At 41.0% G+C, this 72,089-nt stretch overlaps 1 protein-coding gene across 2 annotated transcripts; it reads right to left on the reverse strand.

The window, feature by feature from the left end:
- Positions 1 to 3,724: 3,724 nt before the first annotated feature.
- Positions 3,725 to 54,632, reverse strand: GOLM1 (golgi membrane protein 1). 2 transcript variants are annotated; one of them, XM_029911721.1, is made up of 10 exons: positions 54,513 to 54,632; positions 44,220 to 44,369; positions 39,900 to 40,079; positions 24,547 to 24,601; positions 21,945 to 22,047; positions 13,858 to 13,996; positions 10,212 to 10,389; positions 7,812 to 8,138; positions 5,367 to 5,492; positions 3,725 to 4,918 (listed from the first exon to the last, which is right to left on the reverse strand). In XM_029911721.1, the coding sequence occupies exons 2-10, from the start codon at positions 44,346 to 44,348 to the stop codon at positions 4,842 to 4,844; spliced, it is 1,314 nt and encodes a 437-aa protein (XP_029767581.1). In that variant the 5' UTR covers positions 44,349 to 44,369; positions 54,513 to 54,632; the 3' UTR covers positions 3,725 to 4,841. The 2 variants fall into 2 exon arrangements, with proteins under 2 accessions (XP_029767581.1, XP_026508158.1); XM_026652373.2 differs by having other exon boundaries at positions 44,220 to 44,367; positions 54,499 to 54,632.
- Between the last annotated feature and the right edge of the window lie 17,457 nt (positions 54,633 to 72,089).

A 72,089-nucleotide genomic window follows, 5' to 3' on the forward strand; every position in this document is an offset into this window, starting at 1 on the left:
ATTTCATGATCACTTTTGCCCAAGCTGCCTTCCACTTTCAAATTCTCAACCAGTTCCTCCCTGTTTGTCACAATCAAGTCTAGAACAGCCTCTCTCCTCGTTGCTATTTCCAATGTATTCCAAGAACTTGTTAGATGATCTGTCCCCTGCTGTATTATTTTCCCAACAGATGTCTGGATAGTTGAAGTCCCCCATCACCACGAAGTCCTGTGCTTGGGATGCTTTTGTTAGTTTAAAAAAAAAAAAAAGTCTCATCCATCTCTTCTTCCTAGTTTGGTGTTCTGCAATAGAATCCTACCATGACATCACTCCTGGTTTGTTTGTTTGTTACCCCTTTTACACCTACCCAGAAACTTTCAACAATTCTGTCTCTTTCCATTTCAACTTCAGTCAAAGTGTATACAGTTTTGATATATAAGGCAACACCTCGTGCCTGTCCTTCCTGAGCCAGCTGTACCCTTCTGGAATATTATCCCACCAAATCTCTGATGCCAACTGTGCCATAGTTGTGTTTATTTCTAGTTCTTCCTGTTTGTTCCCCATATTTCTTGCATTAATATACAGATATCTACGATACTGATCTGATATGTCTCTCCCTTGTCCCTGGGGTTCCAGGTTTTTATCTTAATTACCATCACATTTGCTCAGCTTACAAGTAAAAATGATTTTTTTCCCAGCCTTGCAACCTCAAAAGGTATTCATAGACTGATAGAGTTTAAGGCCAGGAGAGTGTCTGCCTGTATGAAACAAGTGTTCAATTTCTCTGGTATATTGAGCCAAATAACTTTCTTATTTGAATGAAGTGTAGTTATGATGCAACTGCAAAGCTGTAGTGTAAGAGCACTATTTTTATAGGCACTTGATGGCTATAACTACAGGCTGTTCCAGAAGCAGCTACTTTACTCTCTGATCCCATGTGATTTACATAATTTCACTTTTTTCATTTAAAAGCAAAATGGGCCCCTCTTACCTTTAGGGAGAAGCAGTGTATTCACATTTATATAAACACTTCTCAGTTAAGCCAAGATGTAACAAAAGGAAGAGGGGGGGAAATCTCATTAAGGAATTTTTTCTAGACCTAGATTGTGTAGCTGTCTGGACATGAAGACTTACAAGGGGCTAATTGCTCAAATCAACTGCACAGCAGTTGCTTTAATCAGTATTTCCACATGACAGAGTATGGTACTGCTGTAAGGTGCTTGGATACATCGATCTACCATCCAGTCTAATCATCATTAATCTCTGACCTTCCCTCTAGGCAAGAATGAGTGTATAGTAAATTGTTTATCATAGCATTTACACATAGTTAATAGAGTTGGGTCATGTTCCAAACCTGATAAAGTTTGTTTAATTTCTTATGGAAGGGAGTTCCAAAACCATGGACAGGGAGCTGAAAGCACCACCCTGGGAGTTGACAGTTCCATTGTTCCTGATCAGAACTGCCATAAAATCATGGTAACAAAGAGCCTGTCTTTGAGGAGTTTGGGTCTAGGCCTTTCAAGAAGCTTGAAGATCATGGCCAGAATCTTTAAATGTCTTGATACTCCAACTCTTATAAACCTATTTGGAAAGGTAGATCTGTTTGCAAAGCACTTGTCAAGTCAAAATGGTAATACAGCAAGCAAAGCAGGTACTTCATAGTCTCTCTGCAAAGTTTTGCCTACCTCATTGCCCAGATCTACCGTAGGGGAAGGGGTTTTTTTGGTTACAAGAGGATTGAAAATTCATTCAAAGCAATAGTACACAGTAGTCTTCTCTTGAGGCAAGCAGATGTTTTGTGAAAGTTAGGAGTGGCAGAACTCCTAACTGAGTTTATGCCTCAAACAGTTGGATTAAAAAGCAAGACCAGAAGGCAAGATGAGCTGGATTTTTCTTTTTGCAGGAAATTATGTAATTTTAAACTTCTGTGTTCCAAAATGGAACAAACATTTAAATTTCCCAAAAAACAAAAGTTCCAGAGCCTTCATTTTGGGTTGATTGAAATGTTTATCAAAACATTTTGTTCTGAGCTTAGCTGAGTTTTATTATAAAACACTTTTTTCTAAATTCAGTTGGACCATCACTCGAAAAACATTTAGCTTTCAACAAATTGACATTGATGGTAAAGCGTTCTGCTGGACAACTTCTAACCAGCTCTACAAAATGGTTTAATCAAAGTTGAAACTGAACGCCCAAAATTGGCAGACTAAATATATTAGAAATCAATATTTAAGTTAACTTCTCTCCCATGAAAATTCAATACAAAAATACTTTAGTGTACTGACCTCTCTACTTCTCTGCATTGTGAAGAATTATTATTACTAGACTTCCAGGCAAATTGGACTGCTCACTTTCAAAGGAAACCACCTTCTACTGGAAATACACAAGCTGGTCAACAGGTAACATGTTAAGAAACTAGCAATAACTTCTGTACTGTATCACATTTATAGAATACATGAATTAGAAATTGGGTAAATGAATCAGCTCTCTCTTCCCCCTCAACCCCCCACACTAGGAGCTAACATTGTAAGCCAACCCTGTTTAAAATTAGTTAAATACACACTGAAAAAAATTTAGTTTTATTTTAAAATGTTTTTCTAAAATTGATCAGGCTTCATTGCAAAAACATTTTGAACAAGAACAAAAATCAGTTCCCCACCCTGTCAAGTTCATAACTTCATTCAGGAAACCCAAAAAGTGAGTACAAATGATTTTAGGCAATATACAAAGCTGTTTAAAACCACAGTTCTGAGTAAATCTAATTTCTCTTGCCCCACTAGAAAAAGCTTTAGTTCTAAAATTCTTTTCTATACAGTTGACATAAGCCCCTTGCCTTTTACATTTTAAAAGATTACAGTTAAAATCCAAATCCTTCAAAAACCATTTAGAAAGTAAGTTATTTACAGATGATTCAATCCCCCATGTAATGCATGACCGTCATAAATTAATGTCCATCTTATTTTTTTAAGCTGTGTAATATTACCTAATGGCTGGAGAGTTGGGATAGATAATTTACCTTTTCACTAAAAACCAACTATGTACTGTCAAAGGCAATACATCCCAACTTTGTCCACATTTTTAGAGGTGGTGTCCTCTTGTCTCTCCCATTCCTCGTGTTTTTTCTTAAGTTTGTATAGCCTACCCCCAAACCATGAACACAAATGTATTGTGAGAGGAAAAGTTTCAGAAATGTAATATTTCTATGTCTGCCTTTGTTACTGTATAGAGGAGAACATTGCAATGCATTTCTTAGGACAACTTAAAGTTACATTATTCAGAAACTCTCAACTCTCGTAAGTGTATCTTGTCTATATGCATTCATTTATGTATAACAAAGGCCAGGTTTAATGCAGCTTCTGAGCACAGCCCTATTTATTGTATGGCAACTACCTTTATTTAAGATACAAAAAAATTGTGCTCAAATGATTATAGCCAGATTACTGGCACTGTGAGCTATGGCATACAGTTCGTAACTGAAAAGGAAATAAAGTGAATGAGTAGTGAGTGAAGCATCAGATTTCCCTGGCTGGCAGAGTATAACTTAAAGGCAGTGTGCAGTCCTTTGTACAATTTAGTCATGCCTACCACCTCTTCTCTCCTCTAATCTTGTTTTACTGTCTCCTATTCTGCATTAGTATCTGAACTGTTGATTTGGATTTGTTAAAGTTATAAAAATAGTCCTCTTGAACAAGCAGTTACAGGATACAAGCTGCTTTTCCCTTTGTCTGAAACACTGGACTATAGGATCCAAATCCCTGTAACCTACCCACTTTTATCAACCAGGATTTACAAGTGGAATCAAGGACAAAACCTCAGGGGTAGCTGAGAGTATGTGTGATACTAATTGTTTTAAAACAGCATGGTGGAGAACTATCTGTGATAGATGGTGTGGTGGACTTTCCCCACTTTAAACTCCTGCTTCAACAGGCACCTTGCAGTAACGAGAGACCAGTACTCCCAAAGCTTTCCTAATGGCACTAGGAGGTATTGTATGTTTGTTTACCACAATGAATACATTCAACATGTTACAATAAAAACATTGTACAATAACTGAGAAAGTATTCTGTTATGCATAATAAACTTCAATGTGTTCAAGTTTACTCATGGAGTCCCACATAAAAATGTCTTTAAATGCAATGGTGGATGGGTGAAGGAAGGAATATATATGGCACACCATTTTAGCCTTCCCTTAGACAGTGGTAGCTTCAAGTCAGTTTGGCAGAAACCAAATCCTCCTACTAAAATGAGTTGTAAAGCTAATCCACACCACCTTGCTAGCTTTGTGAATGCAGGTTCAGCCTCTTTGAAATGACCTCCCATGGGAACCATGCTATTCTTCTGTGGTGAAGAGAGATGATATTACAGGAGGGGGGAAAAGGCTATCCAAAAGTCCTGTAGTAGTTTGAGAGGGTCAGATCAACTATTCCAGCCTTTGTGACGATAAGGACTAAACATACCATTTACTGGGGGAGGATCAGTCTAAGTTTAGCATCTGAAGCACAGGTAGGGATTCAAAATATGATCTTAGAATTACTTTGTTTCCCCGACTTCATGCCATTGTTGTATGATTGTACAACTTAGCTGACTGTTTAAAAGTATTACAATTATTGCTAGCTCATTAAGGTTTTAAAACAGTAAAAAAAAAAAAAAGTTTGACAGAAGTCAGAACTGCTTTAAACCTCTGTAAGAAACAAAGTATTTTAACCATTGAAGCATAGTACTAAAACTTCACAACTGCAATCTACTTTATTTGGGACCCTTTTAAAGCCTTGAGATGGCAATCAAGCATTCTAGCTTCACCTGGATCTTTATGGTTGGATTTGTTTGCAGGTGATTGAGTCACACATGGTGTGCTTCCTTATTCACAGCCTCTGTCTCTCCTCTTCACCTTGATCAAATAAGTGGTTCTTCATATTCGGATCTTCAGGATTTTGGGCTACTAAGGGAGGAAAAAAGTGAAATTCTTAATACTGTAAGAGTTGGAATAATTGATTCCATTTGTAAGAGGTGGAACAACAGCAAGAGAAACAACGTCCTTACTGAAAGGATTGGATCACTGTAGAATAGTGCAATATCACAAGTATCCAGTTATGGTTTGCTTTTACATATACCATGAAACTGTACTGAGTGTCCAGTTCTCCTCTCTCATGTAAATGGGGAGTAACTTCACTGAAGTCTTATTGCACCAGAGTAAAATTGGTAATAGCAAAATCTGGCCCCGGCTATATTCAGAGCAAGCACAAAGGCATCAGAGTTAACTAAACTGATGAATAGAAAGCCAGTCGGTTTCATCCCTCCCAAAACCCTTTTAAGGGGACAGTTCTAAAAATACAGTATGCTGTGTACAAGGGGATTTAAAAAAAACAAAAAACAACTCAGGTTTTTACCATGAAAGTTATTTTCATTGCCTGTCAGTGCTGCTTGCTTGTCAGTTTCAGATTCAGCCTCATTTTCATCTAAGTTGTAGTCAACTGCTATGTTGTTCTGGTTCGCTGCTTCGGCTCCCTGTTTATCTATAAAGATATTTAGTTTCATTAGTTAGTGGCCAAAAACCTGCTACAGCTGCAGTAGAGCACTGTTGCTAGAAAAACAGTCTCCCTCATACTCCAACTCTACAACAGGTAGAATTTATCTTAAACCTTTGAAATTTGATTACCCTCTGCTTAGAGGTTCAGTTCTCAGCTATTCTTATTTGCTGCAGTTGCCTATCCAATTTCAGAACTAAGTTTGCTATAACCCTTGTATATAGAAGGCTTGATAACATGAGATATGTAGGGCTGGAAGGGACCTTCAAGAGGTCATCTAACCATCGCCCCTACTGAGAAGCAGAAATGCATACACCAAGACCATGCCTGATGACATATTTGTCTAATTTGTTCTTAAAGCTCCAAATGACAAGGATTCCATCACCTCCCTAGATAACCTGCTTCAGTAATTAACTATCCTTATAGTTAGATATTAAGAAAAACACTCCAACTTAATCTCCCTTGCTGCAAATCTGTCCAATGGACAGATTAAAATTCCCATACCCCAGGATGCTAAACAAGTCAATGTTCAGCGGAATAGGAAGAGCAAGTGTTAGCAAAAGGTTACAGAAAGAAATGGTAAATGGCAACCAAAGAAGGATAAACTGAACAAAAACAGTAGTAGCTATTAGTGGCATCTGCAAAGGAAAAGAATAATGAATAGCTTCCTTTGTTCAGCAAGATGTTTCAAACAAGCCCCAGGAACACAGGACTTCAGGATTCACAATGGTAGTCCACATATGACAGTCTTGCAAGCCTGTTTGTCTAATGATGTGGGACAAATAACTAGTTTGGTAGGTAAGTAACAATTAGTTTTATCATAGCAAGTGTGGGCAAGGAGATTTTGTGCTTATGCAGGTAAATTTTCATGACAGTTCTGAAAGACTGATATGAAGAGCAAGTGTTGTATATAAAGTTAGCCTAACTACATGTATCACATTCAAGGAGTATAAAAGACTGTAATGAAGTTCAGAAAACTAATCTTGGGCTTCTTACTTTCACTTTGCTTTATCTGCAAGAGAATATGTGCTAGTACCTGGAAAGCAGAGAACTGGTTTGCAGCAAAACTGGGAGTGGGGGATTCTTTTCATTTTGCTACAATCAGACAATCTTCATTTTCTGGCCTGTGTGAACTTTTCTGCACCATCCTGTTGCCTGTGTGCTTTTGATTTGTACTTTAGATGAAATTCCAGATATAGCTGAGAATGTTGTCACTAAGACTGCACCACTAGCCCGATGACTGTAGCTAGAAGTTTTGATGTACTTATAAAGCTCTGTTCACATTAGACATTTGTGCCAGTATTGTAATGTCAGGGGAGTGATTGGTTTTTTTAAATTACATTTCTATACCAACAAAGCCTTAATGTAGATGCAGGTATACCAGGATGAAAGTGCATTTGGTAGTATTGCTTATTTGGCCTGAGGACTGGTATAAACTATATTCAGCAAAAGCTATATCAACACTAGGAATGTGTGTCAGTACAGTGTTACCAGCAAACCTTTTCTAGTGTATCCCTGGGCTATAATTGAAGCCAAAGATTCATGTCTGCTTAAAAACATACTACTTGCTAAATGTTTCAGCCTTTGGGCTTAATCCTGCAAGATTCTGAAAGCATCAATGAAAGCTGAGGGTATGCGCCATCTACAGGAGACTCAATGAGTCACAGAATCAAACCCATAGAAAGGACAGAGCCTAAGGACAGTTACTATATAGGCAGGAGAAACTGAGTGATCTGGCTGGTAAACACTGAGCCGTGAACTAAAACATAATGGCTCTAGTTCACCAGGCGTGAAGTAATGCAGAGTAAATTCAAACTGCTTTGTCTCCAGGTACATATATAGTAGTGCAAGTCTGCCAAGTCAAGTCCAACAGAAATATTACTGTTTAAAAGAATTTCCTTTTAATTTATTAAAAACAGCAGAGTGGTGGTGTTTTTTTGCCAAATCAACAAAAACATTTCACCCCCACCCCTCACTATAGCTTTATTTTAATAGGTCAAATCCTATTAGAATTACTCATAAGGAGTCTGATGTCAATGGACGTGCTCGTGTAGGTAAAAGAGCAAGAGATGGCCCAACATCTGTACCAAACAGGCAGGACAGCTGATCCCAGTGGAGATTTGGACCCAAACCACTCCAGAATACAACTAAAAAGCATAAGAGCTGGAAACAAATTCCAGCTTCCACCCACAGAGCAAGGAAAGCAGGGAACTTGTCTCTGAGCACCAGTCTCTCACATGACAGACCACTGCATTGTGACATAAGCCACTTGGCAGCTAGATAGCCTGAGTGAGTCTTTGTACTAACCATCCTGATTGGGCTCCTGGTCATCCGGCTGAGCATCATAATTTAAGAGGTGCTCCCGCTCCACTTCTTCATTGGCAGCATTTTCTTGATTGACAGCATGGCCTGCAGGTGGTTCTTGCATTTTGACAGACTCCCTTTCTGCATCACCTTCTTTAGGAACATTTACCCCCTCATAGGGATTCGGTTCCTTTCCTAGTTCAGGAGATAATTCCTCATGATCCATGGCACTCTTGGCTGAATCGTGTGGGGGTCCTTGATCAACAAAAAGCTTCTCATCTTCTGTTTTAGGCTCCTCTTTGTTCACCGCAACCAGATCACGTGTCCCTTCTGAAAAGCAATGTAATCATAGTTTGTGCACTAAGCAGAGTTTTGACCCTAGCAAAGCTTAAGCCTTTAAAAAGCTAGAACAGAATCAACTGCCCTCTGCCCACCCACGTTCAGTTTTTTTCCTGTGCAGGGACATCTCTTTAAGCTGCATCAACTCCAAAGGATGTATAGGCATAAATCAGGGTACCCTAAGTTAAAGGTTCTATTAGAAACCACTGCAGGATTTCTATTTCATAAGGGGTTTAAAGTCTGCATTGTCTTTGTTTTATGGTAAATAGGGAAAAAGTCTGAATCCCTTTCAGGTTATAGTGAGATCAATTAATAATTGGACATGCAAAGTAGAACTATTTAAATACAGAGTTTTAATGTTCTATGTAAATGCCTATTCTCACAGCATTAAAAGTGTAAAAAGCTTATTTGTGTGTGTGTGCGCACACTACACTGTTAGCAATGCAACTGGCTTTAAACAGAGTCAGCCTACTACAAGGTTCACCAGATGTGAGTTCTACAAATAGCCTGTAGCTGCTTTTGTCTTTAATATGGAGATACAGCTCAGGGACACTACTGGTCCCAGCATACACTGCTGCGTCATTTTCGCCATGTAGCTGTATTCTTACAGCGTTTTGAGATACAATTCACAAGAAGATCCTTATAAAAAAAGTCACATTGAAATACTAGCTCTCTAGAATGAGACCTGCAATATGCTCAGAGTTGTATTTTAAGAAAATATGGTAAAAAAAATTTACAAGGAAATTGAATTTCAAACGTATATGATGCTAAGCTGAGAATGTGGCAACCATTCATTCATTCATATTCATAGAGTTTAAGGCCAGTAGGGACCATTAGATCATCTAGTTTAAACTCCTTTATATCACAGGCCCTTAAATTTCATCCAGTTACTTCTGTGTTGAGCCCAATAACTTGTGTTTGATTAAAGGATAACTTCCAGCGGTTGCAGGAGGGTCACACCTACTAAAAACAAACTAATGTGTTAGGCTATTAAAGTCAAGTCCTTGTTTCAGAAGGTCTTCAGAAAAGAGAGCGCCTTTTCCATAGCAAATTAGGGATACTAATTTAGGCCTGCCAAACATAACATTGTCCTGTTACTTGCAGTGTACACCTAGGGCTAGATTCACAAAGATTAGGCAACTCATTGCCACTTCAGATGTCTAAATCCAAAATTTAGATCCTCAGAAACTCAGCTGCCACCTAACCTGTGGGAGATCCAGGTTCAAATCCCCCTCTGCCCAATGTGAAGCATGGACTTAAACACAGATTTCCCCCTTCTCAAGTGAGTGCCCTAACCACTGGGCTAGCGGGTAGGTCTCAATCTTTTTCCTACTGAAGCGGGTATGCAATAGAGCAGGGACAGGAACCTGGGTCTCCCAGAAGAGTGCACTAATCACTAGGCTACAGAGTCACTCATTCTTTCTCTGACCCACCACCACTGTTTTTTGCAGGAAAGGCTCCTAAGTCTGGTCAGTCCTAACTCCAAGAGAGGGTTCACAACTGTGACTCCCAAGTGGAGATAGGTGCCTCTATCTGGTCCAGAGTTGGGCGCTTAAGTCCTTTTAAGGAGCAAGGCTAGTCCCTGCACCTCTCCTCAGTATTGCCTATCTTAGGCAGCTCCCCACTTAGCTTGCCGGCTTTTGTGGATCCCATTCTTAGGCATCTAACTCTTCCCATACATCGTATAGGGAGCCTGGGTGCCTAAAGTTAGGTGTTTCAATGCTGAGCCCAAGTCCTCTTTGTGGATGTAGCCGCCACCACTACTTGAACATATTTTTCAGCCAATGGAAGTATTTTAATTAAAAAAAAATATTTTGACAGACATTAGCTATTAACTATAACTTTCCATAAGCACAGAAAAAATACAATGTCAATCTGCTGAACTAAGTTGTATCCAATTTTTTCTACATGTAATTAAATTAAAATTAAATTTTTATGTTGAATTAAATTAGAATGAAAATACATTTAATTAAATTAAAACACCATTTAAAATAAAAATGGTGAGAAGCCATTTCTCACCTCAGTTGCTATTAAGGTGTTAGTGATGTAAATAGCCAATCTTACCTTTGTCTTCATGAGACTCAATCTCTGGTACCTTTTTTACACTGGGTGTTGGCTTTGATGCTTCTAGAGCTACGTTTCCAGGAATTTTGTTCTTCTCTTGCTCCTCATCTCCTTTCTGCTCTTCCAGGTCATGCAGCTGGAGCTCTGGTCGATTAAAAGTTGGCAGCTGAATATTACCCTTAAAAGTATATACAGACATATGTGATTTGTCCATCCAAATGCTTATTCCTATGCTCTGATTTATATTTCATTTTTAACCCTGACTAGAGAAATCTAAATGCTCCAAAACCAATTCAAGAAATAGACTTGAACTGAAATCTTCATTGGAGTCCGAAGTAAAACACAACCCCGATAAACAGGCAGCACAGTTTCCACACACAGTACACCAACAGAACAGTTTGATATAATGCCTCTTCCTGTACTACTCCACCCAATACCATCAGATTCAGTAATTGCTATGCATAGTGCATCAGGGGCTATTGTTCTCTGAAGCAACGTTTCCGAGCGTGAAGGACATGTCCCTCTGGAGCACCAAGAAATAGTTTTGGATACAGAACAGAGGCAGTGCAACTTGCCCCCAGGCTGCCCTGCTGGGCTCGAGGAGCTACTACTGTTTTTCTCAAGGAGGGCTCAGCTTTCAATAAGTTTTGAAAACACTAATTTATGGCAGCCTAATTCAGATACATGAATTAGTTCAATTTGGACTGTTCTGATGTTACCAGTTCGGAGTCCTGCCCTTCTCCTCTGCACTCAGTGCACATATTTTTGTTGTTTACTTGTCGTAATGCCTGATCACAAGTTTATCCAAGCCTTATGCCAGAGAGTGGGTGAGTGGCAAACATGGGTTTAGATGGACATCTTGTAAACCCCTAAATGCCATCTCCTACAAAAAAGTATTGTAATCCTTCCTCCACCTCATTGGCACCATCTGCTTCTTTATCATACCTGTTGACAGAGGAAAGCCAAAATAATATCCTAAGAGTGACCACCACCAGGACTGTTCACAAAGGCAGATGGCAGCTAACAAGTGTGGGTTTAGTACAGCAAATATTTTACAAAGCCAGAGACAACTTCGGCTATCACAACTTGCTACAGCATGAGTGTTCATTGATACAGAGACTGTGTGCACAAGTAACCACATAGCAGACATCAGCATCAGATGACAAGGTGAATCAGTCACTAAGAAACGTCAGCTGAGCTCCAACTGTGGTATACAGAATATGGAACAGTCCAGTTTATTCAGGGGTGAAAGTAAGTCCAGTGACTTACCGGTATGCTGGGGCCAGCTCTGGCCCCCGGAACGGGCGGGGCCTAGGGTGAAAGGGGCATGGCTGAGGGAGTCAGAGCCAGCCCCAGCCCACCCTGTAAGGTAAGTGCCCCCCCCCCCCCCGGTAGCAGCAGCAGCCCAGGACTCCGGGGGGTATTTAAAGGGGCCGGGGCGCCCCTGCTTCTACCGCCCCGGCCCTGGAAAGGGGGGGGGGGGCCCGGGGGGGGCGGGGGGGGGGCGGCTTCCCCAGGGGGCTATTTAAAGGGCCGGGGCGGTAGAAGCAGCGGGAGCCCTGGACTTTTTAAATAGCAGCCAGAGCCCCGCAGCCCTACCCCAGGGCTCCAGCAGTGGGGCTCTGGTGGCAATTTAAAGGGCCTGGGGCTCCAGCCCCTGCTGGGCGCCCCAGGCCCTTTAAATTGCCCCCTGGGGAAGCCTGGCCGCCCCGGTACTGCAAACCGTCTCTTGCCGGTATGCCATACTGGGGCGTACCGGCTTACTTTCACCTCTGCCCCCTAAAGATTCAAATAAAATCATTCTGAGATCTCAGATAAAGTGGTTTCAGATGAAAGGAGGAAGCGGGCGGCCTCGCTATAAAGAAGCAACTCTGGTCCACCAATTCAGGAGTGCAGCAAAAGGAATTACAATTGGCTGGCTCTACAGGGGCATGCACCAAGAATCCCCAGGATGTAGGTACCCCAGGATTATGAGAACCAAGCTTCAGTTAAACAGGCTTCACTGTAATGCAATGGAACTAGGCTAAATATAGTATCAAGAAAAGTTCTTAACAGTGAAATCTGTTAAACTGTCATAGTCTCCCCCAGCTAAGCTAAGCAAAGCAAGTGCCATCACTGATTAATTTACAAGTAGACTAGAGATAGAACACTAGAGCATATACCAGGAAACCCTTACTCTAGTGAACTGCTTAAAGTTTAATGGGTGTAAAAGAATATCAGCTTAAAGATCTGCCACTTTAGAAATTCAGCCATTGAAATTTTAGGGGCAACAAACCTTACACCTATGAGCATTTTACTGGCTAAATGCTAAGCTAGTTTGCTTTTACAAGCATAAAACTGAGCAGCACTTAAAGTTCTGCTGTACTATATCAACTTCTTGCAACTTGAAAACTAGGCTGTAATAAAGCTATTACTTCTCTGTACTTGTTTACAATGTATGCAGCAGAAGAACAATTCTACATAAGCTCACAGAAGCCAGGGAGCATATAAAATATTTTATATGCACAGTACATAAAATTGTCAATACCAACAAATAGGAACCCGACAGTGTAGAAAATCACATGCACCATGCACAAAAAAGTTTCCTGTCTGAGCTTCAGTAAAGCTAGAGATGAACAAATACTGCAATAAAGTATTTACAAACAATGGCTGAATAAAACACACAAATTCACTTGGATGGTATTTGCACCTTTGTGTATTACACAAACATTTGTACAGCAATTTGTTTTCAAGAATGTCTGGGGGGGGGGGGAAAGAAAGGGGGAAAATCTTAAATAACTATGGAAATGTTTGTTAAGGCTTTCCAATTTCAGTCAAAGTCAGGGCTTTGACTTGGGTGACCAAGCACAGCACAAAGAGCAAACACTCAAACCATTCATTTACTGAATAGTACAGAAGTAATCCATAGGATTAAATAGGTTTGCACAAAATATGTGAACAATTTTTAACAATGAATAATTGCCAAACAAAAAAAAGGCTAAACTTGAATACATTTATTTGTGGTGCATAGTTGACATTCAACTTTCTAGATAACTAAATTGGAGACTTTTCAGGCTCAACACAAACCATTTTTCATTCCTCAGGTTACTTTATAAAATGAAACTGCAACACAAAAATCCTTTAAAGGTACAATTAATGGCAAATTTGCTTTATAACATATAACTCTAAAGCTTGTTTTTTAAACTTGTGTTTTAATTTTAATGTATGAAATGCCATGCACTGTCAGGATCCTGCCTCCTCCAGCAGCAGCTGCTCTTCCCACCCTCCTGGTGGCAGAGGCCGATCGGGGTTACTGTGGTAACTGGACTTTTGATGGTCCAGCCAGCAGCACTGATCGGACACTGCACAGGTCCCCTTTCAACTGGGGTTTCCCGTCAAAAACCGGACACCTGACAACCCTAGATAAGCCTCACTCTGACAACAGAGGTCAAGCTGCAACTTCCTCATTTATTATCAGAAAAACTAACCTCCCAAGCTTAACAGGATCATCTAGTACGTTAAAAATCATGAGAATCTGTTGCTATTTTATATGTTAAATGATCAAAGAGTAGCACCCTATCGCAGAAAGCAACATAGAACAGCTCCATTGACATCTTAAATAATGGTACAACTGAGTTTCTGCCAAAAAACCAAAACACATGCTTACCTGGTAGTTTTTGTTGGAATTTTTCAACAATTCTTTGATTTCCTTGGCCTGTGGTGCCTCACTGCCTTTTTTTGTGATCTCATCTATTCTTTCTTCACATTGTTCTTTTAACTCTTTCATCTGACTGATGCACTGGGACCTTGAGGGAAAGAACAAGTAGCTTATAGAGGTACTGTCATCCGAACATCTCTAACAGACACAAAAAAAATAATCTCACAAAAGGTGCATATCTTTCCTTTTTCCATTTTGCTGATTTCCTAGTCCTACATTTGCATAGTTTGAAAAAACAACAACAGAGAAATAGGAGGTGGGGCTAGAATCATCTGAGGGGATGATTTCATTTAAATTAATATAACAGTGCCCATACAGAAGCATTTTGTATTAGATATAAATTACCATTAGAAAAAACAATGTTATTTCAAAATGTGCCTCATTTATTTTGTGCCTTTCTTAGTTCTTTACTGAAATGCCACTGCAGCAAGTGCCAAGAAAATGGAGGTGAACACTTTTAAAAGAGAAAGCCATGTTGCAAATAGCTCAGCTGGCATGTGACTTCTCAAGATGGATGGGGGAAATTACACATTTCAAGTACTAGTTGTAAGCCTTTAGGTATTAATTCTGCATAGAAACAGTTGGACTGATGATGTTCCCCTGAATTAATGGAATATTAGGAGGTAGCTGATAGCTTCTCCCCATGCCTGCTGCATGAATGTAAGTTAATTTAGCAGAGCTAGAGAAGTGCTTTAGTTTATTGTGTTGGTGGGCTCAGAACAGTTCCACACACGGGCCCAAGAAGGATAGACAACTTTGCCCACAATAAACTGCAAATCAATTGCTAATGTGGCTCAGTTTAGTGCACCACTGAGAACCAGGGGATATGTCCCCAAAAGTTCTAGTGCCTCACCCAGGTTGCTGCAACACCTGTGTAGACATGGCAACACAGGTATGACTCAAGTATGGCTTTGCAGTGTGGAGACTCACAGAGGGGCTTGGCTATCTCACGTAAACTCTGCAGTGAAGACATATCCCAAGTGAGCAGGTAATTTGTTTTTAATGCAAGAGTCAAAGAGGCACTTACTTCACCTCTAGAAAGGAAAGGAATAGGTAGACAGATGTGCTGTTGAATGTCAAGTTAGTGACCTTTGCTAATATTTTGTTTGTGCTGCACCAGGAGAGTTTTGGCTGTTCAAAAACAAGATTTGGCTGACTAACTTCTAAATGTAAGAAAGTCATCTAACTAAAGGAAACACCTAAAATTAGCAAGAGTGAACACCACAGACTGTAGAAAAACTGAGCACAGGCATGAGTTATATTAATATTAGTTTCTTAACTCCTGGGGGAGATAAGGAGATCTAAAATTGTCTTTATGTAATGTGGGAGATTTTGAGAATCTTCTGGGAGGGTGCTAACTGTGGCCTACAATGACTTGCTTCACTCTCCATTTTATGTGTGCTTACATACTGCATGTGCTAATAAAGCCAACTCATGTAAGCACTTAGTTTTGATTGTTGTTGCTGTAGAAGAATTTTTTTTTGCGAAAGGTTGCAGATCAGCAATTCTGGAGATTAAAATCCTCTGTTCATGCACATGACAGGTAATGTGCACATATCAGCAGGGCAAGCTTCTCCACATTGTTGGGGGCGATCAATGTGCCCCATCCACACCTGGAAAATCTACCACTCATAAATTCAGTCCTCCTGGCCTGGTCAACGATTGACCTCTCTGCCAATTCTAAATAAAATGTGCCAATTACAGCAGCATGTTTGCTGTACAGAGAGCTGCACTGGCCACTAGGAACTAGACTCAGACCAGCAACTCATTTCATATAGGCCACCAGAGAGCCACCGGGTCATAATGATTTTTCACTTACTAGAGCTGCAGAGATTGAACAAAATATTGAACTCTTCATTTTAAGAACAGATTAGAAGAATATGCAACTGAACATTCAGATAAGAATTCAAGAGAACAAAAGTATTTTTTATTTTTTTATTTAAAAGGAATGTACAAAGTCCTGCTTCTCCAAACACAGGAGGAACCAAGCACAAAAGACGCAGTTTCTTAGCTTACAGTCTCAATCAAGCCTCTTTGGCCAACACCAGACCCAAAACCAAAAGCTCTCTCTAGCTTTTTCCAGGGTCACACAATGCTCACAAGGCTATTTCTTGGTTTTCTGTTTTACTTCTGCCTCTCTCTTTTGTCTTGTTGGTTCTCAGTTTGTGTAGGTTTTGCCTTCCCTCACTCTCACACACACACACACACACACACACACACACACACCCTGTCACAATACCCAGTGGAACCCTTCCCCAACCTGGACAGAATCTGTTAGGCTCTGTTTTACACGTGGCTCCTTAAGTGTTTCTTACAAAGATGGGCACATTCACACATCAGTTCGAATGAGGTTTTAACCTCAACCCATACCAAGATTTCATCCAGCTCGTAACTAGGGCCCTACCAAATTCACAGTCCATTTTGGTCAGGTTCATGGTCACAGGATTTTAAAAATCGTAAATTTCATGATTTCAGCTATATGAATCTGAAATTTCACAGTCTTGTAATTGTAGGGGTCCTGACCCCAAAAAGGAATTGCAGGGCGGGGGGTGTCACAAGGTTAGTGTAGGGGGGGTTGCGGTACTGCTATCCTTACTTCTGCACTGCTGCTGGTGGCGGTGCTGCTGTGACGTTATGAGTGTAATATAATATTTCATTGAAAGGTGACAGGGCCAGAAAGAGTTAATTAACTCACAGACTGACCTGACCCATGGCCGAACTTTAGAGACTGTTTAGGAAGATAGGTAAATGAACAGAGCTTTGAAATGCAAGTCTGCATTGTTAGAGATAGAAGGGTAGATGTTTGCTCAGGTCTTGTGATGTAAGCAAACAAGTCTTGTCTATTGCTATAGCTTTAATTCAAAGATCAGAAAGGGAATATTAACATTTATGATGACACTTGAGAATGAAATAGTTTATATGTCTCTTTGAAGGTTGTGGTAACCTGTATCTGAACTGTTTAATGGATAAATTATCCTGTGCTAATTGCCATGATGTTTGGGAGAAGGAAAGTTAAGCCTATTGTTTTCTCAGGCCCAAAGGCTGCAGGAAATGTATAAAAATCTTGGGACACGATCCTTCTTCATCTCAGATCTGCTTTGGGTTTCAAGAGGGGGAAACCTTAAGCCATAAGGATTGAGATCCCCAGTCATTGACTGGAGCCACCCTGAGTATGGACATTGGACTATAACCTATGGACTATTTCTAAAAGGACTTTTGGCAACTACAAACTCATCTCTGCTATGTATCTGGACCTCAATAATTGAATTCAAGTCGGTATGTATATTGATCTTTTAACTTCTTTTCTTTTTTAATAAATTTTAGCTTAGTTAATAAGAATTGGCTATAAGTGTGTATTTTGGGTAAGATCCAAGTTATAATTGGACCTGGGTATGTGGCTGATCCTTTGGGGTTGGAAGAACCTTTCTTTTATATGATGAGATAAGATTTTCAGTAATCATCGTCATATCTGACATGTGTGTCTGGATGGAGGCCTAAGGCTGGGCACTTTAAGGAAACTGCATTATTTGGACTTCTGAGTAACCAGTGAAATACTATAGAAGCTGTTTTATGCCGGCTTGGTAAATCTAAGTATTGGAATATTCACCAGCGTTTGGGGTTTGCTTGCCCCGTTCTGTTTGCAGTTCACCCTGATTGAGTGACCTCAGCTGGCTCAGATAATTTTAGAGTAAACCAGATTAACTAATAGAAACAAATAGGTCTGCTGCAGATTTTCCTGCTCTTACTTTTCTTATAACAAAACATTCAACTGGCATATAGTCCAAATAATCGTTACTCAATGCCTTGTAATTCTGAGTGTAGCAGAAGTACCCTGCTGCATCTTGAGAAGTCAGTACATCAAACAGAACTATCACACTGAATCACAAGCACATGGAATATACACTCTTTGTTCTTAGGAGTTTACTCTATGTGAAAGTGTTTGCATTCCTATCAAGGTGAAAGGTGAGCTTAATTACTGATCATGACTAATTCCAAGAGGAGGAAATGAGAGACACTCTACTGAATAAAGAGCATTTTAACCTGCTGCCAATATACAGCAATGCAGACAACAAAGACTCTTTCATTTTGTGGGCATGAAACCACATTTCTGAATTGCAATTTGCTAAGAACATAAGAACTGCTAGAAGAGCTCCTACTCTCATTCCTAGATGTAACAAATTCTTCTGAATGACTAGGTTGTGCTAAGGCTTTAACGAACAGTTTCCCTCCTAAAAGACAGTAGTATGTTTCCCACAAGATTCAGAACCAAATCTGTTAGAGACTACTATAATAATTGATTTTCTCAATGTCTTCTAATTTAACATACACAATTCAGAGCTGTAGCATTGCTGTCTGTATTGGAATATCTTTTTTTTAAACAAGACAATTTATTCCCGGTCATGCTTCTGAGTAATTTTTGAATTTATTTCTAATTTTAACCCATTTTCTGGTACTGAATGATACTACCCCTCCTCATTTTCTCCCCTCACTAAACTTAAATTGAACTCATGGAGGATTAGCAGTTCTCAACAGCAGACATGTAGGCACAGTGAAACTGCCCTCTCTTTAATCACCACCACCTCATGTTTATTTCATTATCACACACCATAGACCACACTATGCTAACAGCAATGTTTGGTTTTACTGCTCTTAAAATGAATTAGAAGATATTATTTATTTCCTCAAGAGTAAATAACACTGTGAAGATCTTTTTATGTTTGCCAACAAAGTAATTACTTCTTCAAAAGGCTCGATACACAAATAAGATGGAAAATGATAATTCCTAAGCCTTTAGAATGTCTACGTCACAAGTTCTCTCTCCCTCTCTCTCCATACACATTTTAAAAGTGTGACTTGCCCTCTACTGAGCACACTTATGTATACATTTCTATGACTAATGAAATACAAAGTGCAATGCAGCGTTAAGGCGACAGTAAAAAGAAAGCACAACAGGTAATATAAAAAGTTAACAGCAACATTAAGTCTGACACATTATACTGCCTGTGAAATGTGCCATAAAATCATGAAAAGTATTTTCTATAGCTATAAAAATAAGAAACGTATGAATAGAAACTATGTACATCTGTACAATGCAACTTATGCAGTTATGGAAACAATTTCTGCCTTTCTTGACTGAGATTATAATTGGGCAACCATAAACCCAGAATATCCCCCGCACAGGTAGCCCATGGGAGGAGTCTCAGAAGGAGGAAAGCTCCATAGGGATTCCGCACAGCTACCCCTGTTGGGGAGCTGGAATTGCACTATCAGAAAAAGTCATGTTTCCTAACCCCTTCACTCCCACCCTTAAAACATGCCTGATCCCCAGAAGCCACTCAGAGGCCCTAAACATCCACAAGTGTTCTGACCCCCACCAACCTGGAAGCATGGATTCATTGGTGCCACACTACCAGGTCTTCAACCTGGGCTAGGCTATTGTGTAATATATCCCTGACACCTAGTCTATACAGCACACAATACTCTCTGAAGAGCCTTGGGTAAGGAGAGGGAGAGGGTTATGGGTGGATGGTGCCTGAGGCCCACTCCGTAATAAAAGGGGGAGTTTTGTGCATAGATTGCCTCCTGTGTGTGAAGATCTGGCTCATTAACATTAAAGACATCCCATTTAGGGTTTGGTATAAAACTGCTCTTGCAGGTCTCAGCCTTCCATGGGAATTTCTGGCAAATAACTGATTTTCGCTGCCTCCAGTCCTGCGTCTAGCAGAGGATTATGCAGCAGAGGCTCAAAATACATGATTCTGTCCTCCACTTCCACACCTTAAACATGCCAAGGGGTACATTTGGCCATCTGTTGGGTTCAACAAATTTAGAAAACCAGGTTACGTGTACAAGACCCATAAGGGGGGGGAGGAATAGCTCATTGGTTTGAGCATTGGCCTGCTAAACCCAGGGTTGTAAATTCAATCCCTGGGGGGGCCATTTAGGGATCTGTGGCAAAAATCTGTCTGGGGATTGGTCCTGTTTTGAACAGGGGGTTGGACTAGATGACCTCCTGAGGTCCCTTCCAACCCTGACATTCTATGATTCTAAGGTTTCAATTTCATAAGGTCAGCAGTTACCTAAGTAAACAGGGTGAATCATCAGGAAGTCAGTTGCTCTACAATTTAAACAAAGTCTACAAAGTTTACTAACGTGTCACCTGTCTTTTTCCATATATACAAGAAACAAGGTCAATTGTTTCACAGGTATTTTCATTTGAGACCATCTGACAATTAACCTTAAGCACAAATTCTCTGGAGCTAGAAGTCTGAAGACCCATACCTAACATGCAATTCAAAATAAACTAAACAAAGCCTAGTAATGTATAACTATTTGAAAGGTAACTCGAATATGGGGCCTAATCTTGTGCAGAAGGTGCTCCACATACTAAATATCAGTTCTCAAGCCACAATTTACAAATGTATTGAGTACAATCAGCAGAACGAAACAAAACAGAGACTGATCCTTCAGTTCTAAAGCAGGCAAAATTCATATTGACTTCGAGTTGGTATAAAAACAGCAGGATCAGGTCCATAATAGCAAAAATTTTCTTCTTGGTGACAGTTGTCAAGATTTATCAGAAACCAAAGTAAGCTACTACTTATATAGGGCCTGACTTTTTCATTCCATTGCTGTGGAAGTACCAGTCCTGCCAGCATAGGAAGCACAAGTTAACTTGCTGCTAACTGAGTAGAGAGCCATAATAATTATAAGAATGCAAGCAAAGAAAGTTGCATTGGTTCATCCTTCACAAGATACAGAGAAAGGAACATCAATGTTAGCAAGAAAGGGAAAAAAACAGAACTCATAATTAGTACAGGAAATAGTATTTTCAAACAGCTTCAGTAGGAGGGAATAACTCCTAGTGAGTACATAGAAGTGTTAAGGGTTATTGAAGTTCTTACCAGTATCCCTGCACATATACTTTGTTATTCACACCTTACAATGCTTCAAGAGTACCTATTTCCATTGCTGTTTAGGGCACAGTGAAATCAACACCTTAACCACGGCTTCCCATACTGGCAGATATCCACCTACCTCAAATTCATCTAAAAAAATTCTTCAAAAGTTCCATCATATTTGAGTTAACAAGGACCTTTCAATACATTAAGTCCTTATATAATTTACTGAGATTCCAACTCAACTCCAGAAAACCTTTCTGGTTTGCAGCACAAGAGCTTGAAGATTTGGGGTTTTCCCCTGAAGATCAATAGCAAGCAAGCTGGAAGGACACTACCTGCCAAATAAACACCTCAAGGACCCAAATGAAAAACCCAGGGGCTTTTCACTTCTGTGGAAAACATGTCCACTTCGAATCGCATCCACACATCACATGGCAGATGCTCTTACCTCCTCCATAGGGGGGACTGAGACACCATCCTATTTCTGACTGTGGAAATTGACTTCAAACTATGGAGCACCTCATCCATCAGTGTCCCAAACAATCCACATCCCAGTGGCATCTCAGCAATACACTCTGTCACCTGAAGCAATCAATTAGATTGCTGACCTAGACGTGGACATCTAACATTGCTGTTTTTAGCCATACAAAAGAAGATGATGACGACAACTTCAGGAAACATAACAAAAATCTGATTAAAGCCCTGGCTGGGACTTGGAAGATCTGTGTTCAAATTCTGGCCCTCCCACAGACTTCTTGTGTGACCTTGGCAAGTCACTTAGTCTCTCTGTGCCTCAGTTCCTTATCTGTAAAGTGGGGATAATTGTACTTCCCTGTCTGCCAGGAGAACTGAGAGGAACACAAGTCAGAAATGTTTGTGAAGTGATCCAATACTATGGTGATGGGAGCCACAAGTACTCACACAAATGAGCAGAAACCAATCAGGACCATAGCTGGTATAGTATTTTCCTTTTCTGAAAATGCGATCTAGTCTCAAAATATCTACTAGCCGCATTTATATTTTAAAACTGTTAACTATGGGGAAAAGTGCAGTATTCAAGTACAGGTTTCAAAAGAATAATTTGACTTATGACCTTTCATTCTGTCAGTCATGTATTTAAAAGAACAAACTTACATATCATAGGAAAATTTCTTCTGAAGGTTAGTCTGGTTTTTCTGAAACTGGTACACATCCAGTTGTAGCTTTCCGTATTCCTTCTGTAACTTTATCAAGTGTTCTAGGCCAAAAGAGGATTATTATTTTTAATGGAATATTATATTAAGATCAACAAATCCCTCCCTCCAAAATCAAAGATGCAAATTTGACAGTGAGAAAGCTCTATTGGCTACTTTTCTCAGTCTCCCAAATTCATGATACTTTGGTAGATCAAATACAGTCACATTGTGGCACCTGCTCAGCAGCAAAAACACAGAGGACGTGGGAGGGTTTTCTGCCTCCTCTCCTCCAAAGGGAGAGGTCTAACTCATCGATATTCTCTGGATGCTCTTGGCTTGCAACCTAGCAGACTAGAGGTCACTGAAGGACTAGTCCAGGGGTCGGCAACGTTCGGCACGCGGCTCGCCAGGGTAAGCACCCTGGCGGGCCGGGCCAGTTTTATTTACCTGCTGACGCGGCAGGTTCGGCCAATCGCGGCCCCCACTGGCCGCGGTTCGCTGTCCCGGGCCAATGGGGGCAGCGAGAAGTGGCGCGGGCGAGCGATGTGCTGGCCGCAGCTTCTCACCACCCCCATTGGCCCGGGACGGCGAACCGCGGCCAGTGGGGGCCGCGATCGGCCGAACCTGCCGCGTCAGCAGGTAAATAAAACTGGCCCGGCCCGCCAGGGTGCTTACCCTGGTGAGCCGCGTGCCGAACGTTGCCGACCCCTGGACTAGTCACTATAGTGCAGGCTACAATGGTAAATTTTCCTACTACTATCTAAATTCAAGTTTACAACTCACTGTGATGTTCTGTACTTCGTGGGAACACCCTACACTCCCATGTTCATCCTTATAATAGGATTGTGTGGTATCTAATGCAAAGTTTGTCTTCGGAAGGCTCCTGATGCACTGAGCATTGTTGTTATAGTGATGTTATAGTAATTGTTGTTACAGTAATGTTATAAGTTATAATTTCATGTATATAGTTATCAGGCTGAAAATGTATCCTCATGGCTTAAAGCAAGCCCAGGCAAAAACTCTCTAAGAGCAGAAGGGCAGTTCACACCTCATCAAGGCATGTATGGGACAAACCCAGCCCAGCCTCACAGGAACAAAGGATGCTGGCCTAGGCAGCAGCAAAGGATCTGTTGGACTCTCAGTGAGTCACCCCCCTTCCTTTGGTCAGTTTGGGACTGCGATGAGGTAATTCCTCACCTGACTCTGAAGGAGGGGGGGGGGGCGAAGCCAAGAGGGAAGAAAGAACATGAATAAAGGGAGAGACATTTGCCATGCTCTTTCTCTCTCTTCCACCTCCATCTACAGACATCACCACCAAGCAACTGAAGCACTGATCAAAGGGGAGAGCCTGGCTGAAGGGCAACCAGCCAGCCTGTGGTGAGAAGCATCTAAGTTTGTAAAGGCATTGAAAGTGTTAAGATCAGCTTAGAATGTGTTTTGCTTTTATTTCATTTGACCAAATCTGACTTATTTGACTTATAATCACTTAAAAAAATCTATCTTTATAGTTAATAAATCTGTTTGTTTATTCTACCTGAAGCAGTGAGTTTGGTTTGAAGCATGTCAGAGACTCCCCTTGGGATAACAAGCCTGGTACATATCAATTTCTTTGTTAAATTGACGAACTCATATAAGCTTGCAGCGTCCAGCAGGCATAACTGGATACTGCAAGATGGAGGTTCCTAGGGTTGTGTCTGGGACCAGAGATATTAGCTAGTGTCATTCAGTTGCACAATCCAAGGAGCAGCTTACATGCCAGAGGCAGTGCATGAACAGCTCAGAAGTGGGGGTTCTCACAGCAGAGCAGGGTAAGGCTGGCTCTCAGAGTCAGAGATTGGAGTGACCTAGCAGATCACCAGTCCAGATAACACCAGAGGGGAACGTCACATGCACCCTCTGTAATAGCAGTTTACAGTTCACAAAGCAGGATTGTTTGTAAGTTAGTAGTTTTCTGTGGTGGAACCTCCTCCATCATGCTGTGACACCTTGAATGTTTGCTCCTGACAGAAAGCTGAGCACGTCAGAGAGGCTGACAATTATATTTACCAATGGCCCAAACGCTAGAAGGCATAACTCACTAGCAATGATTCTAAAAGTGTCAAAGTGGTTAATAATTAATAAGGCCAAATTTTCCTTTTAGATATGTGTGTATTACTCCCATCCACATATAGGAGTATAGAATTTTAGAGTTGAAAGAAGATTATACTATGTGGGTGGGAACAGATAAGTTGTTCAAGTATATATTATTAATATAGGGGGAGTCTGTTCTATTTATGTTCGTTATTTTCTGCCATTAATATCTAAGGCCATGGAGTCCTGCACTAAGAGCCACATGGTTGGACCCTTTTGCCTACACAGAGCCCCACTGAAGGCAGTATGGCATGAGCCCTGCACCCGTGAGGAACCTGTACATGGTCAGGGTCTAGTTTATGGTGGTTCCTACACTTTCTCATGGCTTTAAGATGGAGAGCTCACACACCCAAAAGACATAGGAGTAAGACTGAGTCTTTGAGAGAACTGGCTTTAAGTCTGATAATAATAGAACTACAATAAAAAGGTACCTTTTAGATTCTGGATAAATCGCTCATTTGTTGTTATGTTATTCATTAACACTGCCTGCGGGGAAAAAGTGAAACTGTATTAAAACAATGCTGATCAAACCACTTATTTAATAAAAATATAATCAAGTAATTCTTGAAAATAAAGCAAAAATGTATTTCTAAGTAATATGATACAATTAAAAAACAAACACTGTATTAGGTGCAGTTGAGATCAGTTATGTTATTTCAATTCCTAGATTATGAAAAAACAAAAAAAAATTGTACTACCCAAATCAATGAAAGATCGTCATTACAAATAAAGCAAGATCACAACATTTTAAACAGGTTACTCATTGGAATTATGAGTTTAAAGAGTCCACTGCTAAATACTTGTTTACCATTGTCTCCATTTCATGTTAATCTTACAATCACAGTAACAATCAGATTTAGAGTGTACTAATCAACTGGACCTTTAAGAAAGAAAGATTCACCAAACTGCATCCTTTCAATAATTCTTTTGAGATAGAACCAATAAGCCTACTGTCAGGATTGCAGGGAAAAAGTGCCAAAAGAACAATTATTCCAACAACACAAATAAAAACTCTACCAAAGTCAGTAAATCAAAGGAGAAATGGCTTTACTGTACTATTAGGTTTTAGATTATGCACCATTATATTTAGTCCACTTCCCTGATGAATGGGATCCTCTTTTCCTTCCCTGGGACAAGTGAGAGGTGTAATGCCCTTTCATTCCCATATCTTTAACTCCAGACACACTAAAAAGGCAGTAATCCCAGGAGGGAGGAGAAGGGCAGAAATACACACGCACATGAAATTGGACAGGTGTAGGGGAAAAAATAACACTACATGAAAATAGTCTCAGACAAATGCCAACAGAGAACTCAGCTTCAATGTCTAATATTTAGAAATTGTGTAGGAAACCAGTTTAGTTTTGAAGATGACAGATGATTATGCCTATTTAGACGTATAAATCTGTATATCTTCTGAAGTATCTATTCACTGTGCTTGGAAGTAAATTATCAGGATTCCTATTTATTCATCCCAGGATGCACCCAGTATTTCACAGGTTTCAGAGATCAGGATACAACCATTCCCAAAAGAGGTTTTTTTTCACAGAAGTAGCGCTGTTGCCATACAGTATATGGGCTGCCTTAACTGGAAGGATCACTTCTATGATCAAGATGGTCATTCAGTCTGTGCAGGCTACTGATAATGATGCCAAATAGTGCTAATTTTGATTGTGCTTATTGTAATGTAATCAGCCATTCACTAGGAGCTAGAGAAAGAGTTCACCAGTTCATCTCAAACACCTGGCAGATGGTAATGACTTTTGTTCACTAGCAGCCTAAACCAGATTTGTGTCCTACCATCTAGTTCCCCAAACAAACTGTTATTTTAATGTAATGACAGAGATATTATTGTTTACAGGAACCAGTAAGTTATATTCACATCTTCATGCGGAGGGAGCAAATTTCAAACAGATAAAAAGGAAATTTTTCTTCTACACAATACCACACAGCCCATGAAACTCAATGCCAAAAATATCACTGAGGTTAAGAGCTTAACAGGTTTCATAAAAAAAGACCATTAATATGGATGACAAGAATACCCAGACTTATACTCATCAGGATTTAAAAAAAGAAAAAAAAAATCAAGAGTTTTCCAAGGATTATAAACCCTGATTGCTTCACCACATAAACCAACCTTTAATGAATGGTGCTTTGCCTATGGTGAGGTTATTCCATAACTTCCAACTGCAGGATTTCTTATACTGGAAACATCTGGTACTGGCCATTGTTGGAGACAGGCTACTGGATTAGATGGTCCAGCAGTCCAATTCAGTATGGAAATCCCTATGTTCCCATGTTATTTTCCTAATTTTTGAACATGGAAATAAGACTATGCTTCATTCTGAAAGCATTATAGAATGACTGCTAAATTTCATATTACTCAGAATGGTAGTAAGGGTGAGTAGTAATCATCTCAAAGGGGAAAGCACAGGTACATGTTATTGGAAGGTCACTTATTAAGTCACAGGTAAAAATGCATTACTTCATATCCTTTATGCATCACATACAAAAGACCCTTTTAGTGAAGCTGCAGTACCCTCCTGAATGTGAAAATATGATGAAAGGAGGGTCATATAGAAAGAGATCAGGAAACACTGGTTAGTAAAAGCACTTTAATGTTTGCAGCAAATCCTGTTTAATAATTTACAAGAAAACGTTTACAACAGCCAGAAGGTTGTTTCTTAATGTTGCTGCACTAATACTTAGAGTTTTATATTTTTCAAGAGCTGTACCAACATTAACTAATCCTCACCACATTGCTCTGTTGTAGGCAGGCAATCTCCCCATTTTTTTGCATGTGGAGAAATAGACACACAAAAGGTAAACAACTTGGCCAAAGGCCAGAGAACAAGTTAGTGTCAATAGCCACAATGAGAAGCTCAGGTGCGCCTGGCTGCCAGGCCTGTGCCCAGGTCAATTTAGACCCAAGAGGAGGATTAGATTTGGTATTTCATTCAGCACATAAAGCATTGCATACAACCTCTAGAAGAGGAAAATTCAGAGCTTAGCAACTCTGTACACAAGCCGTGCCCGAGTACAGCAGCCCTCAAGCCACTCAGCAGAAAGACTTCCTGACTACAATCAGTGCTGTTGAAAGCAAGTAAATCATGTTTTCACATGCCTGACCAAAAAGCAGCACTATCAGCAGCAAGATGGAAGCGTCTCCCAGCTGGATGACAGTTGCTACAGTGACTGCCAGAGATTTGCTGGGAGAAAAGCATGTCTGTGTAGAAACCGTTGTCCACATTGGGGAGACAGAAAGCAATGGAATGTATAGCAACATCACTGAATTGGTGGGCAGAGAATGACTTACCCTAAAGAGAACAGTAATTCCTGCAAGAGAGTTTTCTAGTTTCACAGATTCACAGAAAAGGCCAGAAGGGTCTATTAGATATGTTCTGACCTCCTGTATATCACAGGCCATTACATCTCACCCAGTTACCCCTGTATTGAGCCCAATAACTCATTTGGCTAAAGCATATTCTCCAGAAAGGCATTCCCTTGTAACATTCCATGTTATCTGTCAGTTCCTTCAGCATTTCCCATGACAACAGCCAATGCTGTATTAAAACCAGGCTAACATAGATCTGAAAAATGAAAAATTGGTTTACTTGCTTTCAACACTGACTGTACACAGTGTATCTAATACATAAAGAAGCATTGTAACAAGAAATGGTAACAAACAAACAAAACAAAACATACCAAAGCAATTGACTGAAGTAACATTTTGTAATTTATCTGTATTTTCAGAGTAGTTTTCACATTAGGGGAAAAGTTGCTGTATAAGCAATTAAACTGATCAGACATTAACTAGACTGATTACTATTATAGTTTATTAATTAAGACTGCAGTAGTTCCCAAAATACCACAAGCTCTGGTCTCACAGAGTGTACAGTAATGAGACAGACAAGAAAGTGTGTTGGATAGATTTACAACACACAAGCCAGGAGAGATCAGTGAGAAGATAACCATGTGCCTTATGTTTACATATTTGGTGGCTATTGAATTTTATTTATTTAAATTAAATCCTAAAATTTCCCTTCCTTCACCATTCACCACACAGGTCTACCCACCATTTGTCTGGCAACATTCTTCAATTCTAGTGTCTTTATGCTCTTCTCTCTCAGCACTTTGAAAATGATTTGAAGAGGCACGTGTGACAGCGTACCCCATAAGGCTTTATGGGGGGGATGTTTATAAATGTATGTACAATATAACTGAAATATGTTTTGTGCTGCCTGTGCCATGTAACATATCTCCGTAAAGGTTATGGTCTACTATATCTATTCATCCTATTTGTACATATATATCATTTTCTACTTGAGGTTAAGAATATGGGCTGTATGCTTGCTTGATTTCTAAGTAAACTTTGTGAGGCATTTGGTCAGCTTCTTTAGGAAGGAATTCGCCAGGTTAAGTACCTGATCAGGAAACACTTGGGGAACAATGCATCTTGGAATGCTCCAATCCACATGAGAAGTCTTCCTGGAGACATGCAAGATACCATGTGGACAATGGCGTCGGCCTGTAAAGACTGAGTCATGCAGGGGCATGTGACTTGCCCAGGTGACTCCAAAACTCCATCTTGGAGCTGGACTTTGCATAGGAGGGAGGTCTCCACCCACAAGAGAGAGTCTATTTAAACCTGTGGGAGACCCCTCTATTTTGTCTTCAGCTGGCTAAAGAAGGAGCCTCTCCACCCCCCCCCCCCCAGGATACTTGGAGGAAACTGAAACAAAGGACAGTAACTACAGGGGTTGTGAGAGATTGCTGGACCCAGGCTAAAAGGAGATTAGCCTGTAAAAGGGAGCATTCTGGAACTGGTGAGGAACTTATCTGTATTCAGTTTGATTAGACATAGATTTGCGCATTTTATTTTATTTTACTTGGTGACTTACTTTGTTCTGTCTGTTACTACTTTGAACCACTTAAATCCTACTGTCTGTATTTAATAAAATCACTTTTTATTTAGTAATTTACTCAGAGTATGTATTAATACCTGGGGGAGCAAACAACTGTGCATATCTCTCTATCAGTGTTATAGAGGGCAAACAATTTATGAGTTTGCCCTGCATAAGCTTTATGCAGGGTAAAATGGATTTATCTGGGTTTAGACCCCATTGGGAGTTGGGCATCTGAGTGCTAAAGACAAGCACACTTCTATGAGCTGTTTTCAGGTAAACCTGCAGCTTTGGGACAAGTGATTCAGACCCTGGGTCTGTGTTGAAGTGGACTGGAGTGTCTAATTCAGCAAGACAGGGTGCTGGAGTCCTGAGCTGGCAGGGAAAACAGAAGCAGGGGTAGTCTTGGTACATTGGGTGGCAGCTCCCAAGGGGGTTTCTGTGATCCAACCCGTCACAGCACGCTAGCCACATAGCCTTTCAATCCTAGGTCATGAGATTAAAACATCAACAGGTGAACTAATTTTTTCCCCCAAGGCTTTCAAGGTCACTGAACATATTTTCTCTATTGTATTTCTTTTAGGCTTGTCGGTATGCTGCAGACTCATTTTACACTTTTGAACAAGAGTGCTGTGTGAAAAAAGTCTAAAGCAATTTTCATGCCAATAATGGAGCATTTAAGCCATACAGCTTTCCACCGAACTTTAGCATTCATTCTCTCTAGAAGTTACAGCCTGTTCTCAATAAAATTAAACGCTGAATGAAACAACTCTTTGGAACTGACTGAATGATTCAGACAATTGATAATGGGAGACCAAGCCCTCTACCTCTAACTCAGCGTTTGGATTGTGGTCAAGGCTGTTGGACATTAAAAGTCTACAGCTTCTGGCACCTATTCTGCATGACAGCAGTCAGTGGTTTCAGTTCATCTCTTATTCCAGAAGTGAGCCACAGAACACATCACAAAAAACATCACCACAATCGGCTCATTTGTCAACAGTCTCAAAAGAGGCACCAAGGAGACAGTGGGCATAAAGAATGAACTATCCTTCCAAACCTGCAAAGCAGTGTGCACGTGCTTGCGCTGTGTGTGTTCTGTGGACACAGGATTTTTGTCATCATTGCCATCAATCTAGCATATGTATTATCACTACATTCAATTACAAGTAAAGAAACATTTGGCAGTATGAATGGAATAAAATGCACTCTGTGCAGGGGTTGCTATAACTCGCCACAGCAATCACTATACATTAACCCCTTTTCTCTTGTCAGCCATTTTACTATATATGTGAAAAGGCAGAAATTTTCAATAGGATATTCTTAATTCACATGTGATCTGAATTTCCATGCCTTGGAAACCTATGTATTGGCCTAATGCAGGGATTCTCAAACTTGTTCATAATGCAAATACATTTTAAAAGAGAGAATCTCCGCTCCCATTTATGAGTATGTGGACCATCTCTGTTGATGATGTACTTTCCCCAAGGATGAGATTTCAACAGCAGTTGCTTAAGGGAAAGTATTTAGTTTATTTTAGCTTCTTTTAATGCAGTTTAGATACTGGAACATGAGAGACCCTGTAATACATGATCAGCCAGCTTTGCACAGACCACCAGCATGGGATCCACAGACCATCTGAGAACTTCTGGTTAATGAATGCTGTGTTTGAAGCCCATTTCTCTATGAAAGAAATAAAAGCCTCTTTTAAGACAACATAAAAACCAGACTGGAAGAGGAACACTGACAAGTCCATTACTTTACTCCTAAATCTATTGTAAATATAAGGCTAACTTCTGGCCCAGCTGAAAAAAGTCACAATACATTCAAAGTCATTTTGAACGGTAATTAAACTAGAAAGACCATAATCAATTAAAGCTCTGCCTGCAGGTGTAGTGGCTCAGAGGTTTATGTTACAATCAGCCATGTATAAGGACTTGTCTACACTTCAAATTTGTTGCAGGTCAACTTGAGATGTTTCCTGTTCAAATGTCTTCGTCCACAAACAAAATGTTTTGTTGTATATTATCTAGTGTTTTAATGTGTGTTATCAAACCCAGCTTTGGAAGCAGGTTTACTTGGATGTGGATTGAGTTTACCCATTGCAAAGCAGGTGTGACTATAACCACATCCTGTAACAAGTGTTGTGCATCTGTCAGATCTTCCTGCCAGTATCCCACGCTGCTTTCTGGCTCCCTGGGTCAGCTGTGTCCTCTCTACAGCTCCAGGGTCATCCTAACTGGATGTCACATCACCACTTAAATAGCTGCATACAGCCAGGTGCAGTTCTTTGTCATTCCAATTTGTGGTGAGTTCACACATACTTGTGTCATACTCCTGATTACTCCCCCCACCACACCGTACATTGCCTCCTGCTGCTGCACCATGGTCCCAGACTGAGATTCTGGACTTTATTGAGCGCTGGTGAGAGGAGCTTTATTTTGCCCATCTGTATCTTGGCACGGGTATACAAGCAGATACTATCGACACTGCTCAGAAAGGGGCATCACCAAGACTCTCTGCAGTGCTGCAGTAAGGAAAAGGAGCTCTGAGTGGCCACAGACATGTGAAACACAATTTAACTGTACAGAGAGGTACTACAGCCTGCTCTTGCTATGAAGAGCTTGACCATATGTTTGCTAGAAGTGACACCACCATACCAGAGTTTGATGTGGATTCCCTGACTGAACCACAAACCCTGGATGTGGGTGATGCAGTGAGCCCAGCGAACCAGAGTGGTAAAGCTCCAAACCACCTCTATGTAGAGCTGGAGGATGAAACCGAACCACAGGGGGACACTGCGATGTTTGTATAACTTTCCTCTGGCTCATGGGCTTTTACTTCCCACCACCCCATCTCATACTCAGTACTGTACAAACTCTCCATTCCTTTTGACACTATTATGAAAACACAAACACCACAAACTTGCTATGTTCCGGCCTACACCTCTCATACAGTAGTGCTTATTCATGTTTCTGCCTCCACCTGGTCAACTCCTGCAACCTTCACAAAAATGGTGGCACTGCATAGCTTAACAAGGAAGGTACTTATTTTAAGTTACCTTTTTTCTTATTCCTCCTCCCTCTCCCCCCCCCCACCATATTAGTAGCAGAAGGAAGAGGGAAAACAGCATGCAATAGGACATTGGATATGGAAAGGCAAAGAAGTTCCGGGAGCACATGGCCTTCTAAGTTTGCACAGGAGTATGATTGCTCAATACAATTTTTAATGCTAACAAAGTTCACCACTGTTGTAAGCAGGTGCAACGCTATTGACATAAAAAGATTTATGGGTGAATTTTGCCCACAGTGTTGCTATTTCACGGCAAATCAGAAAACCAGTATTAAAGAACATATTTGTTGAGTGGCCAAATAAAACAGAGATTACCTTAAAGAAATCTCTGAATGATTAGTTAAATATGCAGAGGAATAGCTACCGGAGAGGGAAGGAAAATAGAACATAGTAAACCCATTATTTCACCTTTACATTTACTGATATTCAAACTAGTACTGACCCTTATTGCCTGGAGGATCCCTATCAGAATGGGGTCAGCCTAACACCAACATACAACTGGTGTAAACGAGATGAGGATAAGGCCCATAGCATTATTCCCTTACTTAAGGCCTCTAAAATAACATGACCAAACAACATGATCCAAGGACAAAGTGATAGACAACTTTAAATGTCATTTTGTAGATTTCTACCACATTCATTAACATTTGGGTATTAATATTTTATGAGTTTTACATTATATTTTATGAGTACTGTAGATAACATTTATCAATTATTCTCTTTGTACACAATTTTTTCCATTTGGCTTGAGGGGCTCAGGTTATTACAAAGATTTGACTAAAGAGTCTTTTACAACCATATGAGCTTCCTAATAGTCAAATATTTACAATTTGAGTCTAGATGTACTACAGAATTAGATAATATATTTATCTTTTCTTAATCTGCTTCTAAGAAGGAAAAGAAACCTGCTCAACATGAGTGACTGAACTAAACCAAAAAATCAGGTTATGAATCTGATACTGTTATAATCTTTCACCAAAAAAAAGGCAGCCAATCAATAGTGTCAGTTCTGAGCAGTGTGCTTCAAGATCACATATCAAAAATATTTATAAAAGGGTATTTAAAAACTAACCAAGTTAATGCAAGTGTACTGCATTTTCTTTTCTAAGTCAGAATAATTTGATTGTACCTTGGATACACTCTCAAAATATCCAAAGGGACTAGTCCATATTATTACTTAGTGATGCTGAAAATTTTCAAAATTTCTAATATGAAACTGCTCATGTAATTATGAGGAGACAAAATTATTGAGTGCAGAAGTTAAATTCCCTTTTCTTCCAATCATGTAACCCAGGGAAATAGAAATGTTTTCAGATAAAAACACCATATGCCAAGGGTCAGTTTGGCTCATGTTACATGGACCATTTTAAAAATGGAGAATTTGGCATAGTAAACAACAGGGTAACAGTAAAATTAAACAGGACTATTGCAATGCACAATCCCACATGAAATTACTGCTATTTGATTTTGTAGAAGGCATAATAGAAAGATTTTCAGCACGAATCTGTGAAAGCGTGTAGGTGTGCTGCGTGGGGTACACGTATGTATGCCCCCCTGCAATTTTGCCTGATTGGGGCAGCAATAGAATTGCTTTAACAGATGGGACAAAGAGAAGCCAACACACATATCATGTTCCCTTTTTAATAAGGCTTCAGGATAGGAATTATTACCACAAACAGTTCATCACGATCTCGGTTCAGTGCTCCCAAATTTAACTCCATACTCAAGTCTCTGAATCAGGTTAGGCTGGTCTCCTGATGCCAGAAAGAGAAACCGCTACTCTCTGTAGCCTGCCTTGCTTCTACTCCCCTCTCTCCTCAGTTTCCCATTCCTGTGTTTAAATAGCTCAGTCCCAGGGTGGGGCACTGCCTGCTGGATTATTCCCAGGCTGTAGGCTCCAGCCTGTCCCTTAAAGGGGTAGTACTTTCTCGCACATCTCCAAAATAAGGATTTGTTTGTACTTCCATTAAGAAACTGATTTATAAGATAGAATGAAAAATTGTGGGTATTTATGCTGAAGTTTATTTATTGCTTTTTTCTAATGTTCAGGTGACCAACACTAAAAGGCTCAGACCAATTAACAATGAAAGCTGAGTAAATACAGTCTGTAAATATGCATATTTAATGTAGGTGAAAAGTATTTAATATACACATTTATAAATGCTGAAACATATAGGACTAGTAATAGAGACAACAGTGGGGTATTAAAGACAACATCATTTTCCTCTCTCCACATTGTGGTTTCTCACTAACTGAACTAAAATAAAGCATATTGATAGGTATATATCTCAGATGCATGCAATACGAACTGAACCTTTCCCCAAGGGAGGTGTGAAGAACAATTGTGGCCATTGTGAAAAGCTGTGAATAAGCAATGGGGAAATGTATTCCACATCCAATATACAAAGCTGTTGTAAGTATTCTTTTTAAAACTACTTAGTGTTCCTATTTTGAATTTTAAAATTGATTATTTAAATTCAAACACAACAAAAAATTAGAACATGCATTAACTGTTTATCCAAACACTGATTAGAGCACATATAACGGATATTTTTCCAGTTATTGTTTAAACAGAAAATGGTGGACCTGTGCACATCCTAAATGCTGTGAATGCTGAGTGATAACTAGAGAGGATATTAGTCTCCTTTAAAAAATTGTTTAATGGATTCAAAAGTGCCCTTTTGAAATTCTGATTCCTTATCTGTCTTCATTGAGACTTCATGTAAGCTTCCTGTTCTCTTCAGTCTATTTCTGTCTGAATTGCCATAAGTGATTTGCCAAATCTAGATTAATCCTTGAAAATGTGAACAGTTCTAAGAGGAAAGACTGAGAATGGAAGAGAGACGGGCTCTACAGCTTGATGGTTAGGGCACTCACAGTGGATGTGGGAGATCTGGGTTCAAGGTCCTGCTCTGATTCAGGCACAGCAGAGACTCATATCTCCTGCATCCCAGCTGAGTGCCATAACCACTGGGCTACTGGTTATAATGGTCTCTCGTCCCCACCCCCAAAATTCCACCGTGAAACCCAAAAAAGTTTAGATGATACTTCCTACAAAAGGGAAACATTTCCCGTTTGACTATGGAGCACTTTCCAACAAAAAAATTGGTGAAAAATTCCCAACCAGCTCTACTGCCTTCATCTCAGGTGGATCCTCATGCAGCCAGCTGCCTGAACAGCCATCTACCCCTAGCAACCAGTGACTCTCCTGCTAATACCCAGTAGACAACCTCAACAACCCCTCTTCCCAACTCCAGCCACCCTGGGGCAGCAGGTGTATGTATTAAGATGAAGTCTTTTGTGCTGACCTCAAAGGGGTCCCTATATAGAGTCTGCCTCTCCTCAGAGAAGGCATAGTGCTTTTTCTCTGCCAGACACTGGGGTAGGGTAAAGCTCCTAACACCCCTAAGCCACAACAGGGCACGGATGTTGACAGCATCTGACCCATTTTAAGTAGATTTCTTCCCAGCTGACCCTGTTCAAGAGCTAGGGGTAGCCCCGACGTTGTCAGCCGGCTCAGCAGGCCACCCTGCAAGCTGCTATCCTGCAGGTCCTTGGGGAAGTGGAGGGAGAAGGATCTCAGCTGCAGATGGGCTCTATTGAGCTTGATCTCACAATTCTTTTCCAAAAATCTTCTGTGTTATACTATCTGCCATCATGGCAATACATATTTGATATGCAACTAATCCAGTGCATAATTAACTCCTGAAAGTTATTCATCCATTGTCACACAGACAGTAGGACAATGAAATAAAAGGCAATATGTCTAGTAAAGAACTGCAGCAATAGATTGGCCTTGCATGTTACCTGAGAGTCTGTTCTGGTAAAAGCTATCTACAGCCCAAAGATTTGTTCTCTCCCAGGCCCATGGAACTCTCCCTATTTCCCCCACACATCATGGGCCCTGCAAAAACATAAACATAAATAAATAAAAATCCCCCCTCTCTCACATCAGATACTTTTGGTTTTCAATCAGGTTTTTGTTGAAATGCTGATCATTCATGGAACAGCCTGAAATATGAGTTAGCTAACTATATTGCACGTAACTGCCAAAATTGAGAGCTTGGAATTTCTGTGCAAGAGAGCATTTCTTCTGAGAGCTTTCCCCATTTGTAAAGCCATTACTCTTCTCAGTCAAAGCACTTTAAAATACATGGGTATGAAAGAAGAAAGGGAGTAATGTACTAATTTATAAGCTCTCCCATAAAAGGGCTAAGTGTTCTTTTATGCACATCATTCCCTCCTAGGAACAAGGAAACTGAACCGGACTCCGTTTCTTCCTCCTTCACCATAGAAGGCAGGGTTGCCCTCCATCCCCACAATGGCAGGGAGTTTAGTCCACAGAACCATTGTACACTGGATTTCCACTGGAGGCCAAGGTCAATATTGCAGAGCAGCACACTCCTGTAGCAACCATCCTTCCATCGGCTTTCCCTCTCCAGGAGGGTTTCCAGTCTGCAGTGGGGGAACCCATGTCAGCTTAGTCAGTGTGATCTTGTGCTAAGATCACCAACATGGTGGCAGGGAGAGAGAGAGAAGTCGGGATCATGGGGCCATGGAAATCATCCCCCTCATCCGAAGCGGCAGAGACTGAACACATGTCACATCACAAACGGTTTCCATGGGCGAGTTGGAAGGTGTAACAGGCTAGTGCGCACACACTTTCCAGTGCTAGTATGCAGGAACGTGCTACTCTCTGTTCACAAAAGCAGAGGATAGCAGAGAGCCCAGTGTGTTCATGTTCACATAACTTGGGCTACAATGCTGGCCTTGTAGTTTTAACATCAGACCCTAGGGAGTATTCCATTACTGAATGTTAAAGGCCTGCATTTTAGAAGGGACCATTTAAAGGAAAGCATTTTGGAAACAGAGGTCTAACAATCTTCCCACAGTTCAGAGGAAATCTACCAAAGGGAAGGAACTGTAAAATGCAAACGTTCACATTACTTCAAAATATCATAAGCGCTGATGTCTATGCATTAGGCAGAGTGTAATGTCATTTTTCTGGTGACATTATTTGACTGTGCTTCTTGAGGAGCACAAATGGAACATGGATAGATGCCAAAAATAGAGAGGGAGGTGCCATACCTAGCATTACAGAGCTGTACGTTCAGAGATGCAAACAGAGGTATCCTTCACTGAGGAAAGTAAGGGCAAATGGGTCCCACAGGACCCACCACTAGCCGCAGCCATCACTACTAGACAGGAAATCTGGCAACAACCCAACCACAAGAAAGTGCTCACTGGGATTCTGTCTACATTAACATCTGAAATAGTGTTAACCCCTTTCTGGAGCATTGTGTTTAAAACATCCAAGGATTAATTTCAAACTGGAGCAAATTTCTTAAATAAAATATATAAAAGTACATAATAAACCTGGTCTGTCAAGCCTTTTCAAGGAAAACAAAACTTAACACGGTTTTTAAAAAGTACATTGGGGTGTAACAGGAAGCCAACACTATTTAGATTCTTAAATCGCCTCCTTCACCATCGTGTCTCAATGCCCGCTGCTGATTTTTGTTTGTAAGTGTTGCATCTCATAACTTACGGATGTATTTTTCCATCCAAAGGTTTGAATAGCAAACTATGGTCCAGAATAAGGTGCCATACAATTTCAAGTGGAGCACAAGTCTATCTTAACACAGAACCTATACTTTCCTGTTTAATCAGCTACCTCCAGTTTGCTGAGATCTGGTGGTCCCTGAAGGCCACAACTCAGAGTGTCGGTCAGAAGGCACTCCATAACAGGAAAAATAACCCCAAAATGATTCCCATCAGCAGAAGTCATCCAGCAGCAATGTGGGGAAATTACTACTGGATCAGGGATGGTTTCCAAAAGAAGAAATCTTTGAGGACAAACATCTCCCTAGTGAACTTTAGTAACAAAAGGCTGAGAAAAGCTATATTTGAATGATGTCACAATATTATTTTAAAGTAGATGTGTGTCATTTTTCATAAAGAATTTTCCATCTGTTAAAGCAGAATTGCCAGCCCCAAGCATTCAAAATTCACAGATTCTAGTTCTTCTGCAAAAGTATCTGAATACTTCTGAGCTTTTTTGCTAATCATATTAGGTTTGGGGAGGGGTGCACAATGTGCAAGACCTTCACATACATACAATAACCATTACCACCTATGTAAACACAAGAGATTACAAACATCCTTGTAATTCTTGCTGCTATTTTTAATTTTAGAAGTTAGTGTAAAGGCCATAAGGCCAAATATAGCAACTATAATGGTACTAAGTTATTGTCAGTTCCAGGGAAAATCATCACTTCTATCTTAATGTCTTGAATCAGCAATGCACATTGTGGTAAAGGCTGGGATTCAGTGTAGCTAGACCTGGTCATTCCACTGTCAACCAGATTTTTATCTTGAGGCAGCTGTTGAGAAGATGGCTTAATTTAATAAGCATGCACAGCATTTTTTAGAGACTTCCATCAGGCCTTTGATTCAGTGCATCTACAAGTTTGTGGAATCTAATAGGCAACTCTGCGTCCCTGCGAAGACAGCATCATTGACAGAAGAACTCTATAATGGAATGCAAAGCACTGTTCAAATTAATGGTAGATACAGAGAATGGTTTCCTATTTCCACGGGAGTTTGTTCAGCAGGGCTGCATCCTATCACCATCATTGTTCAATATCGGCATTGACTGATTGGTGGATAAGCTTCAGGAGGCAGTTGTCTGTGGCAGGTAGCTGAGCACCATTCTACTTTGAGATCTTGAATATGCTGATGACATCATCTTGTTGGCTCAATCTGGCATATGGCTGCAGCTGAAGGCCAATTTGGTCAGGCAAGAGCAGCGCGCATCAGTCTGACTTTTTATTCAGTTAAAACAAAGTCCCTGGACATTACCATCAAGCAGCCGTTAGCTCGAGATTACAACCCGGATGAGATGTCGAGCATGTGACAACTGTCAAATATTTGGGCAGAGTCAAAGACAACTTTGGAAGTTGTGAACACTCCTATAACAGCAGATGCTACCATGTTTCCATCCCTGCAGCGGCATCTGTCAGGATATCATGACATCAAGCTTCCCAAGAAGCTGTAGAAAACCAGTTACACAAAGGCTGTTGCATGTGAAAAGAAGGTCCTGAGGAAGACTGAAGACCACTGCATTGATGTTTTCAATTCTTGTCGTATTCATCAGATGCTCCATAGCAAGTGGCAGGACAAGATCAGAGATGAGGATATTCAAAGCTTAACCCAGCAACCACCTCCATCAGCACCAGCTGGATTTCACCAGCTTTCTTGGTATGGGTATATTATTAGAATGGAAGACCAATGAATTCTAAAGCACATTTACCAAGGAAAGCCCCTACATGGCCGGTGATCACATGGGCACCAAAAGCTTCGGTGGCATGCTAAGATTGGCAGTGATGGACATAAACTGAATGTCCAGCCAGACTACCTTAAGAACCAAGCCAGAGATTGATCCAGGTGGTGTTCAGCCTGCAAAGAGACCATGACCCTTTGGGATTTACCATCATGATGAATAACAATGTACACAGAGGTTTTTTGACACAGAAAGGACCAGCATAGGATCATGAGGCCAAGTTAAGTTATTTTTATCACTGACTTCAAAACAGGAGCAGAGTTTGGTCAATGCTAAGGACTTCTGAAAATCCGACCTGTAACTTCTAAAGTGCTATTTAGCAACAGCATCATGTGCTATACTTGTTATATTATAACTGCATGTAACGCATCCATGAGACACCAGATTTTGGTGTAGTGCCCATTTTGTCACCCATGAAGGATTATTTTCTCCATTAAAAATTATTAATCATTTATGTTACAACTCTGAATACCTTCTCATCCAGGTGCACTTTATTGACATTTTCCATCTGAAAACCGTGGAGGGACTGGATTTTATCAATCTGCTCACGCTGCTTCTCTAGTTCTCCTTGGAATTCGTTCTTTTTGAGTTCAACAGCCCCTCTCTCTGCTGCCGCCCTGCGGACTTTCCTTTCTAGTTCCAGAATCCGACTCTGAAAGGAGACAGATAAACAAGAGATAAATATAGATGGTTCCTATAAATTAGTGTTACAAGGAGTATTTCTTTGTATGATCTGACTTCAAACTTTCTGTGAAGATAAAATCTGATTCACCTGTTATGGATTTTCAGTCTACCACCTTCATCTTCACTGGCTACTTTTTATATTGCATTTATGGCGTGCCCCTCATCTCAAAGTTGTTGCCTAATCCATTGAGTGGTTATTGATTTTTAAGAATTTCCAATTTGTCACTGATTAGATTTGAGGGTTTAAAAGGCTCTGGTCCCAGAATCAGGTACAGCAGAATTAAGTTCTATGTCTGTTTGGGAACCCGTGTGTGCACAATGACAACACTCACACTAAGGGCAAAGCAAAGCTTTAAATATTTGTATTAGTATAATTAATAAAAACAAATGTTTCAACCCAAATAAAAACGCTTAAGCTAGGGTCTTACAGAATATAGGTCTGTAGGTTTCTTGCATTGCCACTACATAAAATACCTTTAAGATAGCTCTATGGCCTACAAAGAGTCTACAAACTAATATGCCATTTCTATTAAGAGGCCACTTCATCCACTAGTGAAAACCAGTAGCTGTTTAACCACACACAGCAACCTTATGGAACAGTTTAGAGCAGGGAGCAAATGCCATATATACCTTATAACTAAACCTGCATGAAAAGTGTCAGTAGAGATCGAAATATACAAGTTGGTTGGACACCAGAGTTAAAACCCCCACCCTCGCAAAAAGTGCCCTAGGGTCTTTAGTAATTAAGTGGTCAGAACGTGTTTAGGTCTCAGAGGAAAGAACACCACCACTCAGATCACCAATAGATATTTCTTGAAGAGCTACCCAACCTCTGACCCCCCCTGCAAGTACTGCCCCAGCCTGACTTTCTTATTGTGTGTGAATAGGTAAGACCACAGCAGGTGGTGTATGGCTGAAGGGCAAAGATACATATTTGTGAAGAACCCAACTTTATAAATATGGGAAGTTTAACACTTTTTTCTGGATCGCTTCAAGACCATACTGAGAACCAGTGGAAGATTTAACAAAAGAAATATCACCATCATATATAGAGAAAATGTCAAGGAATTAAGTCTGGGGATTTTTGGTTTGTTTGTTTTTTAATAATTGGTTCAATTTTTGCAGGACACTCTGGAGGTACCTCATATGTTCTGTTGCTTGTTCTCTAAGAGTCATTTATACACAACTTAGAAGGAAGTATAACTGCTAGAATCAGTAGAGATTTTGGGGAGGAGGGTGTACAAATTTCAACAGCATTTGTCAAGCATATTAAAACATCTACAGCCTCAGACTGAAGCTTATACTCAATCTGGAATCTAACAGGATGTATCAAAATCATCTTATCTACTGAGTCTTCAAGAGCAGAAGCCTTGTTACTCCACAGTATGCCCTGCTGGACAGAGCCACGTTTAAGGAAGCCACTTGCCTACCCTTTAGAGCTGGGGTTAAGCTCCTACACTGCAATTACCATAGGAGATGAGAGAATGGAAAAACAGAGAAAAATGCTCATGATTAAACCGCAGGAGCAGAGAAAACTCATTCCATCTTAATCAGCATGGCAGTAAAGTCCTGCCAATAAACTGTGTGAGTAAATAGAAAGTGTTTTGAAATGTAATGGTAAAAACTCTAAGTGCAGCCCAACCCATAAGATCTGAATGGTGCTTCTTTCAAACTGTTGCCAAGGCACTGGGATGGTTTAATGGAAGTAAAGAACTTTACATTTCCTTTGGGGAAAGGCACTGCACAATGTAGGCAATCAATAATGGCAAACTCACCTCTACGTTACTGAATCAAGTGTGATCCAGGATGGTAATGACTTTTGATTCACTATCTGTCATCAGTTTTGTGGCCTGTGTCATGACTTAATGGTCTCAACCTAGGTCTTAATGGATAGGTAACAAATACCACAGAGAGGCCAGGGACTAAAGAAGCTTAACTAACCCCATAAGATATGAAATTCTGTCCTCAGAGAAGGGCTAAGACACACTGGAAAAGCAGTGGTGAAAAATTTATCCTGACATTAAGTCATGACACAGTATGGTACCAGTTCTGCAGGAAAAGAGGATTTGGTTTCTAGGGCTGTCAATCCAGTTAAAATTCAGTAAACTCTGAAGATCTAGCATCTGTTCCATAGACAAGGTTGTGATGAGTTTTCTGTTACAAACCCAGTTTGACAATTCCTCCCCACAACTTCACCAGAAATGAACCAGTCCACCCAGCATAGTTCTGGTGTGCTGTTCTGCCAGGGGAGACATTTTTAGAAGAAAGCGTGGGGTTAATTGTGACAGATATTGTAATTACATATAGTATCTTGGGGGAACATCTTGTATTAAATTTATGTATCATTGTGGGCCAGGGTTTGTATGTATGATCGTGTTCTACTCCACGGGAAGGGTTACCATAGCTCCTACAAGAACTAAAACAGTGGGGGGTGATCACAGTGAATCACTCTCATTATAAATATCTCCAGAGAGGTGCTACCCAACCCCCACCGCCCCGGGGAAGTTTGCATATACTGGTTCAAACTGAGTTTCCAGAGAGTAGGAAAACAAAGAAAAGGGTTTTGGCTTAAAAAGGCTGCATTTAAACTGTCTCAAGACCTTCTGTCTAAGGACCCCAACCTTGCAGAAGGATTGGAAAGACTTTGGTCTATTAGGGTCCCATAAGTCTGATGGGTGACCTCTGCTTTTAGCGTGTGTATAGGAACTTTTATGGGATTTTTTGTGCATTTTCTCTGTAATGCTTTCACCTTATGAATACATGTGCTTGCTTAAAAAGAGTTGTGTGATAACTTATAACTGCTGGCAATACACTGTTCAGAGCCCTCAGAGAGAAAGCAAAGCACAGGCAATGGCCTTTAGGCACAGTGGCTTGCTAAAGGTATCATAGTGTACAGTAAGTGGCTGTGCAACTTTGAAACACTCCTGGTCAGAAGGGAGTGGGACAGGGTGCTTACCTAGACACAGGTGATGGCTGGAGATCTGAGACCTGATTGGGAACTCCTGGAGTGGAGCATGGAATGGGGGATATAAGTGCAGTTATCCTGCAACTGTGACAGTAATCAGATAAGGTGTTAATGGAAAAATAACAGGGATATTTCACTTCAATGTTAAAAAGGAAGAATGTCATAACTCAAGAGCAGCTTGGCTTAGAGACATCAATCTTGCAATTAGATTCATGTGGCCAGACTCCCTGCAGAACCTCATTAGCTAGTTTAAGAACGAACATTTATCGTCTCAACAAAACAGCCAAAGACACAAGTCCTCAGCAAGGTCTATAAAGCAAATTAAGACTACACACTTGGAGCCCCATTGAATCTCAGTTAGATTGTAAGGTCTGATGAGCATTATAAAAAGCCCCAGCTCAGTTAACAAGGACCACAAGGGCCCCGAGCATTCATTCATTCTGTCTTGCATAACTGCAGTAATTTGTTCTGCACCGCATTTCCACACATCAAGATTAGATAAATTTGAGAAATCTAATTTAGGTGTCTCAGTCAAAATCTTCCTTAAGAAAACATCATTGCCTTGGAAACAGTCAAAGTGTCATTTTTAAACACCCCTCTGAAAAAGTAAAAAGAGGTTTTCTTATGTCTGATAGAAATAAAAATCTGGGAAAGTTACTTTGCATTTTAGCTTGCCTGATATCAACTGCTGCTTGCCTCTTTATGTAACTCTATAATGTCCTAAGCAGCAAGGGCAGCCATAAGCCCAAATGCAGGAGCAGGCTAGGAAAATTTTGGGAGACAAAAAAGTTGGCAGTAGCTGATAAAGAGCAAAAATGTGGTGTTTCAGTGGTGATGTACTGAAAAAACAAAAACAAAAAATCAACCCAAAACCAAACTTGAATATTTAATAACAAGGGAAGTTTATCATGGAGCTATAATAGCAGTATAATGCTGCAAAATTACCTGAATGGATAGGACTGGCTAGTGCAAGTGCAATGCCTTTCACAGATACTTCTCTTCACCCCTTTGCTGGGAAACTATTAGGAGTGGAGATTCGCAAAGTTTTGCCTGTTTTGGTTTGTTTTCATACAGTCCAAAAGAATAAATGCCTTTAGCAGCCATATCTATTTGAATCTACAGGAAGGAGTACAAGAATACTACCTGTAGAGCAACATTGCGAGAACTTGAAATCCAGTAATTGAAACCCAAAACGATCATACAAGCTACAAGCGCAGCTATTAGAAGAGGTGGAGATTTCATCCCTCGACGGCTGTTTCCTAGCCCGACCATTTCAAAAGACTGTGGAAATCTGTAAATTAAAATAAAGAAGTCACATTACATACTTCTTTGCTAGGACAATTTCATGAATATATCAGACTTTCACTGGAACCAAGAAGAGCTGTGGTTCTACAATAGCTTAGTTAGGTAAATAAGAATTGGAGTATACCCAGCAAGGAAAGCATTCTCCCCTGGATTTGTAACCTGAAGGTCACACTGTGTCATCAGTTTTTATGGCAAATTTCACTGGATTTCAGTGTGGAGTACTGCATAAAAGCCTGATGAGATAATAAAGAGCCACAATAACTGTCATACTGGAACAAGCCATTGTCTACCTAGTCCGTTAACCTCTCTCTGGCAGTGGCTAATGTTGGATGCTAACTGGGCAATGCTACTCCATTGGCAGAAGGAGGAAAGGGGTAGATTTTTTTTGGTATCTCATCCCAGTTGGTGATCAGTTTAGTCCCCAATGCAGTAGGCTAACTTAGGTCTTCATTTTAAAATTTGTCCAAGCTAGTATAATTTCAGATTCTTTTCTTGGTGACATTGACTACTCCAGCTCCTTTCATCAGGAGAGAATATAGAGTAATGTTTCTTCCTGATATTGTGCTCTTCTCCTGTGCTTGCAAAATGACAGATTTAAAGCTTTCTTTTTTGCAAGTTGTAGATTCTGGTGGAGCAGGTTTGGCATTTGCATAAAGGGCAGGGAATGGTGCTACACTATGTGCCATGTATTATTTGCAGGCATGAGGAGAAAAGCATAACAACGACAGAATTTAAACATCTTGCCTAGGTCAGATGTGAAGAGCTGTCTTAGGATACCTCTTAGTATATGAAAACCTCATTTGAGAATTTTGAAAAACACGCTTGGTTTAGTGACTTTAAAGAATGCTTATTTTAAAGTGTTGTGTGGAAGTTTTAGCACTCGAAATTAGCTTTGTGTTTTTTAATTTAGTAATCATTAAATCCATTGAAAATTTTTAAATAGTTGCCTTTTTATTTCACTGGAAAACACAGCCATCACAAATAGACAAATTACTAATGTCATAGGGAAGTTAATATACACATACTGATCCACTATCATGACTGAAAGAATGTGTTGATCAGTGAATTAATTCCTTAGTTCTAGTAATCTGTGTGTGATTATTTGACAGATGTACATTATATACCAGAAAGGCATGACTTTTCATTTGAAAAAAAGATTAAACTGCTCTAAATGGGGCTATTCATGACACATTAGATCTGCTCCTTTGAGTGCATTCCTCACACCTCACATCTTATTTTAAAAGACCGAAACAAAATAAGTGAATGAAACATTGTATTTCCACTTAAATACACAGAAACAAAGAACACAAAAGTTGACCCTGAAGAAAAAGACAATTGTTTTAGTATTGCAGCTAAATAAATATTTTACCTCACCCCCCAGAAGATACCTGCATTCTCTAAATTAGAACCGATGTTTTACTGATACTGGAAGTTGCCTACTGGAAAGTTTTATAAATGTTTTGGGGCCAATCCATTGTTGAACTACACAATTTTGAATAAATAAATAGAACCCACTTTACAGTTCTGAAAGTTCTGTCTTTCTCATGCATTCAGGTTGGACAGGAGATGCACTTCCTTTGCTTTAACCAACCTCAGATTTAAGATGTCAGCTTTCCTTTTGAGAAAGAAGCTGAATTTCCTATGCCTCAACCAACATTACACTTCAGGTATCAGCTTTCTATTGGATTGTTATTTAATTTTTAATCCCAGAGATTTGTTCTGAGCGTTTAGATCGGGGTAGGCAACCTATGGCATGCATGCCAAAGGCAGCATGTGAGCTGATTTTCAGTGGTACTCACACTGCCTGGGTCCTGGCTACCGGTCCGGGGGGGCTCTGCATTTTAATTTAATTTTAAATGAAGCTTCTTAAACATTTTAAAAACCTTATTTACTTTACATACAACAATAGTTTAGTTATATATTACAGACTTATAAAAGAGACCTTCTAAAAACATTAAAATGTATTACTGGCACGCCAAACCTTAAATTAGAGTGAATAAATGAAGACTCGGCACACCACTTTTGAAAGGCTGCCGACCCCTGGTTTAGATGAAGCAGTTAGAATAATATGTTTCATCACATTGCAGTTCTTCAGTCAACAATGTTGTGTCTTGACATTTCAAGGATCTCTAAATAGCTAGTGATGTTACCAAAGACCATGTAGTAGTCAGCATAATTGGGGAGTTAGGTTCAGCATTAAATATGAACCTCTTTCTTTTGGAGGTGGAGAAAAAAAGCTATTAAATCAGATGTGACTATTTTAGGGACAATCCTGAAGTTCTTAAGCATCGAGATAAAACTTCAATTGACTTAAATGGGCACATTTAATTAGTAAGGTATGCAGGTTCAAACCACACACTGCTAACGCTTGGTCTGTGCATCTTCTCATAGTTGTAAGGTATTTAACAATTCTCTTGTGCCAAATCAGATAGGAATTACTTCATTTTGGCATGCAGTGCTGTTTCTATAAAATGGAATATTTTGATAGATCTAGGAGCAAAGAGAAATTATCACATTATGTGGAAAAAAACAGCTGCCTCAGTGTATTTCACAAATATACCTCTCAGTGTACTTCACAAGATATCATCTGTTCTTAATGCCCATATGAGGTCTAGCACAACAGGGCCCCCCCAGTCTCATTTGGAATCTTAAGGCATACTGTAATAGACATAATAGTAGATCTCCTACAGCCTGAACATCCATTATAGTACTTGTACCAAAACTCTCGAGAATCAAATCAAAGACAACAGCCACAGAATAAAGTATCTTCTCTGAAAGAAGCTACATCTAAGATTCTGTGTGGTGCTGGAATTTCACAAACAGAAGTGAGCCTGATGCAGTGGGTATGGATAGCAAACACAGAGTTTGGGGACACTGCCCCAATTTGAATGGGATGGATTCTCTATTAATATTTCATACATTCTCTGAATAGGTGTGTTTTTAATAAAAAGACCAACTAGCTATCCCAATGGGATGCAATTCCCAGTGTCTACCTTATTAAGTATTTAATGATGGTGGAAATTCCCAGCAGATCTATGGATGGAAGTAAACCAAATCACAGAGAGGGTGAAAGAGGATATCAGCAGCTAGTGAACAGCAGAGAAATCGATTTTATTGCTTACCAGTATTACAGTGCCCTAGTAGAGCCTGCTTTAAAAATAGTTGACACAATGTTTAAGGTTTTGTTGTTCCAATTAAGCAACACCTGTTCTTTTTTCTTTCCCCAACCTCAAGAGGGATAGGGGAATGCACAAAGTACCAGACTATTTTAGGGTTTGAATAGCAAGCAGGGCAGAAGCAATGCCAGATAAAGTTGTATAACCCTGTATCTGTCCTGTCTTTGCTGCAACAGGAAATAGTGTGGCTTCTTGAAAGACACCTGCCTTCCCTCCCTGCTATAAAAAAACCCATGTGTGGCTTAATTGGAACAACAAAGCCTTAAATATAGTCAGCTGGCTATGGGAGCACTTCACATGTGCAGGGGGACGGTGGCACCACCAAACAGAAGTCAGCCATTGGTTTCACTGCACATGGCGCAGGATCAAGAAAATCTACAGCACAGTCCCAAGGGGCCACCACAGGCACTGTGTAGCTACACGGAGTGGAAGCCGTCATGGAAGGAGCAGCAAAAAGGGGGGGAAAGTTTATAAAAATGAAACACAAGACGACACAAGAACAACAAAGCGACAGGGGCCAAAAGAGAGAGACAAATACAGTGACAATTTAGTCAGTGCATGAAGTGAAGGGACATATGGGAATATGTGTCACTATGTAGTGGAATGCTACCTGTCCTTCTCAGGGAGGCTCCAGCAAAGCCGTGGGAAACCTTTACTCCTCTTACATAGCATTTGGAAAAAGTCAAAAAGCTCTCATCCGTGACGAAGATAAGAGGTGGCAAGAGAGGGATGATTCACACTGACACATTAGTTAAGTGAAATGGAGTAATTGTTTTTTATATACATTTGAAATCTAGCTTAATATCACCTCAAATTACAAGCAAAATGAAACTTTCATTTTTAACTTATTCTCTGTATTTAGTTATATCTTACTCGTTTGCTTACTTGCAAACACTGAAAGATTATACAATATGGCACAAAGAACAGGAGTACTTGTGGCACCTTAGAGACTAACAAATTTATTAGAGCATAAGCTTATGCTCTAATAAATTTGTTAGTCTCTAAGGTGCCACAAGTACTCCTGTTCTTTTTGCGGATACAGACTAACACGGCTGCTACTCTGAAACCTGACAATATGGCACGAGATATTGCAAAGCATATTGCAACATTCATTCCAATTATTTCATAAAGTGTCATTAAGTTGGTGGGTGGGGGATTTGGCAGTTTGAGGTAGAAGAGACAAGTCATTTTGCAAGCCAGAATAATTTACTTTGGAGACAGACTGGCTGACTAACTGCTAGTAAGGCAGCCACACTGTTCAAATGAAGGAACTGTAAATTCAGCATTCACCTTCCCATGTGGAATGGCTAGAAAGCTCAAAAGGGATTTCAAAGGATTTGATAGATTGTTACGATGCACAAATTTGATAGCCCATTGCTTATATATGGTTCTCATCAGAAGTCCTGATTTTACCATAAGAACTGCATTGTTAATGGGTTTGTCTCTCTGGAAACTCCATAAAAGGTTGCTTGGATTTAAACAGTTAATATTCATGGAAACATTGTTCTATACTTGTCTGAGAGTTTAGTGTTTATATTAAGTTAGTATCCCAGACCCCAAATCAGGATCAAGGCCTTATTGTGGAAGATGCTATCAAAAAACAAAACAAAAATCTTACCACATGAAGACAGTCTTCTCCCCAAAAGCTTACAGGCTAAGTAGATAGACCTGAAGGGGATCTCTTTAAAGTTTTGAAAGTTACAAGAACAGGATCCCAAACTACTAAAAATCAGAAGATTCATCAAAAAGTAAAATAACATTCTTTTACTAGGAAGTTATTATTTTTAGAACAAAGAAGGACCCATGGTTAAAAGCAAGCATTCCCAACAGAGAATGAGGGAGAAAGGACCCTTTCAGTTAACAGGCAGCAAAACTTTCACCTTGAAAACAGCAATAGAGATGTAGTTTTGCCCATTTGGTGAGTAAGAGTCTGTTAAACTGTTATCTCTGTTTATGCCTGCTTAAAGTACCTAGATAGCACTGCATATTTGAAACAGTTTGTTACACAACTAAGCAAGCAGCCTAGTAAATGTTACAAACATGATTATATAGATATTAATTTGTACAATGTAGATGTCTGGTGGTACAACATATAGTTATTTCAATTGCTATGTAAGTAGTTTTTTGATTCATGGGTAAGCAAGTCACATTAAGTAAGTAAGTAAGCCCCATCATACAGGTATTATCATGAGATTCATGTGTCCAGTTACCTGCATAAACATATACAGGAAAACACTGAGAAAACACATAGCAGGAATCTGATTTGTCCTGTGAACCCCAAGTTTCACCTCCCTTAAAAACTACAGTAACTCCACACTTAACGTCCGCTTGCTTAACGTTATTTTGATGTTACGTCCCTGCTCCATTACAGAACATCCTCATTTAAAGTTGTGCAATGCTCCTCTATTATGTCATTTGGCCGCCTGCTTTGTCCACGGCTGGCAGCCCCCCATGCTCCCCCACAGCGCCTCCCACCCACCGGCGGACCCCGGAGGAGTTACCGTACTTGCTTACAAAATCAGACAAAAATATACAAAAATATAAGGGTCACACCACACTATTATCGAAAAATTTCTTACTTCCTCATTTTTACCATATAATTATAAAATAAATCAACTGGAATATAAATATTGTACTTATATTTCAGTATATAGTATAGAGCAGTATAAACAAGTCCTGCCTGTGTGAAACTTTAGTTTGTACTGACTTTGCTAGTGCTTTTTATGTAGCCCATTGTAAAACTAGGCAAATATCTAGATGAGTTGATGTACCCCCTGTAAGACCTCTATGTATCCCCAGGGGTATGCATACCCCTGGTTGAGAACCACTGCTCTAAAGCATCTGGCAATAGCCACTGTCCAGAGTGCTTGTCCCTAGGAGGGCCACTGGTTTGATCCAAGATGGCAGTCATCATAAAAAATAAAAATAAAAATAATATATCAGATGTTGAGTGATGTCATTGAGTCAATATTTGTTCAAACTATCAAATTACCTCTTTTTAAAGTCCACAGGAAATGAATGGGTAACATTTAGAGAGCATAGCAAATTAAACTGCTTAACATTTTGATCATTCTGATGCAAGCATCATATGAAACCCCTGTGATTCACGGTCTCAGAGCCATGATAAAAGAGAGAACTTAAGCCACAAATAGCTTATTAAAATAACCAGGAAATACTGAAATGTACTATTCCTTCTTTCTTTGTTACCACTACTCTATTACTTTAAATCAAGGAATATTTATTTTCTCCTTTAATTTAATACCCTCTGAGATGCCAAAAGTAGAACTAATTGCTTTAACAATTTTGTCCTCCCTATACTTAATAGATAGCAGAACCTAGAGAGGTTTGTGGCTCAAAATAGTTTGAAGTTTCAGAATTACATATACATTTCAAAAATTAACAGCCAATAAAAGTGTTTTCACAACTGATTTAGAAAATCCAACAGCAACTGTTGTTTTAAATAAATATTCCCTTTGATTTATTTGCAACATTGAGAACCTGAAAGTGAAATTGACTATGAATGAAAGCAAGACTGAATAGCTTAATTGCACAAGCAACAAAATTCAAAAGAGTAAAATCACCATAAATAATCCCCATAAACCGGATTTCTTATGTTTTCAGTTTTAATAACCTAGGGTGTGACTAGTAGCAGGGAATTGGAAAGTTTTATACAATATGATTTTTACTTTTAATGTGCCATTTAATACCACCATCTAAAACGGAATCTCACAATGCCTCAAGTCCACAAAAATGCCACATAAAACAATGTTAGGAGAGTAAAAGGGATGTCTAGAAAAAAAGCACCAAAGTGATGCTGCAGTCTCTCTCTTCTAATGCCACTGCATATGGCATTTGATTGGAACCCGGGGAAGTTCTCTTCTTAGGCCTTGGCTACACTGGCAATTCACAGCGCTGCACTTGTGTGAAAAAACACCCCCCCTGAGCGCAGCGCTGTAAAGCGCCAGTGTAATCAGCGCCTGCAGCGCTGCACGCTCCCTCGCAGCGCTGCAAGCTATTCCCCTCGGAGAGGTGGAGTACTTGCAGCGCTGCGAGAGAGCTCTCGCAGCGCTGGCGGCGCGACTACACTCGCGCTTCACAGCGCTGCCGTGAATCCGCGAGTGTAGCCAAGGCCTCAGAAAAGCATTAACATTGCAACCACTACATGTTGCCTCTTAACACCTTCTGCTAAGCAAACTGTTGTTAATTTAAGGGCTTGTCTACACTGACAATTTACAGCGCTGCAACGTTCTTGCTCATGGGGTGTGAAAAAACACACCCCTGAGCTCAGCAAGTTTCAGCGCTGTAAAGCACCAGTGTAAACAGTGCACCAGCGCTGGGAGCCGCACTCTCACCGTTGGTAGCTACACCTCTCATGAGGGTGGGTTTTTTTTAAGAGCGCTGGGAGAGCTCTCTCCCAGCACTTCTGCCATGACTACACAAGCCATGTTAAAGCACTGCCGTGGCAGCGCTTTAGCGTTGCCAGTGTAGATTAGCCCTAAGTGAAAGGGACGCATCCCATGATCAAGCCGAGTTAAAGATAGGAATAGGCCTTCAAATCCCTAAATTGTTCTGGGTTTCTAGTGTAAGCAAAGACCAGTGTGGCTCCCAATTGTTTACTTCTTTGTCTAGGCATCTTGCATGATGTCAACAACTCAACTCAACAGTTTACCAGTGTTTCTCAACCTTTTTGATAGCAGGGACTTGCTGCCTTCTTAAACTGTATCAGGGAGATCTCAGGGACTGGCGCCAGTCCACGGAGTGGTCGTTGAGAAACACTGTACTAGACAACTGATTTCACATGCTTTTGGGGGAGTGCCTTATCAAGTGGGAGAAATTTTAAAAGTAGGAAGTCCTTAGTAACAGAACAGTGGATATTTAGAATCCATGCAACAGTTAGGTTAGGGCAGGGTCCCTAACCTCTTCTTCTTGATACTCTGGCACTTGTCTTTATTTAATTTCATCTTGTTGAGTTCACATCAATTCTCCAATTTGTCACGGTTATTTTGAATTCTAATTCTCTCCTTCAAAATTCTTGCAAACCCTCCCAGCTTAATGTCATCTGCAAATTTTATAAGCATACTCTCCTTTCTAAGTCATTACTGAAAATACTGAATAGTTCAGGACAGACCCCTGTAAGGCCCCACTAGAAACACCCTCCCCGTTTCACAGAGAACCATTTATAACTACTCTTTGAGTATGATCTTTCAACCAGTTATGCACTCACCTTATAGTAATTTTATAGAGACCACATTCTCCTAGTTTGCTTATGGGCAAGTCATGTAGGACTGTGTCAAAAGCCTTACTAAAATTAAGATCTATCACATCTACTGTTTTCCCCATCCATTAGGCCAGTAACCCTGTCAAAGAAGGAAATTAAGTTGGTTAGGCATGATTTGTTCTTGACAAATCCATGCCGCCTATTACTTATTATTGTCTAGATGGTTACAAGTTGATTATTCAGTGATTTGTTCCAGTATCTTTCCAGGTATCAAAGTTAAGCTGACTGGTCTATAATTACTCAGGTTCCCTTTGTTCTCCTTTCTAAAGATAGGTAGTATGTTTGCCTTTCTCCAGTTGTTTGCGACCTCACCCATATGCTTTATGAGTTCTCAAAGACAATCACTAATGGTTCTGAGATTGCTTCAGCTAGTTCCCTAAATAGCCTAGGATAAATTTCATCAGGTCCTGCTACCTTGAATACATCTAATTTAGCTGAATATTCTTTACCCTGCTCTTTCCCTATTCTGAAATCTGTTTCTCCCCCACTTTAATATTACTTATGTTGAGTATCTGTGACATTTTTAAGAAAAGACTGAAGAAAAATAGGCATTAAACACAGCCTTCTTAATGTCACCCATTATTAGTTCTCCTTCCCTGCTCAGGAGTGGATATTATATATAAATACACAAAAATGTATATAATGTAAATAAATATGTGCACACACACATGCCCTCACCAGTCTAAGCAGAGGTTCTAAGGGCTAGTCTACACAGGCAATGCAAAAGCACTCTAAAAAAAAAACCCACCTCCACAAGGGGCGTAGCTACCAGCGCAGGTGCACTGTCTACACTGGCACTTTATAGAGCTGAAACTTGCTGCGCTCAGGGAGGCGTTTTTTCACACCCCTGAGCGAGAAAGTTGCAGCGCTGTAAACTGCCAGTGTAGCCAAGCCCTAGATAAAAATAAACATGAAACATTCACAATCTGGCAGTGAACCCCATCTGATAATTACCATGACTGAGCAAGTTTATTTTTCCAACCACTCCTTCCCCTAGCCAAGTCTCCACTCCACGTGCTAAAATCCAGCCTCTGGGTTGCCCCTTTTTCCATAGACAAGCCCAGGAGAAAGGATGAACCCCCTCCCCAAATCCCTTTCTGGAACAGAATCAGAAGGTGACACTTTTCCAGAGTAGCCTTGTGGTACTTTGCTTCCTTCTCTTACTTCTCACCATCCCTGCACCAATCAGGGAGCTGCACCTCAGTATAGTTGGCTGCACACTTAAATGCCCCACCCCACCCCCAAGAGGTGGCTGCATTTCAGTGGTGGGTGAAGAAACTCCCCACCAGAGAGAGTCTGCAAGAGCCGAGAAACACTTTGCCAGCTCTCTGCGGAGTAGGGATTAGCTACATGGCAGCTGACTGACACAATCTCTGCGAGGGACCGTATCACATGGGGCTCCCTCCAGGCCAGCCTGCTGACCGCCCTCCCCCCCCCCAAAGCTGCAGGGGGGAGGGGAACTGGTCCCCTTCCCTCCATGGCCAGGCTGCTCTCCTCGCGCACGTTCCAGCCGAGGCATTGGGTTCAGCAAGGAGCGAGCCAAGCAGGAGCCCGGCCCGGGACCGAGGCAGTCCCCGCAGGGACGCGCTCCCGCCGCGGGGGAAGGGCAGGAGGAGTCGGGGTGGGGGAGCCCCGCAAAGCGGCGGCACCGAGACTTACTCACCTTTCTCCGCCGCTTGCAGCGCTGCTCGCCGCGGCGCGGCACGGCCCGCTCCTGGGAGACAGCCCGGCCCGCAGCACCTTCCCGGCTCTCAGCAACGTCCCCGCGGCCCCCGGAGGAAGGGGCGGCTGCTGGCGGCAGGGGCTGCTGCGGCTGGCGGCGAGGCGAACAGAGCAGGAAGCGCGGCGAGGGGAGCCTGCCAATGAACGGGGAGGGAGCTGAGCGCTCCCAGGCAGGTTGGGCAGCTCCCTCCGCCCCTCCGGGCACCAGCCGGCTTCACGCTCACGCTGCTGCGCCCCGGGGCCAGGCCCCACGCGTGTCTATCGCACCCTCGCGGCACAGGGACAGTAGCCAGGGCTCCCCCCATGTGCCCGCTGCAGAGGCAGCCCCAGTGCCACAACCGCCCCATTGCACCAGCCTCGGGCAGCCGTGCAGACATTGAGGCCCGGCCATATCTTGACCAAGGCAGACACCTAGTAGCAGGAAATAGGAGGAAACCTTCCCATCTGCCCCCTAGCACCACCAAAACGCCCCCACCGCTCCGGCAGTGGTGATTATGGACAGCGCTCCTGGGTTATGGAGCCCCCTGACATTCTTGGGATGTTTTTCCAATGTTTCGTTTGGTTTCTTTTGTTTGGAATTTACAGTAGAACCTCAGAGATACGAACTGACCGGTCAACCCACACACCTCATCTGGACCTAGAAGTACGCAATCATGCATCAGCAGAGATAAAAAATAATAAAGCAAATACTGCATGACTAAGCAGAATGGCAAGCAGTGGCAAGTACGAACATGTCACACTTTCAATTGACATAAAGCTAGAAATATTTTAAAAACTTGACAATGCCATGGTGTTAGCCTCAGCCACATAGGAGTAGAATAGGGTATCAGAAAATCAACCATCACTGATATTCGGAAAAGCCAGGAAAAAATAAAGCAATTTGCAAAAGAAGCCAAAGACAGTGAAGCAGTAAAAAACAGGTGTATTTACCTCAAACTGGGGGTCGGGGCCCCTCGGGGTCACAAGCTGTCAGCCTCCGCCCCAAACCTTGTTTTGCCTCCATCATTTATAATGATGTTAAATATATAAAAATGTGTTTTTAATTTAAAAGAGGGGGTCGCATTCAGAGGCTTGCTATGTGAAAGGGGTCACCAGTACAAAAGTTTGAGGACCAGAGATTTACACAAAGTTGCTGATTTTAATAAGGCACTGCATCTGTGATTTGCAAGAGCAAGATCAAAAGGCATGCCTATACCCGGTGTGATAGTAACAAAAAAGACTATTACTCTACTGAGAAATGTATCCAGACAAAGGTGAGGACAATTTTAAAGCAAGCACATGGTGGCATGGAATACAGCAGTTGGGGATGCAAGGAGTCTCTGACAGCTGACTCGAATGCCACTGGTGAATTTAAAAACCACTTTCAAATCATTTATTGAACAGTACAAACTTACCCAGGACTGAGTGCTTAACTGTGACGAGATGGGCCAGTACTGGCATCTGCTTCCAAACAAGACTCTGGTAGATCGTTCAGAAAAACAGGCAAAGAATTTCAAATCCAGTAAAGATCTGGTCAAGATCATGTCTCCCTTTGCTGTTCGTTCACAAAAGTGAAACCTCGCTGCTTTGCAGACATCACTGTGTCAGCTCTACCCATCCATTACTACAGCCAGTGCAGTGCTTTGATGGATGGCATTTTTACCGACTGTTTTTTAAAAAACTTTGTTCCACTTGTAAAAGACTGCCTTATGTCAAAATCTTTACCTAGCCGAGCTGTGCTACTGATGAATAATGCTCCATCTCACCCTGCCATTGAAAATCTATTGATGGAAGCATTCGGTGTTTGCTTTTGCCACCAAACATCACAAACGGTCAGCCAATGGACCAAGGCATTCTGGAAAACATGAAACATAGATACAAATGAAACCTCTTATGGCAATTATTACTGGGATCAATGTGATTTGAATCTTACAGATTTTTGTAAACAGCTGGCAATCAAAGATGCTGTCTACATGTGTGCAAGTCTTGGAGTGAGATTGGCTCTGAGTCTTTGAGACGCTCATGGAATAAACTTTGACCATGTATTGATAACACTGAAACTGATAATTGGGAAAACAAGGATCAGATGGAAATAAAACAACTAAAAGTTTCTAAAGAGCAACAGCTCTTGGATATCACTACAGAGGAACAGGAAGGAATGGCTAAACGCAGATAAATATGAGCATGAACACCCTATTCTTAGCGACCAGGACCGGCTCTAGGCACCAGCAAATCAAGCACGTGCTTGGGGCAGCACAATTCCAGGGGCGGCATTCCGGGAGGGTTGTTGTTGGTTTTTTTGGTTTTGTTTTGTTTTTTGGCTTGGGGCAGCAAAAAACCTAGAGCCGGCCCTGTTAGTGACCATGAGATAATTGAATCAGTACGAGAAACAGCACAGAGAAATGGACAGTGACATTGACAGTGACAAGAAGGAGGGGGAGAAACACCAAGAAGATCCCACACATGCAAGCAGAAGAGTGCTTCGCTGCCTGTTCAAGCAATTGAAGACAACAGCCTGAAGCCACACCAATGAACCTAATGATGCTTCAAGAGCTATGCACCTTGGCAGCAAAAAAGTGTGTTAGCAACCTCAAGCAGGGTACCATTAAAGATTTTTTCAAGTCTACATAGTTTATCCTGTAGTACTTAAGCAGGAAAGTTAAGTTTGGATACTTATTTTTAATTGTCATTATAAAGACTAGTGCTGGTATGTTTTACTGCAGCATTCTTTTTAGTGCTATTTGAATGGACATTAAAATCAGTGGGCTTTTGGGCTGGCATTTTTTTCCATGGATAACAAACACTAAAAGGAAGCAAGAGGATTACTTAAAATTGAAATACAGTACTGTGTTAAATGTAAACTACTAAAAAAATAGATTTCAGAGTAGCAGCCGTGTTAGTCTGTATCCGCAAAAAGAACAGGAGTACTTGTGGCACCTTAGAGACTAACAAATTTATTAGAGCATAAGCTTTCGTGGGCCACAAGTACTCCTGTTCTTTTTAAAAAAATAGAGAAGGTTTAAAAAAAGATTTGACAAGATAAGGAAAATATTTCTGTGCTTGTTTCATTTAAATTAAGATGGTTAAAAGCATCATTGTTCTTCTGCATAGTAAAGTTTCAAAACTGTATTAAGTCAATGTTCAGTTGTAAGCTTTTGAAAGAACAACCATAACATTTTGTTCAGAGTTACAAATATTTCAGAATTATGAACAACCTCCATTCCCAAGGTGTTCATAACTCTGAGGTTCTACTTTAGTTTTATCTTCGGATGCCCTGGAGGCAGGGTCCAGAATGGGAGGCCCTGCCGGAGGGTTCGCAAGGTGATCTCACCCTATGTATGCTGTGCCTCACATACTAGGTCGCAATGCCGCTCATTCAAATTTGGCTGAAGCCACCCCACCATCTTCATAGAGGGGCAGATGGTCCAAACATGAGTAGCACTGTGACCCTGTGCACTAGCTTACAATGCCTGGAGTGGGGAGCTGGACCCACACCACAAGACAGAAGCTGCCACTGTGGGGTAGTTTTGGTTTGTTTGTTTGTTTTATTTCATTTTACAAGTTATTTTTCACAAATGCCAAATAACATGAAATAAAATGAAAAACAAGGGCTCTATCTATTTACCTACCAAAGTGATACAGACCATGGGCAGTAGCCATGGGAGTTTCACCATGGTACCCCACCATGTCTCCATATCACTTCCTTTATCAATCTCCTGAGTTCTCCAGTCTCCCGAGTCCCACCACTTTATTTGTAAACAATATTTCTTTTGAATATTGTGGTCACTGTAAAGATGTGAGTTCAATTGTATCAAATTCAGGTTTTAAAAGTTCACATTTATCCCTGTTAAGTCACCAGCCAGCACTATCCCATAGCCGGTATTTGTGTTCGTTTGACCCACATTTTTACTTCAACTAGCATAGACTGGAAAAGACATAAGTGAAGATAACTAGCTGATAATGGCCATTGATTTTGAATACCTCAGTATCTGGATGCCCAACCTGAGACACTCATGTCTGAAAAGTTCAGTACCCAAAAAAACAGAGGTGCCCATAGTTAGAGGCCACTTTTTAAAAATTCACATTTCCTTTACAAATTTCCATATGGGTGCAGCTTATTATTTTCTTACTTAACATCTTGAATTAGTTCACACATTTTGAAAATTATTATGCAGTTACATAATATTTCCCATTACTCTGGAATTCACCTTTACTTCAAAGTCTGTAAGCCATAGGAGAGGGGATCAGTTACTAACTACATTGTGCTAGTTATAAATGTTTTTCTTCATCCTGGATTCCTCTTTCAAACAGTGGGACAAAAGAAATAGAACAGCAGAAGGAAAGTAGTTTATCAAGGTACTGTAACACATCCTTTTACAGACAATGAAGTACATGGAAAACTTTGAAGATTATTGACAGAAGTAATTATTGAGAGACAAAATGTCCAATAATGGATTTTATGCAGAAGATTTAGTAAAAAGAATGCAATTTCTATCTGAACAAAGAGTAAACACTTAACAAAAAAACCCCTCATTCTGCAGCTCTTAGCATCAAAAAGTTTGAAATTTGTTGGGAAGGAGGAGAATTATGTACCATCAAACCATCCCATGCAGCTGCTTGTATTATCCCATAGCAACTAAAGCCCCAATCCTGCAAACATGTTTGCATGGGCATAATTTTACTCATGTGAGTAATCCCATTGATTAATGGAAAAGTCAATGGAAAAGTGTTTGCAGGATTGGGACCTAAATGTCCTGCATTACATTTTAAAAAGGGAGGCATCAACCTGTGAAGAGGAAGAGCAAAGCAGCTGTCTGAGTGAGGGGATCTCTGCTATCCTAGTCCTCCTGGCAACTATTAGAAGTGGAGGTTGGGAGATCTCAGCTAGTCTATCCCTCATCCAATTTCCATTGTTTGGTTGTACCTAATGTACAGATCTTCCTGTGTCTGTCTGTGCTGCTGCTCAGAGCTTTCCCAAGCAGCAGCAAAGTGAAACTAAAATGGCAAATCTATTTTCTCAGTATTTTTCTAAGTGGGTGAGTTTTATCTGTAAACTTTGTTGGGCTGGGAGTTTTACTGGTTGATAGTGTCACTTAATATTTTTGTGGGTATTTTAGAAATATTTTATATGGGTGTCCGGAGCTTAGGGTGGGCATATACTCTCAATCAAAATAAATAAGTCTTGTCAGTTTCACGGTGGCCAACAGGGTTCTGAACACCAGCAACCAAACTATTCAGATACTTTTCAATTTCATTCTGTAGCTGCTTGGGAAAACTATGAGGAGCAGGAGAAGCATTGGAGCTTTCTGCCTACAGATTCAGGAACACAATACTGCATCAGTTTACATTTGGTAGGTTACTTTCACAATCAAAGGCTGGAAGCAGTTATTTTTAAAATTCTTCAGAAAATGATGTTTTAGGCTGTGGGCTCAGCACAGAATGCTTCCTAGTTGCAATAGTGAGTGGGAGTGTGGCTTTTTCAAACACCAGTAGTAATTTATAATTAGCACCTATGTAGTGCTAGCATCTTCAAAGTGCTATACAAAAGATGCCATGATTAGGATCCATTGACTGGATAATGTAATATATAATGCAAGGGTTTCTTAAATAAAGGGATATTAATGTTCTCTGCTTATATTCATAAAAGAGTGAAGTGGTTTCGGGTAGTATGGAAAGCGATAACGTATTTACAGTATAAAGGCACTGAGAGACTGTTTTAGTGAAGAGTTTCTTGGTCTTTGAATGCTGCAGTATGGTATATCTGTAGTCCAAGAGATTTTTCATGATTTGCAATAGAAATTATGCATTAAAAGTTTTCCATACAGGTAACAAAATTGTACAAACAATTTCCTTGCAAAAGTTAGGATAATTATTTTTAAAGCAACAACTGTTCTTCATTCTCAGGAAGAATTAAGAGAGAAAGGGTTTTCCGGACCTTGTACAAATGTGTTGATAGGACTGAAATTAAGCCTGCCCGAACAACAAAAACTGAACCAGATCTTAGAAATATTAGTACAAAATCCTAGCTCTTCCACTGGGTGCTCACCACCATCAAAGCCAGAATGCCATTTTGTCAGCACAGTTGCACATATGTACAGCTTCATAGATTTTAAGGGCAGAAGTACTACTGTGGTAATCTAGTCTGACCTCTTGCATGACATAGTCCATAAGATTCCATGTATTAATTCCTGCTTCAAGTTCAATAGCTGTACTTAAACTAGAGCATATTGTTTAAATTAAGGCATCTTGCTTTAAAAATTACCAGTAATGGAGAATCCACCACAACCCTTGGTAAAATTTTCCAATGATTAATTACCCATAATTAAAAAAAATTGTGCCTTATTTCTAGTCTGAATTTTTTTAGCTTCAACTTCCAGCCGTTAGATCTTGTTATGCCTTTGTCTGATCGATTGAAGTCTTCTATTATAAAATCTCTTTTCCTTATGTAGGTACTTATAGACTGATCAAGTCACCCCCTTAACTTTCTCTTTGGTAGACTAAGCAGATTGAGCTTCTTAAATCTTTCACTTTAAGGTATATGTTTTCTGATCCTTTAATCATTCTCATAGGTCTTCTCTGAACCCTCTCCAATTTTTGAACATCCTTCTTGAATTATGGACACCAGAACTGGACATATTATTTCAATAGTGGTCATACAAGTGTCAAATACAGAGGTACAATAGCCTCTCTACTCCTACCTGAGATTTCCTTGTTTATACATCCAAGGTTTGCATTAGTCCTTTTGATCACAGTGTTGCACTTATCAGTTCAGCTGGTTATACACCATGACCTCCAAGTATTCTTTTAGAGTCCCTTGTTTCCCAGGATAGACAGTATTCTGAAAGTATCACCTATATTCTTTGTTCATAGATGTATGATCTTAGACTGAAAATGCTTATTGTTTGCCTGCACCCAGTTTACTAATTAATCCAGATTGCTCTATAACAGTGACCTGTCCTCTTCATTATTTACCAATCCCCCAATCTTTATGTCATCTGCAAAGTTTGTCAGCAATGAATGCTAAATAGTGAACAGCCAAGAACCAATTCCTGTGGGACTCCCCTAGAAACACAGCCACTCTTCAATGATCTTGTTCCTTAAAAAAGCCAGTAACTTTACAAGAATCTTGTTCTTTGAGGTGCAATACACATTCACATCCATAACCCAAGACAAAGTTATGTGTAAATTTTATTCCTATCATTCTTGATAGTACCTTTAAGATACATAATCTCCAAGTAAAAACTCTTATCAAATGTATTATTCACAAAATCAAAGTTTGACCTACAGTATTTTATAATCAATATAATCTGATAAAGTAAGTTATCTGGGGTGTAATGATCAAGGGTTGTTCAGAATTTTGTTAATATAGCACCTGATAAGTAATACATTCGTCAAACAAAAAAGTGGATCCAATCCTGCCCCACTTACATCAGTGAGAAAACTCTAATATTGACTTCAAAAAGCCCACAATCAGACCCTGTATTTTGGTGCTACTTTTGCAGATATTATTCCTAGAGCCAAACTAGCATCATCCTTCCTCAATAGCCACTTTTCCCATAATGTCTATAAGTCACCAATTAATTATGATTGGGCTGAAGAGCAGTAGGGTATAGTTTACATTTTAATTCTATTTTAAAACTGTAAACATAATTTGCATATAAAATTGTAGATAGTTCTATTAGATCACTCCCCTATTCTTCCTATATTGCTTGTTATATTAGGCCTCAATCCTGCAAAGAGTATTATGCATGCTTAAATTTAAGCACATGCACAAATCTTTGCAGCATAGGGGCCTTGGACTGTAAGCTCGCTGGAACTGGGACTACATCTTACTATGTGCGTGTGCAGTTCCTAGCACAATGGGGCCTCATTCCTGATGGAAGGCTTTTTTTGGTGCTATTGCAATACAAATATAATAAACAGAAGTGTCAAGATATGTTCCGATAGTATATGGGCCAGATTTTCAGCTGGTTTAAGTCAGCTACACCAGCTGAGACTCTGTCAATAACTTTACCTTATTGATATAGGAAAAACCTGTTGATTTTATCTATGATAGATGAAGAAGGACAAAAGATCACAGGTGAAAACCCAGCCCACTGAAGTCAATGCAAGTTTTACCGTTGCTTTCAACGTGGACAGGATTTCATGCCACATTTTCAAGATAATAAAAGAAAGAAGAAGGGGAAAAAAATCAAAGATGATTAAAATGTATTACTTGCTGGCAACCTTTTTAACTTGTTTTACCTTGCATTGTACTCTTCGACAGCATGTATTTGGGAAAGCACAAGGAACACTGTGTTCTTTTTAAATTGTATTCTAAGCATCCTTTGGGGCCAGTAGGAACAGAGCTCCTAATGTTGTTAATGCTAATATGAAACACATCAGCAGGCTGGGTTGGAAAATCATGACTGTTAGCAATAAAAAGTGGACAGGTAATTGCTTATATGTGACCTCCACAGCATTAAACTGAGGCACACACAAGGGAGCCTCACCCTCAAACCTGGAGAGCACTGGAGTTGACAAAGGAGCCAAGGCTATACATGGAAACACTATGTAATCGGGTAGCGTGGCTAGGGCTGTGCTGCCAAGATGATTACATCCAGAGGTTTGTGTAAGCATGGTTAAGCACTTGTAATTCTCAGGAGCAGGACACCTGCAATTATATTCCATGTACAAATCAAAACCATGCAATTAAACTAGTGCAAGATTGTAAATATGCATCAGTAACTTATGGGATGTGGGGAACAAAATAACCAAATCAGTAATCAATTGATTGGTTAGAACATGATGTGCGATAATTGCAATATGTAGGAGATATATCAGGGAAAGCAGGGTGCACTCACATGGAAGTGCCAAAAGACAGCAGAGTTGTGATGGATCAAAGAGTATTTTCTATTCAGAAGAGGCAGAGCAATTTCACTACATAAAAGCAAAGCTTTTACCAACGTTTATCATTTGCTGGGAACACATTGGCATTGAACACAAGCCTTTATTACATGAATTCTCAGTGATACTTCTAGGACATATTGGAACTTTAACAAACATTAGGTATTGAGCATAATAAATGCCTCTGATGCATTTAGAGATGCCAGTAATAATGTATGAATATTGTATCTTGACCGAGTTATCGCTGTTTACTGTCTGCATATATTGAGTTAATTCAGTGCCGGTTAGTCAGAAAATGCACCTAGGAAGAGGGAGGTGAATCCTGATAGGCCCCTTTCTGCAAACACTTGAGGGACAATGCAGAACCATTTCCTTTTATATGCTGGCCCTGCCAGACAGATTTTCCTGAGGAGAAACTCAGTCTCTGTGAGGGGAGGGGAAATCAAAACCTCAGGAGGTTTGATGGACAGGCACTTTTGAGAGAAGGGAGCTGGACGGTTGGAGGGAACTGATTCCCATGACAGACTGCCAGAAGTTAGAAATGTCTTGAGGAAAGGTTCGTTTTCCTAAGTCTCCATTTCAAGATAGCTATGCATGTAAGCCTTTTGGTTTCTTTTAAATCCCATTCTCTTCTGCTTTGCTGTTCCTACTGTTAAGATTAAATGGTACTTTGCTTTAAGCGGACTGTTTAGGGTCACTGTATTCACTCCTGGTCACAGCACCTGAAGGGAAGACTGGGAGGTACTGAGTCCAGTGAAACTAGTTGGGGGTAAGCACAGTTGGTACACAGGATACTATAGTCTAGCATTTGGTCTAAGAGTGGAAGAATCATGATTCACCCAAGTGACCCTTACCTCATTTATTTTAGAAGTTGGAAGATTTGTAGTGAATGAGGCAGGGGACTGCAGAAAGAGAACACATGGTCTCCTGTTTAGGACAGTTAAATGCCATCCTGGAAAATTGGATTCTATCCCTACACTAAACTTTTCACAGGTAGTCACTTCTACATGTAATTAATGAGAGAGAACCCTGAAGATCAGTCTCTTGTTTCTCTAGTTTACAATCTCAAACATTCTTTACTAACTTTCAGTCTACATTTCCTAGCTCTTGAACTGACATTCCTTCCAGGATTAGTTGAAATTTCTTCAGTAACTTGGAGAAAATGGCTGAAGTCCTGTTTGTTTAAGGGCCCAATACAACTCCAGTTGAAGTTGATTAAGGTCCTTCTATCAGCTACCTAGGGAACGGCATCAGACACTAAACCAGCTCATGTATGCTCTGTTTTAATGATAAAGTAACTCCTCACTTAACGTCGTCCCGCTTAACATTGTTTCGTTCTTACATCGCTGATCAATTAGGGAACATGCTCGTTTAAAGTTGTGCAATGCTCCCTTATAACATTGTTTGGCAGCCGCCTGCTTTGTCCACTGCTTGCAGGAAGAGCAGCCTGTTGGAGCTAGCTGGTGGGGGCATGGAATCAAGGTAGGTTGGCAGCCCCCTATCAACTCCCCTAAGTTCCCTGGGCAATTCAGGTGTCCCTCGCCCCCCTGCCCTGTGCTGCTCCTGCCCTCTGCCTTGGAGCTGCTCCTGGGAGCCTCCTGCTTGCTGTGCAGGGGCGGGGGAGAGGGGTGCTAATGTCAGGGTGTCCCCCCTGCTCCTGCACCCCATCTCCATAGAGCGGGGGGGACATGACATGGCTTAGGACAGTGGGAGCTTGCTGGCAAAAGCTGCTGTCTCTACTTGTTGATCTACTTAAAAAGGCAGCGTACTTAGAGTGGGGTCAGCGTACTTAAAGTGGCAATGCGCGTCTCTTTCTCTCTCTCTCACACACACACGGTGCATTTGTCTCTCTCACTTTCTCTCTCTCACACACACACGGTGTGTGTCTCTGTCTTACACACACATGCACACCCCCCAGCACGTTGGAAAGTGGAGGGAGTGGTGCACTCCAGTACGATAGCGTGGGTTCATCAGCATGGGTTCAGTTTCCGCAGGGAATGTTTGCAGCCACTGCCATGTGTCTATTGTGTCTCCTCCCTCCATTCGTGCTGCCTTGTAGAGTGTGAGGCTACATTAACAACAATGTGTTAACCCTTGAGGGCTCAGCCGAGTGCTAGTTCATCATTTAGTACAAGGCATTGTACCACCTCAACCAAGCTTCACAATCATCATTGCTGTGTACAGTATTAAATTGTTTGTTTAAAACTTATACTCTGTGTGTGTGTCTCTCTCTCTGTATGTGTGTGTATATATATATATATAGAGTGACAAAGTTCCTCCTCTATCTTGGTGGGTCCTGTGCTTATTGGCGGATTATCTTGCCTCAGAGATTCACCATGTGGGTTGGGGAACAGCCCAGAGACCTTCCCCTCTGGAAGAACCCACAGTCCAGGTCAATTGGGAGGTTTGGGGGGAACCCGGGCCCGCCCTCTACTCCGGGTTCCAGCCCAGGGCCCTGTGGACTGCAGCTGTCTATAGTGTCTCCTGTAACAGCGGCATGACAGCTACAACTCCCTGGGCTACTTCCCCATGGCCTCCTCCAAACACCTTCCTTATTCTCAGCACAGGATCTTCCTCCTGGTGTCTGATAATGCTTGTGCTCCTCAGTCCTCCAGCAGCACACCTTCTCAGCTCCTTGCGCCTCTTGCTCCCAGCTCCTCACACTCGCACCACAAACTGAAGTGAGCTCCTTTTTAAAACCCAGGTGCCCTGATTAGCCTGCCTTAATTGATTCTAGAAGCTTCTTCTTAATTGGCTCCAGGTGTCCTAATTAGCCTGCCTGCCTTAACTGTTTCTAGCAGGTTCCTGATTATTCTAGTGCAGCCCCTGCTCTGGTCACTCAGGGAACAGAAAACTACTCATCCAGTGACCAGTATATTTGCCCTCTACCAGACTCCTGTACCCCACTGGTCTGGATCTGTCACAATATATATAAAATGTCTTTTGTCTGGTGAAAAAAAGTTTCCCTGGAACCTAACCCCCATCCCCTATTTAGATTAATTTTTATGGGGAAATTGGATTATCTTAACACAGAATCATAGAATATCAGGGTTGGAAGGGACCTCAGGAGGTCATCTAGTCCAACCCCCTGCTCAAAGCAGGACCATCACCAACTAAATCAAACATCATTTCACATAAAGTAGCATTTTTCAGGAACATAACTACAACGTTAAGTGAGGAGTTACTGTAAAATGTGTTGTGTTGATACAGATATACAACTCATATGACAGTTTTTTACTGACACTGCACAGGCAGAATTCTCATGCATGGCTCTGCTACTTACACTAGAGACAGCTGAAAAGTGACAGTATTAAATCACCTAAAGAAAAGTTAGACAAAAGGCAGGAAGCAGGATTCATGCCTCCCTGCAGTCAGCAATTTCTAACTTTTATAACAATGTATCACGCCATCTCCCAATCAAAATCTTTGTTTTGAATATCGTTCAGGTTGCTTAAGCGTAAATCCCACAAACACTAAAAATCAAGGCAATCATAGGTTTAACGTAAGTGTGACAGGCAAGAAATGAATCTTTATTCCCTGGCCCCAGACACCTAATATGAGTCAGGATTTTAAAAGGTCAATACTAGTTGTGACGCTGGCAGATCAGATGCCAGCTCAAGCCAAGGCCCCTAAACCTCACTGAACACTGACAGATGTATAGCCAGAAACCAGCCTGGCTCACCTGCATGTGAGCATTGTTAAAATAGATGTTACCTTTATAAGAATGTGTTTAGTACTTAGACTTGATGAAATGCTCGTAGGATGCGGCATGTATTGATCTCACTTATAATATCTGTATCCCAGGATATAAAGTTACATTGAGTGTTTGCATTGTAAACTTCTGTAACTGTGTAACTCACCAAGCAGGAAAGAAGAATGAAATAATGTAAAGGGCTGGTCCTGCACACCAGAAGGGCCTTTGAAACCAAACGAGCCATTGTGAAAAACCAAAGGACAAAGACTTTGTTGCTTGCCTCCCCCCCCCCCAAGACCCATGAAGAGGAGATGGGTGCAAACACTTATCCCATCACAATGTGAACTCTGGAGAAAGGGAATAAAAAAATCCCTGACCAGAAGAAACTGTGTCACTATGCTGCTTGGAATTTGGATAGGGCAGTATTTGTAAGCATAAGCAGTGATCCCCAAGCTGCTTGGCTTGGGTTAGCTCCAAAGGACATAGAAAGCTTTCATATTGCAGCAATTTCTAATTCCTTTTGGAACCTAAGACTAATTCATTTGTGTGTATATGTTTACCTGCTTTAACACTGTAAGTAACTCTAATTTCTTTTTCTTAGTTAATAAATCATTAGTTAGTTTATTATAGGATTGGCTACAAGGATCTTTGGTGTGAGGTCTAAGGTGCAATTGACCTGGGATAAGTGACTGATCCTTTGGGACTGGGAGTAACCTGAATATTGTTGTGATTTTTGGTGTTAGGGACCATCTATCAGAAAGGCAGGTTTGCCTGGGTGGCAAAATAAACTGGAGCACCCAAGGAGACTGTCTGTGACTCCAAGCACTATAGCAGCCTAACCACAAGGAGTTCACACTTGTTACTTCGTTGGTGAAATCTAAGTATAGAACTCACAACCAGTTTGGGGTTTGTACCCTGGTTCTTGACAGTCTGCCCTGAGGTTGGCACTCATGCTCTTGAGCTACTCTGGACAGCTTGACACTTGTCACATTAGACAGTGTCCACTAATTCAAGTGATTATTGTTAGAAATAGCTAAGGCAGCCTGCATTCACATGCCTAAAACACAAACATATAATCATCAAATACAATAAATTAGTTGTGATCAGAATTATGGTTAACATATATGTCAATTTAGCAAGCTTGAGGTCCTAAGCCAGTAACCCTACCAGAGGTCTGAGCTTGGACATCAGATAATCATGCTAGAGGTATTGAGCCATTAGCCTCTTAGAACTCTGGTCCTACACATAAGACTAGCAAGATGGAGGTGATCTAATGACAGCACAGAAGGCTATAGCTCAACATAATCCCAGAAACAGAGGGCAAGAGACCTCACTGAAGCATGTGTTTAGCCATCATTGTGGCAAGATATAGATGCTAAGCCAGTGAATTTAAGCATCTCTTAAGACAGGGGCAGGCAAACGTTTTGGCCTGAGGGCCGCATCGGGTTTTGTAAATTGTATAAAGGGCCGGTTAGGGGAGGGGGTCGTCCCCCGGGACTCCTGCCCCATCCTACCCCCCCATTCCCTGATGGCCCCCTGGGTCCCCTGCCCCATCCAACCCTCCCTGTTCCCTGATGGCCCCCCCGGGACCCCTGCCCCATCCACACATCCCACTCCCTGTCCCCTGACTGCCCCCGGACCTCTGCTGCCCCATCCAACCCCTCTGCTAATTTCTGACGGCCCCCTCAGGACCCCTGCCCCATCCAACCACCCCTTCTCCCTGTCCCTGATGGCCCCCGGAACCCCTGCCCCTGACTGCCCCCTGCCACCCATCCAACCCCCCCTCTTTCCTGACTCCCCCTATTCAACCCCCTGTTCCCCCCCGACCGCCCCGACCCCATCCACACCCCCGTCCCCTGACCACCACCCCGAACTCCCCTGCCATCTATCCAACCCCCCCTGCTCCCTGCCCCCTTACTGCACTGCCTGGAGCACCGGTGGCTGGCGGCGCTACAGCTGCGCTTCCCGGCTGGAGCCGGGCCACGCTGCCGCCACCACCGCGCAGCACAGAGACCGGGTCAGGGCCAGCTCTGCAGCTGCGCTGCCACAGGAGCTCACAGCCCTGCCGCCCAGAGCATTGTGCCGGCAGCAGAACAAGTGAGCTGAGGCTGCGGGGAAGGGGGAACAGCAGGGGAGGGGCCGGGGGCTAGCTTCCCGGGCCAGGAGCTTGGGGGCTGGGCAGGACAGTCCTGCGGGCAGGATGTGGCCCGCGGGCCATAGTTTGCCCACCTCTGTCTTAAGAGGCTTTTACTCCAGGAACCAATTCTTGACATCAAGAATCTCATTAATTAGCATCCATAGTCACTGATCTCCCTTTTATAGATCATAGAGAACATGCAGCAGATTTCCTTGACCCCAGTCAATTTGCTGTTAAACCTGGGAATGGCACAGGAACTGAGCTGATCTTAATGCTGGATATCTGCTCTTTGTGACAGGGAGGCCAAGTGTCCATGATGATTTTTAGATCTAACAGCTGCCTTCAACACCAGTGCCTGTGAGGTGCTGTTGATATGCTTATCTTTATAGGTGTGTGTAGTGGTAAAGTCTATAATGTGCTATACTTATCCTTCAACCATCACCCTCCTCTTTCTCTCTCCCTCTCACAACACACACACACCCTCACCATCTCCCTCAATACCCTTGAATATCCCTTCTCAACCCCCGGGATCTCATGAACCTCAATGAAGTTGTTTGGTAAGACAGTTTCATTAGATAATGATTCTGAAATGTGTGCCAAAAGGATATTTTTGCCCATAATGAAAATATAGTCATATTAAGCAAATATTCCATATTAAAACAATGTACTGAAGCATTTGATTTCAACATTATGTTTGTTCATCAGTCATCAAGTTTGTAGGCCAAAATTTGACTTACCTTAAAAACCTAAATTTTATATTCCTGGCATCTGAAATATCTGCAAAGCCACCAACAGAATATTAATGGGCAGGAGTAATCTTAGTTGAACATAAGAACATAATGTGATGGTGCCACCCATAAGGCTTTATGGAAATATGCTTATGAATATATATATATATATAACATAACATAACTAACTATAATGTGTTTTATGCTACATATGCCATGTAACATATCTCTGTAAAGGTCATGATCTATTGAATCTATTAATCCTATTTGTATGCATGTATCATTTTTGTATTTGAAGTTATGAATATTGGCTGCATACTTCTAAGTAGGCTGTAGTGAAGCAGTTGGTCAGCTTCCTGAGAAAAGACTATTCTCAGTAAGTGCCCAATCAAGAAACACTTAAGCCAACAATGAACTTGGAGATACCAATCCACATCTGGGCTTTCCCAGGAATGTGGCTTGGCTGGTAAGAAACTCTGTCATGCATGGACATGCGACTTGCCAGGTGACTCCAAAACTCCATTTTGTAGCTGGACTTTACATAGGAGAGAGAAGGGGGTCTCCACGCACAAAAGAAAGTCTATTTAAGCCCAGGGGAGACCCATCCATTTTGTCTTCAGCTGGCTAAAGAGAGGGCCTCTCCACCCTCAAAGATACCTGAAAGAAACTGGAACAAAGGACAGTACTGCAAGGGGTGTGAGTGATTGCTGAACCCAGACTAAAAGGAGATTAGTCTGTAAAAGGAAGCATTCTGGAACTGGTGAGGATCTTATCTGTATTCAGTTTCTTACTGTATTAGACATAAATGTGCATGTTCTATTTTATTTTACTTGGTAGTTAACTTTGTTCTGTCTGTTACTACTTGGAACCACTTAAATCCTACTTTCTGTATTTAATAAAATCACTTTTTACTTATTAATTAACCCAGAGTATGTATTAATACCTGGGGGGGCAAACAGCTGTGCATATCTCTGTATCAGTGTTATAGAGGGCGAACAATTTTTGAGTTTACCTTGTATAAGCTTTATACAGGGTAAAACGGATTTATTTGGGTTTTAGACCACATTGGGAGTTGGGCATCTGAGTGTTAAAGATAAGAACACTTGTTAGCTGCTTTCAGTCAAGTCTGCAGCTTTGGGGCAAGTAATTCAGACCCTGGGTCTGTGTTGGAGCAGACGGGTGTGTCTGGCTCAGCAAGACAGGGTGCTGGGGTCCCGAGCTGGCAGGGAAAGCAGGGGCAGATGTTGTCTTGGCACATCAGTTGGCAGCTCCCAAGGGGGTTTCTGTGATCCAACCCATCACACATAAGAATGGACAAACTGGGTCCTACCAAAGGTCCATCTAGCCCAGTATCCTGTCTTCTGACAGTGGCCAATGCAAGGTGCCCCAGAGGGAATCAACAGAACAGGTAATCACCAAGTGAGCCATCCCATCACACATTCTCAGCTTCTGGCAAACAGAGGCTAGGGACACCATCCTTGTCCATTCTGGCTAATAGTCATTGATGGACCTATCTTCCATTAACTTATCTAGTTCTTTTTTGAACCCTGTTATAGTCTTGGCCTTCACAACATTCTCTGGTAAGGAGTTCCACAGGTTGACTGTGTTGTGTGAAAAAATACTTCCTTTTGTTTGTTTTAAACCTGCTGCCTATTAATTTAATTTGGTGACCCCTAGTTCTTGTGTTATGAGAAGGAGTAAATAACACTTCCTTATTTACTTTCTTCATACCAGTCATGATTTTATAGACCTCAATCGTATCCCCCCCTTAGTCGACTCTTTTTCAAGCTGAAAAGTCCCAGTCTTATTAATCTCTCCTCATATGGCAGCCATTTCATACCCCTAAAAGCTCATCTGAAGGAATGCCATCTCTCAAAGGACCTGGCTCCAGAGCTGAGGGCACTTAGCCCCTCCCAGGAAGTACTGAGCATCTTGTAGGATCATACTTGAAAATGTCCCATCCCGCCTCACCACACCAACATGACTATGAACCTAAATCCTCTTTTGTAATGTGGGCCCATCAGTGCTACCGACTGACCTATATGCACATTTAGGGCCTGATTCTGTACCTCTGATGTTAATGGGAATTTTGTCATTTCGCCATTGGG

Source organism: Terrapene carolina, unplaced genomic scaffold (assembly GCF_002925995.2).
Source record: "Terrapene carolina triunguis isolate 2854851 unplaced genomic scaffold, T_m_triunguis-2.0 Scaffold113, whole genome shotgun sequence".
NCBI classification, from domain to species: Eukaryota; Metazoa; Chordata; order Testudines; family Emydidae; genus Terrapene; species Terrapene triunguis.

Excerpts from the sequence above, each read along its gene's own strand:
- GOLM1 (XM_029911721.1), bottom strand. The coding sequence starts at position 44,348 with ATGGTCGGGCTAGGAAACAGCCGTCGAGGGATGAAATCTCCACCTCTT. Across the intron at positions 10,390-13,857 it reads ATTCCAACAAAAACTACCAG|GGTAATATTCAGCTGCCAAC; the intron begins GTAAGCATGTGT and ends TATACTTTTAAG. Across the intron at positions 5,493-7,811 it reads CCAGGAGCCCAATCAGGATG|ATAAACAGGGAGCCGAAGCA; the intron begins GTTAGTACAAAG and ends ATATCTTTATAG.